The 57,576-nt window shown below is 50.6% G+C and overlaps 12 protein-coding genes across 12 annotated transcripts; 7 read left to right on the top strand and 5 right to left on the bottom strand.

Moving 5' to 3' along the window:
- Positions 1-8,635: 8,635 nt before the first annotated feature.
- Positions 8,636-10,321, top strand: UCRPA7_5677 (putative glutamyl-trna amidotransferase subunit a protein; the record flags this gene model as incomplete). The annotated part of the gene is made up of 1 exon (XM_007918221.1): positions 8,636-10,321. One exon carries the CDS (start codon positions 8,636-8,638, stop codon positions 10,319-10,321), a length of 1,686 nt encoding a protein of 561 aa, XP_007916412.1.
- A 559-nt stretch (positions 10,322-10,880) lies between these two features.
- Positions 10,881-11,603, top strand: UCRPA7_5676 (putative abc1 domain containing protein; the record flags this gene model as incomplete). Its single annotated transcript, XM_007918220.1, has 1 exon — positions 10,881-11,603. The coding sequence occupies one exon, from the start codon at positions 10,881-10,883 to the stop codon at positions 11,601-11,603; it is 723 nt and encodes a 240-aa protein (XP_007916411.1).
- A 515-nt stretch (positions 11,604-12,118) lies between these two features.
- UCRPA7_5675 (putative rna recognition motif-containing protein) lies at positions 12,119-13,189 on the bottom strand (the record flags this gene model as incomplete). Its single annotated transcript, XM_007918219.1, has 1 exon — positions 12,119-13,189. The coding sequence occupies one exon, from the start codon at positions 13,187-13,189 to the stop codon at positions 12,119-12,121; it is 1,071 nt and encodes a 356-aa protein (XP_007916410.1).
- Positions 13,190-14,468: 1,279 nt separating this feature from the next.
- Positions 14,469-14,954, top strand: UCRPA7_5674 (putative mitochondrial 37s ribosomal protein s8 protein; the record flags this gene model as incomplete). The annotated part of the gene is made up of 1 exon (XM_007918218.1): positions 14,469-14,954. One exon carries the CDS (start codon positions 14,469-14,471, stop codon positions 14,952-14,954), a length of 486 nt encoding a protein of 161 aa, XP_007916409.1.
- Positions 14,955-15,402: 448 nt separating this feature from the next.
- Positions 15,403-17,112, bottom strand: UCRPA7_5673 (putative mucin-7 precursor protein; the record flags this gene model as incomplete). Its single annotated transcript, XM_007918217.1, has 1 exon — positions 15,403-17,112. One exon carries the CDS (start codon positions 17,110-17,112, stop codon positions 15,403-15,405), a length of 1,710 nt encoding a protein of 569 aa, XP_007916408.1.
- Positions 17,113-19,222: 2,110 nt separating this feature from the next.
- Positions 19,223-20,358, top strand: UCRPA7_5672 (putative homoisocitrate dehydrogenase protein; the record flags this gene model as incomplete). Its single annotated transcript, XM_007918216.1, has 2 exons — positions 19,223-19,247; positions 19,307-20,358. 2 exons carry the CDS (start codon positions 19,223-19,225, stop codon positions 20,356-20,358), a joined length of 1,077 nt encoding a protein of 358 aa, XP_007916407.1.
- A 487-nt stretch (positions 20,359-20,845) lies between these two features.
- On the bottom strand, positions 20,846-23,236 carry UCRPA7_5671 (putative elongation factor g mitochondrial precursor protein; the record flags this gene model as incomplete). Its single annotated transcript, XM_007918215.1, has 4 exons — positions 20,846-20,900; positions 20,960-22,986; positions 23,043-23,151; positions 23,217-23,236. 4 exons carry the CDS (start codon positions 23,234-23,236, stop codon positions 20,846-20,848), a joined length of 2,211 nt encoding a protein of 736 aa, XP_007916406.1.
- A 744-nt stretch (positions 23,237-23,980) lies between these two features.
- UCRPA7_5670 (putative elongation factor g mitochondrial precursor protein) lies at positions 23,981-25,508 on the bottom strand (the record flags this gene model as incomplete). Its single annotated transcript, XM_007918214.1, has 2 exons — positions 23,981-25,134; positions 25,193-25,508. The coding sequence occupies 2 exons, from the start codon at positions 25,506-25,508 to the stop codon at positions 23,981-23,983; spliced, it is 1,470 nt and encodes a 489-aa protein (XP_007916405.1).
- A 7,748-nt stretch (positions 25,509-33,256) lies between these two features.
- On the bottom strand, positions 33,257-34,201 carry UCRPA7_5668 (hypothetical protein; the record flags this gene model as incomplete). Its single annotated transcript, XM_007918213.1, has 1 exon — positions 33,257-34,201. One exon carries the CDS (start codon positions 34,199-34,201, stop codon positions 33,257-33,259), a length of 945 nt encoding a protein of 314 aa, XP_007916404.1.
- Positions 34,202-34,559: 358 nt separating this feature from the next.
- On the top strand, positions 34,560-36,894 carry UCRPA7_5667 (putative nucleolar gtp-binding protein 2 protein; the record flags this gene model as incomplete). Its single annotated transcript, XM_007918212.1, has 4 exons — positions 34,560-35,365; positions 35,417-35,453; positions 35,826-36,075; positions 36,131-36,894. 4 exons carry the CDS (start codon positions 34,560-34,562, stop codon positions 36,892-36,894), a joined length of 1,857 nt encoding a protein of 618 aa, XP_007916403.1.
- A 3,675-nt stretch (positions 36,895-40,569) lies between these two features.
- UCRPA7_5666 (putative fungal specific transcription factor domain-containing protein) lies at positions 40,570-41,793 on the top strand (the record flags this gene model as incomplete). Its single annotated transcript, XM_007918211.1, has 2 exons — positions 40,570-40,586; positions 40,638-41,793. The coding sequence occupies 2 exons, from the start codon at positions 40,570-40,572 to the stop codon at positions 41,791-41,793; spliced, it is 1,173 nt and encodes a 390-aa protein (XP_007916402.1).
- Positions 41,794-55,625: 13,832 nt separating this feature from the next.
- UCRPA7_5665 (putative duf1772 domain containing protein) lies at positions 55,626-56,995 on the top strand (the record flags this gene model as incomplete). The annotated part of the gene is made up of 4 exons (XM_007918210.1): positions 55,626-55,628; positions 55,682-56,055; positions 56,107-56,628; positions 56,794-56,995. The coding sequence occupies 4 exons, from the start codon at positions 55,626-55,628 to the stop codon at positions 56,993-56,995; spliced, it is 1,101 nt and encodes a 366-aa protein (XP_007916401.1).
- Positions 56,996-57,576: the final 581 nt, after the last annotated feature.

Genomic DNA, 57,576 nt, shown 5'->3' with positions numbered 1-57,576 from the left:
AGACTTATCAAAAGCAGCAATGGTAGCAGCCCTTGCAAGTTTCGCAAATAAACTCGGCGACCCACGTCTTCTTCATCGAGCCAAGGAGTCATACTCAGACCTTCTCGTCGCCTTCCAGTCAACCATGTCGAACCGTGTCACAGCAAGCACGATCGAATCACTTGCAACTGCTGTGTTGTTAGGACTTTTTGAGGTAATTTCGAAAACCTAAGTATATGCACTGGTTTTCGCACAGTAACAGTACAACAGATCATCTCTGCAGGTAAAAGCAACCCCGGGAAACATAGCACACACTATCGTGGTGTAGCTGCGATTCTCTTATCCGAAGATTCTCCCTTTAGTCGACACTCAGTCGAGGACGTCGTTTCCGGGGGAGATCCGGCTCTACCTCAAGGATATTCAAAAGAAACACTCAAGGTATCCTCTCATATGGCACTATGCTAAATAACCATACATTATTGCCTCGTGAGTTGCTAATTAATAATATCTATTTAGTGGCCTCATGACCTCGGTATTCTTTGCCCTCCAAATGCTGCGTCGCCCAGCCAGAGCCTGGATGATCTCCTTTTCCGCTATTCACCTATTTTTCGCAAATTTCAACTCCTTGAATCAGATATCCCTCTATCCCTGATTGAAGTTCAAGAGCTCAGGGAAGCTGTAGTAAACATAGACAAGGAGTTCGCGCTGTGGCCGGCAAAACAAAATCAAGAATGGATGCCAAGAACTCTTGGTATAGTTGCCAAAGGCGGCGTGCTTCAAGATACAGTTTCCTCTCCCACCCGTGCTGACACATATTTCGATGGTATTTCAGACTCAAGATACCTGCCTAGATTCGTATTGGGCTGACAAAGGTGATTTCTAGTCTACGTAAGCTCTGTCTGGAATTGCTATCGTAAATGTCGACTTCAACTTCTGAATTTTATTCATAAATGCTCTCATCGAGTACAAGAACTTGACCCTGATGATGCGTCTTTTCTGACCATTCAGGATTATATATCAAAAGAAGCCCAAGCACTGGCTGAAAGCATAGCAGCATCAATTCCGTTTCACCTAACTCGCAATCCGGAAACTTTTCTGGCTCACCGACGGCGGGAAAGCTCAACCAAAGGAGAAGTGCCGGTGCCTAATAACTCAATTAGCGGTCTCATGATCATGTATGTGCTCTACGTGGTCTCGAAACTTCCTATTGTGCCGATACATTTGAGAGAAATATTTAAGCAGCATCTGGCTTGGATTGGACGAGTGATGGGAATTGGGCAAGCATCGTTGCTGGCTGATGTAAGTATCTGCAACTATCATCAAGAAAACGGAGATACCTTGTGTGCTAAACCAGTCGTATATCTAGCCTTCATTCGCATTTCCCAAGGAATTTCTTGCTGACGGTCATATTCTGGTTTGGGCAGGAACACTTGTCTTGCAGGAAAACGGAGAGGAGGGGTTGGCCAAGCTAAGATATGGCTTTACATGAACATAACCGGGAGTTAACATTTCAGTAATGTTCACTATAAACTGCTCTTGTTGCAGAAAGATTTTCCTGAACGGCAACTTGATTTTGATAAATGGAACTTCCTTTACATATATCAGAAATTCGGCATTAGCATTACTTGGCTGCCGTCCTAATTGCCAACTTTTAACGCCATTATTTTAGCCTCAAGTTGCTGTGCTCACAAATATTACACTGATATAAACCACATCTCCGCCTTCACAGCTCACCCGTGTTCGTATGGTTTTGAGTCGTCCCGAGAACTCTATAAAGAATGCGTTCAAGAAACGACAGCACACCATCCGATTGAAGGGAGAGGACGAAACCAAGGCGCTCAATCACGATATTTCCCTGGTGATACAAGTATGCATCAACGATCTAAAAGATAGTGGAATCCCAGAGTTCCACCTCACAGATGTTGGACAATCGAAACTCCCCACAACTGATCATAAACAAGAGGATTGGTCGTTGGACGACGACCTGCAAGTCCAAAAGTACGAAGAGCTAACTTCACCTCCCGAAATCACGGAGTTTTAACGATTATCACTAGTTCATCAATTTCTGGACTATTCAGCTTCTACATGGGCCTTAAACTTTGATGAATCTTTCCTTAGTCCTGACATGGAGTTATGCTCTTAAATGATGGAGTTCTGTCGGCCTATACTTGAATCCCTAGATCAATCCGATCAAGTTCAATGTACAGAAACAAAAGCAATGGCATGCACGGGATTGGGTTCTGGGTCAAGATACCCATTTTTGACGCTTGCAAATGCGACTCTCACCAATTTCGAGGGGCCTGTTGGGAAGATGGTTGTACATTGAACACTGACGAGCAACGTGCACGAATTATATTTGGTCTGAGGCTTGACAATCTCGTCACACGGTTCTGTGAACTTTATGTTAGTGAAAACACAACAAACATACACGACTTACTCATTCCGGCTGCCGGAATGGGTTCTCTTCACGGATGTGTTTGGCTTGTAGACAACGGGGCTGACGTCAACGACGTCGACAAAAAGTCACAGCATAACCCCCTGAGTAGCGCCATCCAGTCATGTCACCCGGACGTTGCCGACTTCTTGGTTAAGGAAGGTGCCTTACTAAACTATCCCACTTTTGATGGAGGCATCCAGTGTGCCAATCACCATCGTACGGGGCTTCACTGCGCTGCAAAGTTTGGATGTCGCGGAGTTGCGCAGCTTCTCGTAAAGTGCGGCGCCGACGCTGATGCGAGGAATTCGCAAGACCGCACACCTCTCTGGTACGCCAGAGAGTCAAACCAAGGCGAAATTGTCCAGCTCTTGCTGTCGAAATCAGTAGATATTAATGCGAAAGACGCCAACCACAAGACCATCAGTCACAATGTGGCCACGCACGGTGACTTATACACCATGAAGATGGTTTTAGGACACAATCCAGATGTCAGTGCTGTAGACGACCAGGGAAACACTCCCTTGCATTACTTACGACGGCGAACAACCATGGATGTGTGGATTGCGGGTGGGTTTGTCCCCAAAGAAAGGGGGAGCTCATCTTCAACTAACAATGTTGAACCATTTGGAATGGGGTTTTGGTCCTCAACATCATCGTTAAATGTTGCCAGTATCTTTGTGACAAGCAATGAGGAGTGACAAAGTCTTGGACCAGGCGACATGCCACGAGGGGAGACAAAATGGTGGTCTAAATAAAGTGAACTGCCATGACTCTCAATACAAGTTCTAAGATGTAATTAATAAACACGGGTTTGCATCACAGGCATTATATTAATATCTAGGCAGGCTCGACAGCCGGGGCAGAGGGTTTGAGAACGCAGACCGCATCCGCCAACCATCGAACATATGCTGACGGAAATGTTGGCATATTCTAAAATTTAACCTTTCAAAGACTGATAGTCTTATAAGAGGTAGATAGCGACTAAAACAGGACAACCCCTATCTCATGGCATACACTCCATTACACACGACTAACAAGGCCCTTGATATAAGCCTTGAAACGGTGGCACTTGCTCAGCTTTCCCTAATTGGTGAATCGCGGTGAGTCGAGGAGGCTGATTGGTCCTGAATCATTCAACGATTGTGTGTTGTGATTGCACTATCCTGATTCCTCAAGCCAAGTCTAAGATAGCCCCCACTCTCTCAATTCCCTGTTGATGCAATGGTAAGCGCGGACGAATATTGGAGCCGTATATAACAGATTAGCAAAATCATAAATGAGACAGCAATCTGTAACGCTTCCTCGCCGGGGCTGTTTTCAATTCTCCAGTGTCCAAATTCCCGGCTGAGCCCCCAAGACATCAAAAGAAGACGTAGAGCCTCCTCTATACCCGCTATCTGCGTTTCATTTCGACAATTTACCCAAAATGCGACGTTTTATCTACTTATCAAATACGGTACTTTTCTTCTACTTCGCGTTTGTAGTATTCCTTGTCCCTCTATTAGGAGCAGGGCAGACGGTTTCTATCAATAATGACCTAGGTGTCGGGCACCGCTGCGTCTCACGATGCCTCATATATACCCTTTATAGTGGCGATGACATAGGCGATGCTCTCAAATGCGGCGAGCCCTACGACAATGACTGTTACTGTGCAACAGCCTCAGCCTCTGCCTCTGTCGCGACTTCGTGGTTGGATAAGTGTGCTGGCTCCGCCTGTGCCGCGGGTGACTTGACAAGGGACCTGAGCACTATGCAATCCATTTACGCCTCGTATTGTATGAATGCGGGATTCACACAGCCGGGAGCCACTGCTTGGTACGATCCGTCCGCCGCTGAAACCACAAGCAGCAAGACGGCCACGGCAGAACCCAGCCGCACAGCAACCTCAGGTCCACCAGAGACAACGACCCAATTGACCATCGTGACGCAGACGACTAGTGGACAGGGCTCTGGACGGTCGAGGGGTAAGTCCTGGTCGTTTTGGGTTAGGGTGACGGTGCCTTTGCTGTTGGTGCTCTAGGTACTGCTTCTTGGAGCTTTCCTTGGAGATATATGGCTGACATCTTGATCTCCCCAGTTACCGTTCAGGCAACGTCTACATTGTGGGTTGGGCCGGATGGAACGCCAGTTTCGGGCCCGATAACGATCGGTTCAAAGGAAACCACTTTAAAAATAGGTCTCGGTGTTGGTATACCCGCTGCGCTGGTGGCCATGTCGTTGGGAATTTGGTTTTGCATTTGGAGGAAAAGGCGACATCGTAACAAAGATATTTCAATGGCGGCGGGATCTCAACCGGTTATGGGAGAACAGCCTGGTACATATCTCGGAACGCCTGGCCCTCTTCCAATAGCAGGCTCGCCTCCACCTCCAACTCCGGTGGTGTCGCCAATAAGCAGAAAACCAGTTGGGAGCCCTGAATCACAGATTAGAGAGCTCTCTGGTCGGGGATTTAAGAGAGAGCTAGACGGGCAAGAGGTGCATCCGTTCCCAACAATCGTACCGAGAGACCCTGTTGTCGTGCCAGGCCAGCATGAGTTGATGGGAGAGGGAAGGATACATGAATTACCAGGCCAAACGGATTACGGAGCGTATTCAGGCAAATAGTTACAAAGAATGAAACTACTTACTCAAGTTAACCTGATTAGATCAACAACTCATTGATTAAACCCAAACAATCAAGCCACAAAGCCTGTAAAGACTATCCTCATGTAATAAGTAATGATGCTGTACGGTTTCGAAACAATAGTTCTCTTTAGGGAGTAGGTTATCAGTCTCATAATTTAGTGCGAACGTCGATGTGATAGACATTGCGCCACTACACTGCCACCTGCCCTAACTGACCTGATATAGCGTTGGGTGGCGTAGTCGCGCTCTGGTTGGATGATCTGCCGCTGATAGACAGCAACATGTCACAGTGCATTGCGGATCCTTCTTAACCAACATATTTCTATTAAACAAGTCTAAAATCACCATCCATTTCCTTTATGATTGCTCTTCATGACCCGAGCAAGGTGATGATGAGAGCCGTTCCTCCTCGCCGCCCCATCATGCCGCACGTATCGTCTCTGCCTCCGGATCCCCTTCCCATGGAGCAGTACTCGCCAGAATCAGCGGCCTCTTTCCGACGCCGGAAGAAAGAGCGCGCATGGAAATGGTTGAAAGATGCGAGAGCGGAGGCGTGGGCGGATATTCGAACGAGGGGCTATCGCCGAGCTGCCTTCTGGGTTCTCCTTCCCTGTTGGCAAGCAGGTCTTCTTTGGTCTCTGATAACGATTACTATGTTCAGCAATCTAGGCTTTTATGAAGATTTAACTTGCCGACCTGATGGTACATTCAGTGTTTGGGGTGGCGGGTATAGCCCGTGGTTTGTGGATGGGTTCTTCCAGATCACTCTCGGTTTTGGAACTTTGGACTTCACCCAAGCAAAGATCATTGATATTGTCTGGGATATTGTATGTCTTAGTCGCCTCCTCTTCCATCTGCCATATTTTGGGTTATCATCGGAGCTGACAGGTATGTTTTAGGGCGTTGGCCGAATGGGTCAAGCTACACTGGTCTTTGTATCCTGGAAAGCTTTTTCTACATATGTCAGGAGCTCAATGCTGAGTCGCCCAACAACGTACGATACTTACTGGACGATATTCATGAGAGATGAAGCCTCTCTATGGAGCACCATCCGAGTCGCCCACGACTTCATGAAGAGGCACGACTTACAGTCTAGAATTGCAAAAGTATTCATTGTCCTTACAATGGTTTTTGTACTGGCGTTTCCGACCCTGGCTAGTGCAATGACAGGTTATACGTCGAAAGTCGGTGCTTTTGTCCAGGATCGAGATCAGAATCTCATCCAGTTTTCCCAATATAAACTCTTAGCCTACATCATACATGATGGTTGGAGAATTGGCCTCTCTGGTAACTATCCTATCGTTTACCAAAACGCGACTGGTGAGAGTCCGAAAACGACTACGATTTCAGGTTTAGTGATGCTGACTAGGATTATAATCCATAGTCGATCCCCTGATTTATCGAGGCAGTTATTTTTACGCAGGTTCCGATTGTCAATACCGATCCAATGAGGAGCTGTGCAATTTACAGCATAATGTTTCCAATTGTACGAGACCTATAAATGAAGAAACATAGTGGAAACTAACAGCCTTGCAAGATGTGGCTACATACGGATTTCTAGGGCTATTGGATGATGAAACGATATGGATGAACAAAACTCTACCTAAGCCCTCGCTCAACATTTCAGCATATTACTTAGAGCCCTGGGAACGCTCTAGTTTTGAACTTGCTGGGTATAATTGGACCAATCCATTGACCGGCGAGAAGCCCTGGAATACTTCAACTCCGTCCTTCACCATGTCTAACACTACTTATGCGCTTGCTGATGTTATCGAGAATGGTTTTTGTCAGCCATTAGGAGTGAGTCGAGATGTCCTAATACTACCAATTCTTGAACTGATAGTACTATAGACATATGTCTGGGGGTTTTCATTTTTACAGCTTTTTATTATGCTTTTGTTTCTACAGCTCTGGACCATAGGACTGTCCTTTCTATATTTCAAAAGTCATCTCATACTCAGGCATAATGGAATGGTGGTGCCCAGCAGGTACAAGGCAGTTGTCGAATTGGTCCAGGCTATGCATGAAGGTTTCGAGGATTTCGGCTTAAAGATGAATGATCTAACCAATAGACAGCTGGACTCTTGCATCTCCAAGAAACTAGCAGGAGGAAAAGTCTATCTGCACCTTGAGTCATCTCCAGCTAAGTATTCCGTGCGGAAAGCATTTATGAGTTGGATTAAACAAGATAAATGGTGGCTTGGTGGACTTCTGATTTTGTGTGTCTTTGATATGTTTGCTTGGCATTCAATAGGATTCGGGACATTTTACTGGACTGTCATCTGCTGGACACTGACAATTTACGTCTCAATAACTATGGGGACCACTCAAAGGAGCCGGATATATATCTGTTTTTGCGGGGTGTGCACCAGCATACTGTTCGCCATCATATATTCATCTGTTAATCGGTCGTGAAAGCAAGAGGGACTTTAGTTTTGTTTGATTCTGTTGAATGTATGCCTGAACCAATGAAGGCTAGAAAGCTTCCGCATGGGCTGAAACAATTTACAACTCGGCGAGACGGTTAATGAATAGTACCTACAGTCAATAAGTGAAGAAAGTTTCGAGGAGCGTATGAACAACATCCTCAAACTGTGATTAACCCTTCTTATCAGAATACTTTCTGAAGATACTGGTTAGCTAACAAAAACGTGTTACATTTGCCGCGCCAAAATAGTATATCGGACTGGGGGGGCCTGAAGAAACCCCCAGGGTTTTCTGTGCTGTGCAACGAGAAAGAACGATTGTTATACTCCTGATGACACGACAACCCTTAACAAGGGCCGCTGGGCAGGTTTTTCCCAATAGGACTACTACTCAAGTTGCCAAACTCGTCACTTAGATCACTTGCTTGTCAGCCTTTGCCGATTGAAACAGTCAAAGTGGCTATGCAAGACACTTCAGAGAATGGACTAGTGAGGACCTTATAGAGAAGGGTGTTTACATTAAATATTAAGTGCAACCGTTCAGCAACATACCATCATTTGGGCCACCCCTGCCAAGGTAAACCACCGTGAATTGTAGACGAGGAAAACGGCTCACCCCCGCAATCACAAACAAAATTGTAGATATCTTAGCGCCGGGATTGTGCTGCATTGCCGGGTCGTCCCCTGTTCATTACTAGCAGTAACGGCCCCTGTCATAGCATGATGAATGCTGGCCAGTGAGATAAGATTTGGGTCACCGATTCGCTGGTTGCCTAGAAAGGCAGGTCGGACTCAACAACAGAAGCCTGCTCGCCATTCCATGACGACAAGAGATGATGTGCACGCAAAACCCCTCATGCTTATGCCCCATCATGGGAAGCAAGTATGCATGCTCTGGCCCGTCCCACACGCCTGGATCAGCGGGATGAGGGGGCCGGGTTACACTGCAGGCGTGAGGGTAAACAGTATCTCATCGCAATTGCTAAGCCAGGAGAGCTTTGCTGGATGGGCTGAGACGCGTGATGCCTTGGAGAATAAATATCGGACACCCCCATATATTCAATTGAGATCTTGAGTATCGTGCCGCATAGCTGAGCTTCTTTGAATCGGCCATCGCACAAAAGCCCTTGCTTTGTCATCGAGAGACTTCAGCAAATCCGGCACGAACATGTACTGGGCATCGTTGTTGGTCGCGATTGCGACACTGTTCTTGGGACAAGACATTGTCACGATCGCACAACCATGCGGTGATGACACGACTTCAATTAACGGAACTCCGTTTCCGCCATTGATCGAAGCAACCTTAGAGGATCTTGTGCGAGGCTTGGAGACGAAGCTCTTCACTAGTGTCGACTTGGTCAATGTCTACGTTGATCGCATTTTTGAAGTCAACTCCACGCTCCATATGGTGACCGAACTCAACCCAGATGCATTGGAGATTGCCGCTGTGCTTGACGGGGAGAGAAAATGTGGCAAGACAAGGGGTCCCCTTCACGGCATTCCAATCCTGATCAAGAATAATATTGCGACGGATGATAAAATGAACAATACCGCTGGATCTTATGCGCTGCTTGGCGCTAAAGTTCCGAAGGATAGCACTATGGCTGCCAAGCTGAGGAAAGCTGGCGCCATTATCTTGGGCAAGACCAATTTGTCTCAATGGGCGAACTACAGAAGCTTCAACACCAGTAACGGCTGGTCCGCCTACGGAGGACAGACGGAGGGAGCATACTACCCCGGGCAGGACCCTTCGGGCTCTTCATCGGGCAGTGGTGTCGCAGGCTCGCTAGGCCTTGCGCTTGGTACTCTCGGAACCGAAACAGATGGCTCCATCGTATCCCCTTCTGATGTGAACAACCTTGTTGGGATTAAGCCAAGCGTCGGATTGACCTCACGGTACCTAGTTGTTCCCATCTCAGAGCACCAGGATACTATAGGCCCCATGACCAGGAGTGTCAAGGATGCCGCTTATATCCTTTCCGCCATTGTCGGTCCAGACGCAGCCGATAATTATACTTCAGCAATCCCTTTCAAAACCATGCCAAAGTATGAAGAGGCTTGTGATTTCTTTGCGCTGAGAGGAAAGCGCATCGGTGTGCCACGAGCCCTCTTCAACATCACAGGATATGAGTATCTTCAACCGGTCATAGACGCCTTTGACGCTGGTCTAGACGTCATCCGCGGCGCCGGGGCTACCGTTGTCGACAATGTGACACTCCCGGGCTATGAAGTCCTTGCAACTGCTGGATTTGAAACTATTGTGCTTGAAGCCGACTTCGTGACAGATGTTGCCAAATATTTTTCCGAATTAAGCTACAATCCACATAATATCACATCCCTTGCAGAACTCCAAACATTCACACAAGAGTTTCCGCTTGAAGACTGGCCGGAGCGCGACACGCTCATCTGGGAGTCTGCTCTGAACCTGACTTACGGCAACGAAGCCCCTGAATTCTGGTCAAACTACTCAGCTGGACAGTACTATGCCGGACCCCTAGGCATCTTCGGCGCGCTCAAGAACTACTCGCTTGACGCGCTTGTCGTGCCAACCATGTTCTCGTCTTACCTCCCGGCACTGCTGGGCGCTCCCATCGTTACGGTGCCCCTGGGTCGGTTCCCGGATGATACGGAGGTGCTCCCGAACGGGTTCGGGAATTTGAATGCGACGGCGCCAAACATACCGTTTGGCATCGCGTTTCTGGGGGCCCGGTTCGACGAGTATAACTTGATTGGCTATGCGTACGCCTTTGAGCAGCGGACGCTGGTAAGAAACACCATTACGCCGTATATCCAGCCTACGACGGAGCTGGCAGACGTGGTTTCGAAAAGGAAAGTGAGGTCAAAACTTATCTAGCTGATACATGATACCATTCTTCGGGATCTTGGTAACCGGCTCGGAATTATTAAGGACACAACGGTATTCTAGATCATAGTATCTGTGCAGGTACAGCTCTTGATGTTAAATTAATGGCAAGTCGGTTAAAAAGTGAGGATGAATATGCATCCAAGAGCACGACTCTTCAGTACTGTATATGTAACAAATTTTGAATAATGATAATTATTTTGGTGGCAACGCATTTGCCATGCCATTGAATCGCAATGAAATTGGTGAAGTTAGAACTTGGAAAGAGGGGGGGGGGATGTCGTCCATTAACGTTTAGGGGCTTGTGTCCAAGCCCGAATCTAGCGCTAGAAGCCCCCGTGCCGGACCACGGCCTAGTGCGGCGCACTCGCCGGCTTAGAGATCGGCAGAGAATTTAGACTTTGCTCTTCGTCAAACAAGACCTACATATTTCAAATCTAGAAAAGTTGAATGTTCAGGGCACAACCAACCAGACCGCCTCATCCCGGTATATTGATCAGGGACAAACGGCCGTGAGAGTCGATCTCGTCGCGGTTTCCCCGCTTGCAAAATGCTTCTCCGGCGGGACGAGGATCTTGAGGACGTCTTTCCCTCCATGGACACCCGAGAGGACACAACGGATATTTCCATCCAAAGAGAAGATCCACTTGATGATGTGTTTGGGTCAGGCCCGCCGTCGCCAGATCTTGGAGATCAAACCCGCGAGGATCGTGCCAGAGCCAGTGACTCTCATCCTTCAGACATTCAACGGCTTCAGGCGGAGCACTCTACGGCTGGCTACAGGGATGGCATCACTGCTGCAAAAGCGCAGAGCATACAGGCGGGCTTCGATGAGGGGTTCAGCCTGGGCGCCACCATAGGGCTCAAGGCTGGCCAGCTACTGGGAATCCTAGAGGGCATCGCCGGCGCATTAAGAGACGGCGGTGGCGAACGCGCCGCTGACGCAGAGAAGTTGTTGGCTTCTGCTAGAAGCGACCTCAACACCAAAGCTATTTACGCCGAGGAATACTGGGCCCCGGATGGCACGTGGAAGTACGACGTGCAGTCCAGGGCCGAGAAGGAGGAGGGCGACATTCTCTTTTCGCACGTCGCAGATGCTCACCCGCTGATCCAAAAGTGGTCGGCCACAGTGGAGGCTGAAGTGCAACGATGGGGTATCGATCGCGATGCGCTTGAAGGAGTGGAGGAAGCACCGAAGCAAGCGGGAGCAAAGCCAGTCACTGCTGCCGATGCGCAAGCAAAGCCTACGGGCCGAGATGCGTTGAATTGGTGAAGCCGTAAATGGCAAGCCTTCTATCTCACATTTATCAGCGGCAATCATGCTGCAAAACGATTGTCTGCGAACACGGATCATTCCAGTTTTATTATCCGACCAGGTTATTGAAGCGATCTGCTGCTCTCGCGCAGCGTGTGAAGTTACGCCACCGACCGTACAAAGTGGCTGTCAAAGTGTCCGCAAAATGCTCACAAGTTATATCCCAAACTATGCAGGTACGCAACACATTCTCCTCGTTCAAATTTTATTACTAATAGTAATGGTATAGAGCGGTCCGGTCCAAATAGTTATAGCTAGTAGATATACCCGGGAGAGCAAAGCCTGGCTTTCTTGCGGTCTACCAACTTGCACGGCCGCTCTTATGGCAGTCAGTGGCCAAAGTATGAATTGAAACAAGTTAGGAACTCATGGATAATTTAGATATCTTAAATTGATAAAAATGACGGGCTAACCAAAGCTCCTTATCCTAAGCCAGAAGTGTACGTTTAGACTCACAAATCCAACACCAAGAATCAACCAAACTTCTTCTCAAACTTCTTCAACATGCCCGTAACACCCCTCTCCAGCCGCCCCGCGTTCTCCTCCACCTTGCCCCTGACCTCCTTCTTTGGCTGGTAGTTGACCGCCGTCTCGCCCTCGGTCGGCCGATACGCCTGCTGGTGGACGCTGTAGTCCACGCCGCCGGCCAGACCCGGCCCCTGGTTTGCGTAGCTGTACTGACTGTACCCGCCCGGCGGAGGCGGCGGCATGCCCGGACTCGAGATGGGCGGCGTCGGCGTGAGGTGCGGCTGCTGCAGTGGGGCGAAGCCGGGACTGCCGGGGAATTGGCCGCCGTACGGGCTCGTCATCGGAGAGGCCATACCGTGTACGGGCATTGTGGCTGCGCGCGTCAGGCCCGGGTGTCCTGGGCCCAGCGAGCCATAGCCCGAGGGAGGCAAGCCGGGGCTGCCTATCGGCGGTCCGGGAAAACTAGGCGCACCGGGCGGAGAGTGGAAAGCTGGAGGAGGAATGCCGGGACTGAGTGGGCCTAGTCCGGATGGGTGGATGGGCAGTCCAGGAGAGAACGGCGTCGAAGCGTCGTGCACCAACGTAGCATGGAGAGGGTTCAGGCCGCCGTCCTCGGGCGGAGGCGTCTTCTCGCGATGGCGAATCGCCTCTGGCGCTGCTGGTGCCGCCGGGTTGTACGCTATGGGAGCAAAGTTGTGAGTCTGGGGCTGCGGCGATGGAGAGCCACCCGATACAGCGGACAGCGGGGGTGGAGCGAACGACGGCACGCCGTTTTGAGTTTGGCCGGCACTGGCATATGTGGGATCTGATATCGCGGCATTCTCAAGCTTCTGGACGACGGCGCTGACAGCAGCGTCGTGTCGAGGCGGCGGGCCAGGCTCGTCGAGGACGTCGATCTGGTTTGGCGGCAGCAGCCTCCTGATGCCGTTGACGAACTGCAAGGCGTCCTGCTGTGTCCAGAAGTAGATGTCCAGGGAATGAAGCTTATAGTGGTATTTGTTCTCGTTGCGCGGATCGTATGTCGGGAGGTGCCATTCCTCATGTCCGTCCACGGCACCGACACTTATGGTGACCATGCATTGCTGCTTGTACGAATAGCGGATGTGGGTTCTGTCTAGGTCTTTTCGTATTGACTGTCATTAGTCATGTAACCTGGCTGAATCATCGTGAGTTGCTCGTCTTACAGCCGTCAAAAGCATCTTGGTCATCTGAGCCCGGCTGGTTTGCGATCTCAACGCGCGAGCGCCCCGCATTCGCATCCTCGAAGAGATACACGTAAGATCCCTTGTCGAAACGGTGATGCGGCGGAACGTCTGTGGGTGGCCCGTAGAAGTAATGCACATCCGCAAAGCTTGCAGAGCAAAATGTCAGCTGGCCAATTCATCCTTCCAGCTTGGAAGCTTTAACTTGTGAGGGCATCGCAGGGTTGACATACAGGGTGGCTACGTTCTCCTCACCCGGCTGGACAGCCATTTCGCGTGGTGCTCGAGAGCCACGGACTAGAGAACAAGACTTGAAAGCAGAAGACAACGAAGCTGAGGTAATTGAAGCAAAACCAGGCCGCGCACTGCGATCGCTTGAAATCTGATGTGACAAAGACAACAAAAAATACCAAGAGGAGGGGAGCGATGCCGCCCAAGCTTACCTTTTGTACCTGGCGCAACCAAGGAGCATGCAAGCGAAGCGGGACAGCTTCCTCGCCTACTTAACCTTTACTTACCTGAAGAATGCCCATACCCTGACAGCACTAGCCGGCATGATACAGTAGGCTTGCACCGTACAACGCCCAGCGTCTATCCATGCCTGCAGCTTGCAGATGACGAGCGATGGCTGTGAGTGGCACGAGTGGTCGCCAGAACAGGTCGCTCGGCGCTTAGAAGCCTCGCTGTGGTAGAAATGCCCCTCTACAGCGGCATCTCAGCTGGCCAATCGGCGGCGCTCGTGGGGTGCTTTCGGCACACTTAGTTACCACTTACTTCAAGGTTGGCCTGTGCGCTTCCCGGCGCTGTTGAACTTGGCCAGATCGGGATGGCTTGGGTTTTTTTGACAAGAGCCGGAACATCCCATGCGCGAACATTTTGATGCCATTCAGACCTGCCATGCGAAGCCGCCTCTTCGGCACCAATTACGACGATATACACGCTCGACGAGGCTAGAGGTCAGCCCAGAAAATGAATTGCATACTGCTGGTATACTCAACTGATCAGTAATAGACATCTCACAAGACCTAGCTTCATCTTCGAAGAGAGGAAGCTCGTCTTCCAGGGGCTGCCATCCGACTCACACCTTCATATCCTCTTCCTCTTCCTCCTCCTCGACCAATCCCCCCAAACCTCCTCACAGCCTACCGTCACCATGGGCATCCAGCAGATCGTGCACGCCTGCTCGCACCTGCAGAACGCCTCCAAGGCGCGGCTCGGCCTCACCTCCCTGCCCAACCACCAGTACAACCTGCGGCTGGCGCTCGCGCTGCACCGCGCGGGCTACATCTCGTCGGTGACGCGCGGGGGGCCCACGCCGCCGCCGCCCGAGGCCCTGCTGTCCGCCGAGCCCGAGCCCGTCACCGCCGCCAACGTCGCCAGCCGCCGCCTGTGGCTCGGCCTCAAGTACTGGAACAACGAGCCCGTCATGCGCCGCCTCCAGGCCGTCAGCAAGCCCAGCCGCTCCGTCACCCTCGACCTCGGCTCCCTCGAGCGCGTGGCGAGGGGGTTCCCTGCGGGCTATGTCAAGGGCCTCACGCTGGGTGAGAGCTTGTTCCTGAGCACGGATCGAGGCGTCTTGGAGGTCCGGGAGGCGATAGAAAAGAAGGTTGGCGGATTGGTGCTTTGCAGGGTGTCGTGATGAGCATTGAACTGGTGGAGGGAGAAAGACTGAGACTAGGCAAGAGGGGGTCTGGAAGATGCATTCATCTCTCATGTCAAAACAAGGCGTTGAACTCCGGAGCAGATCCGCAGAGTCTGGACCATCTGGTCGACATGCGGATGGTCCATGATCTATATACCATGTACAAAAGTGTAAGGGCTTACTTATTGTATCATACTTGCTGGCAGCCACAGCATTTCTCAAGGCGAGAACAATCTACATCACTTTAAGCATTAAAAACAGTGCGAGGGTAGATGTCTCCATTCTGTCTAACAAGGCGCTGTAACTTTTTTGTATAATCTACTGCGTCCGCCAGCAGCAACTCCTTTGCTCCAACCAGGTATCACAAGAGGGTAAAAATCTCCTCCAGAAAGACAAATTGCCTCTCCTCATTCAAGATCAAAGGGTGTATGCAATCTTTTCTTTCTTACACAGCAGTGGCTTCAGGCTCGGCCTTGACGGCAGCCTCAGGCTCAGAGTCTACACTGTTTGTAGCCTTCTCCTCCTCCTCCTCCTCCTCCTCCTCGTGTTCTTCAGCAATTGGAGCTTCAATGATAGGCTCGGGCTTTTCCTCTGGCTCAGTCTCAAGTGCGGCCTCTTCAACTGGCTCCTCCGTCGGGTTCTCTTCTGTCTCCTTGTGATCTCCGTTCAAGAGCGGCTCAGCAGCCTCTTCTATCTCCGGCTCATGAGATTCTTCAGGAGCGGCTTCCGACGCTCGGGGGATCTCCGCGGGTTGCGACTCCTCCAGCTGGGATTCTGGCTGCTCCGGTGCTGGTGCGATCTCAACGTCCTTTTGGACCACTGGAGTCGGCTCTTCAACCGGGGTCTCTTCCTCAACCTGAGTCTCGACCTCCGGCTCGGCGTCCTTCTCCTCGGGCAGGGCGACGTCGCCCTCTACCTCCTTAGCAACGCTTATTGCCTCCTCAGCAGAAGCCGTTTGCTCAACCACAGGAGCAATCTCCTTGGCTGCCGATGTCTCCTCCTTGGGCTTCTCCGGAGCCGCGGCGGGCGCAACCACCTTAGGCACGAGTTTCCTGACCACCGGATCTTTCTTGACATGGTGGACATCTTTTGCCAGAGTCTTCTTGACCGGTGCCGCCACCTTCCTGGGCGGCGTTACCGGCGCCTTGTCGTGCGTTTTGCTGCTGCTCGCCTGAGTGGGTCTCATCATCCTGGCGAGGAAGCCCTCGTCCACCGCTGACTCCCTCTTGGTGGGCGGATGGTCCCTAGCCGGCTGCTTTGGAGGGGGTCCCAAGCTGGGGCGTGGCCGGCCAATGACAGAAGACTGCCTCTTAAGGTTCTTCCCCGTGGCCGTTGATGCAACCGTAGAGATGCTCGCCCTGCTGGGAGAGCGGCCAACAGGTGGGTGTGCTGAGTGGAGGCTGCCGGATTGCCTAGACAGTGATCTTGGCACATTGACTTTCGACCCTGATGCAGCTGTGTGGGTTGTTAAGCCTGGAGGTAGCTTGACTGGTCGTGTAGGAGATTTGACCTTGGGCTTGACAAAGCCTGTATTTGCAGGGGAGATCGTCACAGGTGCCAGTTTCCTTGTAGAAGAGGGAGTTGAGGCTGTAGGCTTGGTGCTGGTGGCGGAGACAGAAGCCTTTGGAGTGGCAGTTTTTGTCGGTTCGGCAACCTTCTTCTCTGCGGTCTTGGTAGGAGGTTTGTGTTGTGTTATCGTCGGAGTTGTCGGCGTCTTCACGGTAGGAGACTTTGCCGGCTTAGATGCTGCCTTCGCAGCAGTCACAATTGGTGCAGCTTTGGTCTTGGACGCGGTCGACTTGGGTGCCTCCTTGGTGTGTGCTTTCGCCTTTGGTTTCCCGCTATCGGCACCATTCAGACTCTCGCCAAAGCCTCCGCTTTCATACAAAGCACCATTCTTAACTGCTGCCTTGTCTGTTGGGCCCCCGGCGAGCATCTTAGTCTTGGGCTCTTCATGATCCGTCTGCTTGTCTGGGTTTAGGGCTGGTGCCTCTACGTCAGCGCCACCCTTTTTCCTGACGGGGAAGCTCGATATTGATTCGGTTCTGGGGGATTCGGGAATGGTCTCTTTTGAGATGTTGGTGCGATTGGCATTGAAGGAGTTGGAATTGGTCAGGACATTGTTGGAGCCCGGTGATGTGCCTAGTCGCCCCATGTCGCGAGCAAACACATTGGTCTTTTCTTGTAGGGCTGGGGGGGTTTCTGTGTCTGTGCCGATGCTCAGTTTTCGATGTGACGTGTTCGAGTCTATGCTTGGATCCCGTTGCAGGCCTATTCTGCCGTCTTTCTCGACTGCTATGAAGCCAGCCCGAACTTTGGAGAGTGGTCGGGGAGACTCGCTCGGAGCTGTCAGAATAGAGTTCAATTAGTCTGTGTGTGGAACAGAGATGATTGGCCTTTCCATAAAGTACGTGGCTTTCGCATATCAAAAAGATATGTATACAGTAGTGCTCTCCAGGAAAGAACTAGGCAGGAAACTTACTCGGAGTAGTCAGCCCAGGCGATCTTCCTCTGTTGTCTGGCGGGCTGCTCTCCCCCTTTTGCTCAAACATGGCCCGAAGATTGCCGACTTTGCTCATGTTTGCGGCCCTTGATAGCAACAACGATGCGCTCTGGCAGGTATACGGTTTGATTGTTTGCTATTTCGAGGAAGGACAAGGCAGTCGAGGTTGGGCTTGTTAAAATCAATTCCGAAAGGTGTCCAAGTGAGTTGTCGAGGTTTCAGGCGGCGCACGACAGCTTTCTCCTTATTGGTGCTGCTTGGAGCTCTCCGCGTCAGGAAAGCTGCAGGTCGAGGCCCACTAGAGCAGCTACCGCAGGGCAGGGTCCTCCTCCTGTGGTCAGCGCGCGCGCGCGAGAATTGCCGAGGGTTGCGAAGTCTTCTGGGCAGGCCGGCGGGCACAACCAGACGCTGGTGGAGAGGAAGCCTCTGTGAACGGCGGATATGGTGCGTTTGCGATAAATATTTCTGGTGGTTGTCTCGGGAGCGAGCAGTAGGAGACGGGAGGTGGCCTTATTATGCTGCCCGGGGGGGTTCCCTTGGTAAATTGTGTTGCCTTAACTACCTAATACCTACCGTTAAGTGGCCCTTGAAATTGAAATTAGAAGTGGCATTTTGAGAGGGCGAGGGTGTAGGTGGGCCAGATTCCCTCCTGAGGTTAGACTACCTATTCAAGATCCAGTCATGCAATGCAGCCTTGACCTTGACGCAGGAGTCGTCGAGTTTGCAGCAGAAAGGCAGGCTCCGAGCGCATGGATTGGCTGGGCCAGAAAGGGTCAAGCAAGCAATGCGGATGAAGTCTGCATGTGGCTGTACGAATGCCGTCAATGGCCGGCTGGGAATAGATAATCATGTAGATACTGCCGTAGCATTTCCAGAACCTGGACACACCCTCTTGCAAGATTCGTCTTACACATGGCAGGAGTGTATAGCGAACAGGAGGAAAAGGGGTAGCCCCGTAGCGCGATGCGTGTCGCGACCATACTACTCCGTAGGGTAGCCAATAAGCTCTTCACCGCACTTCTCAGACGATCGAGAATGTATGATCGAGTCGAGTCAACGCCCAACAGACTTCTTGTCCTTTCTGCGTGACTCTATCGTATAGCCTCACCCGAACTCAAGACTCAGTCTGTCTCGCTGGCCTTGCGGGGTTGGCTTCGTTGGCGTCTCTCCCCACGCGATCAGCAATTCCAAGGATTTGCCTAGTTCCGAGCAGATATCAGAGGCATCCCTGCTAATATCGTGGGTTTTCTAGAACACTGAATACTCCTTGTCAAGAGACTGTTCAGGATCTTCCTCGTCATGCTCACAAGTGAAGGACCCGACTTAGTCGACACAACACTTGACAATATGACTATCGCCTTGATCAACAGCCATTCTGAGAAGGATACGGGGAAAAGGGGGCGCTCTGTTTCAAGACCTTCCATGTGCATGATGAGCTCCGGGGGGGTTTTGACAGCTCCCCTGTCCTGCCCCACTAACTCTGTGAGGTAAAGCCAACTGGGCCGCGGTTGGTTCCCGCTGGCCTCCAGGGCTGCTCTCCGATCCCGGGACCGGCGACTGCCCCACAGTGCAGCTTTGCTGGGGTAGATTTTGACAATTTCTAGCCGTTGCCGAATTGCATCACGCCGAAAAACTCCAAAAGTCCAATTGAACGGCCAGCTTGAAGAGAGACGGCCTGTTGTGTCTTGGTGACCTTCTCAGTGTCAATTTAGGCTGAACAGACTGACTTTATACCTCAAGCGGAGCATCGATGCTGAGCACAATGGCCGCCAGAAGTCTCAGGATAGGTGAGTCGCATGCTACATTGAGATGTGCTTGTTCTCTTAGCTAACGCAGCTCTCTCCAGGCCTCATCCCCGGTGATGGCATCGGCAAGGAGGTCATCCCCGCCGGACGACGCATCCTCGAGGCGCTCCCCTCCTCCCTCGGGCTCAAGTTCTCCTTCGTCGACCTCGAGGCCGGCTTCGAGACATTCGAGAAGCAAGGCGTCGCGCTGCCCGACAAGACGGTCGAGACGCTGAAGAAGGAGTGCGACGGCGCGCTGTTCGGCGCCGTCAGCTCGCCGACGCACACAGTCAAGGGCTACAGCTCGCCCATCGTGGCGCTGCGCAAGAAGCTCGACCTGTACGCCAACGTGCGGCCGGTCAAGGGCCGCGTGCTCAAGTTCAAGGCCGAGCCCATGGTCGACATGGTCATCGTGCGCGAGAACACCGAGGACCTGTACGTCAAGGAGGAGAAGCAGTACGACCAGAACGGCCGCGTCGGCGAGGCCATCAAGCGCATCTCCGAGCGCGCCTCCCACCGCATCGCCACCATGGCCGGCGAGATCGCCCTGCGCCGCCAGAAGATCCGCGAGTCGGGTGTTCCCAGCACCCACGCCGGCCCCGCCGTCACCATCACCCACAAGTCCAACGTCCTGCCCCAGACCGACGGCCTGTTCCGCGCCATTGCGCGCGAGGCCCTCGCCGACCCCAAGTTCAAGTCCATCAAGGTCGACGAGCAGATCATCGACTCGATGTTCTACAAGCTCTTCATCAATCCCGAGCCGTACGACGTCATCGTCGCCCCGAACCTGTACGGTGACCTCCTCTCCGACGACGCTGCCGGCCTGGTCGGCTCGCTCGGCCTCGTGCCCAGCGCCAATGTTGGTGACGGCTTCGCCATCGGTGAGCCGTGCCACGGTAGTGCACCGGATATCATGGGCCAGAACATCGCCAACCCCATTGCCACCCTCCGCAGTGTGGCCGTCATGCTGGAGTTTATGAACGAGGAGGAGGCTGCCGGCAAGATCTACGCTGCTGTCGATGCCAACCTGGAGGAGGGCAAGTACCTCACCCCTGACTTGGGCGGAAAGTCAACAACTACAGAGGTCGTGGAGGACATTCTCAAGAGGCTATAGATACCCGCCGGGGCTTGGGTTCGGACGTCTACGTGAATAGAAGATGCTCTTGGTGAATCTTTTGACAATGTGACCATATTTGTATATAAAAGCGGATACTACAAAAGTCATTTACATGTTTGATCTATCTTCCTCCGGATCTGCTTACTACTTGTCTTATCTGTGACAAAACCAGGTCCGCACAATGGACAGCTTAGAGAAGGCATATGTGTCTAGAGGGAGGATGTCTGTATATATTTAGTTCCGATATTCATCTATGTTCGTCAATTCTTAAGCGCCATTCTCCATGCAGCTTGCCTGATGGACAAACATTGCCATCGGCATCTATATATACAAACCAGTATTGTACACACAAGTAGACCTACAGTACAGATTATGCCCAAGGTTGTGGTACATCATCATCCGCACACTCGCCACTCCAGCATGGCACTTGCAATATGAGGTCGACCAGGCCTCTGCCGACACATCAAATCCAGAGCCAGCTCGCTTACTTTGTACGCTTGGCTTCCAACTCCTTCTCATACTTGGCAACGAGCTCCTTCCTATAGGTGATGTGATGAGCTTCTGTTATGAAAAATGAGTTCAAGGTCAAGACACTTACTGTAATTGCATAGGGGCGGGCGCATAGTGGCTAAATTCCATACCGAACTCGCCCTTGCCCTGGGTGGCCGCACGCAAGTGGGAGCTGAAGCCGAACATAGCATTCAGCGAGCAGTCCGCAATGAGGGTGAAGTCGTCAACGCCAATCTCCGTGTCAACAATGGTACCTCGCTTATTCATCAACATAAGGATGTTGCCTTGGAACTCGTTGGGTGCAGTAATAGTCGTCTTCATCAGGGGCTCCAACACTTGTCCGCCAGCATCGTTGAATGCCTTGCGGAAAGCCATCTGGGTAGCCAGGTTGAAAGCATAATCAGACGAATCAGTAACGTGAGTGGCACCATCATTGACAACCATGGAGGCACCGATAACCTTGTGGCCCAGAAGAGGGCCCTTCTCGCAAGCTTCCTGGAAACCTTTGCCACAGGCGGAAAGGTACTTATCGGGGATATTTCCACCGACAACCTGGGTCTCGAAGTGGTTGTTCTCCGCGTGCTCCGGGTTCGGCTCGATCCATCCAGCCACACGAGCGAAATCACCGGGACCGCCGCTCTGTCGCTTGAGCAAGAAGTCGAAGTCAGCGCGGCGAGTGATGGTCTCACGGTACGCGACTCTAGGCTGGCCTGTTTCGCAGTCGCACTTGTATTCGCGACGCAGACGCTCGATGTAGATTTCGAGATGCAATTCGCCCATGCCCGAGATAATGGTTTCTTCACTCTCCTCGTCGACGTGCAGACGGAAAGTGGGATCCTCACGCTGGAAGCGGTTCATCGCCTTCGAGAAAGAGTCCGCATCGCTGCTGCGCTTGGGCTTGATGGAAAGGGACATGACCGCATCGGGGACGTACATAGACGACATGGCGTAGGGCAGGTTTCCGTCGGTGAAAGTATCTCCAGATGCGCATTCAACACCGAAGACGGCGCAGATTTCTCCAGCACCGACCTCGGCGACATCCTCCATCTCGTTGGAGTGCATGCGCACAATACGGGGAATGCGGACCTTCTTGCCAGTGCGAGAGTTGAAGAGATAGCTACCCTTCTTCAGGGCACCCTGGTACACACGCATGTAGGTGAGCTGGCCATAGGGGTTCTCCTCAAGCTTGAAAGCGAGACCAACATAGGGCAGAGAGTTGTAGGGAATCAGCTGAACGGGCCTCTCGCCTTGTGAGCGGTCAAGTGCCATGTTAGGAGTCTCTGAAGGGTTCGGCAGGAAGTCACACACAGCATCGAGCATAGGCTGAATGCACTTATCGGCCAAAGCAGTACCCATAAGAACTGGCGAGAACTTCAGAGCGATGGTGGATCGACGAATCGCGGCCATGATCTGTTCAGGAGTGGGCACTTGTTCGTCGAGGAACAGCTCAGCCATCTCGTCATCAACATCAGCCAGCTTCTCAATGAGTTCCTGTCTCTTCTGCTGCGCTAGCTCCTTCAAATCCTCCGGGATCTCGTTGGAAACTTTGACGATGGTGCCTCTGGCGCCATCATTGCGAATGGACCTCATGTTGATCAAGTCGACAACACCCTCAAACTCCTTCTCCGAGCCAATTGGGATTTGTAGTGCCGCGGCGGGGATCTTGAGCTTAGAGTTGATCTGTTCGACAGCCTTCCACGGGTTTGCGCCCATACGATCCATCTTGTTTACGAAGCTGATTCTGGGGACGTTGTAACGCTTCATTTGCCTGTCGACCGTGATCGTCTGACTCTGGACACCGCTGACGGCGCACAGAATCATGACCGCACCATCCAGCACACGCAGAGCACGCTCTACCTCGATCGTGAAGTCGATATGTCCTGGTGTGTCGATCAGGTTGATGTGGTAGGTCTCGAGCTGTCCATTCTCCGACTTCTTCCAGTCGCAGAATGTCGCAGCTGACTGAATGGTAATACCACGCTCACGCTCCAGCTCCATGGAGTCCATCTTGGCGCCGACGGCGTCTCGGCCGCGAACTTCGTGGATTGCCCCGATTCGACCCGTGTAGAAAAGAACGCGCTCGGTGACGGTGGTTTTGCCGCTGTCGATGTGTGCCTGCTTCAATTAGTGCCCTGGCATGACATTCAGTCTTGCAATACCCAGATACGCACAGCAATACCAATGTTCCGTACTCGCGACAATCGCTTCGCCTCTTCGGGGCTCATCTTAGCCGCAACATCCTCAGCGGACAGATTTGCTCCCTCCTTGGCAGCTTTCAGACTGTCAAAGTAGCCATGTTAGTCAATCACATACAGGAGATGCAGTCTCTGCATTGCTCTGCTCACGCTTCCTGTGCAGCGCTCATAGACCGCAGCTTGGAGGTCTTGCTGAAGCTGCGTCTGCTCTGGCCCTGCGAAGGCGTCCATCGCGCCGGCGCAGAGGCAGCGGCAACTCTGCAAGCCAACGTGAAATGCCGTATGCCATTGCTCGCACTGAGTATGCGACCGTCAGTCAAGACGGCCACAGTCCTGTGTGCCCTCATATTTGGCGAAAAAGAAAGGGTGCGAATTTAAGGAGAGACTGGGGAAAAGAAGGGAATTACACGACGATTTTCGGGTGGACTGAGAATCTCAAGTAATTTTTTGGACCCCGGACCCGTACCCAAAAAAAAGGAACATAATTGGCTGTGGGATCTCCCGATGACCCACTGCCTCCTTATCTTATCGAGCTTGACGCGACAGACGGGAGATCGGAGGTACAGTACCTGCAGGTGCTGAAACCTAGATACATATCTAGACTTCCGAATGTGTTGCCGTTCAGAAAGCTTTTTCACAATACAAATTGATTCTGTCATATTTGAGTTGCCATATCTATGCAGCCATGAATACAAGAACAAGCAAAACGCCATGAAACATCAAGCCAACTCCAACAATGCATGTTCCTTGTTCAACAATTCCAGCTGATGTACTCAGCAACTGCCACCACTGTCGCCTTATCTCAAACTCTCTTCTTCTTCTTTTGAAATCTCTATCCCGAAGTGTTAGGCCACAAAGCCTTAAGGGGGTATCATTACCAGGAGGAAATGGGGTATGTATAGCGTAGCAAGAAACTAGAAGAAGGAGAAGAAGCCAGTGCCAACAGAGGTCAAAGCAAGTGCGGCCCCAAGCACAAGCATCTGTGACATGCCCAAAGGGGATGGCATCGATGCGGCACTATCCACACCAAAGCCAGATGCTGCAGCATAGGCCGGTTGTGTGAAGCTGGGGACATTGGTAGCTTGGGCCTGGTTCGGAGCCTCTGTAGCTGAAGGGATCTGAGCACCCTCGCTTGCAAAGGCAACGATGTTTGACTCTGTGGCGTTGAAGTCTGTGGCCGCAATGCCAATCTCATTGTTCTCGAGATCATAGACGACATAGGCAGATCGCAGGAAAGTGTCGCCGAGCAGGAAGGGATCACTGCTAAAGTTCTGAATGCCAAACTCGCAAGCCTCCTGGCCCTTATACCTACCAGCACTAAACGTTGGTGCCGGGCCACTAGTAAGATCCAACACAAGCTCGTCCATGCCGACTGTGATCTGAGGGCCATCGGGGCCAGCAAATCCGAAGGTGAAGGTACCCTTGCTGTTCTGCATGGAGCATGGGATGACTGCTAGTCCCAGATCACCATTGTAGATGGCTCCAGTCTCCTGCCAGACCTGTTCGGCGAGATCTGTTGGGAGATACGACAGTGTTGTTCCAGAGTCAAGAACCACAGGAATTGGGAACGTTGTAGACGTAAGAGTATCGTTTCCGGTAGAGCTCTTGGCCGTAAGAGAGGTGAGAGCCACAATGAAGGAAGTGAATTCTTCCGTCTGAGGATCCTTGTAAATCGAGATCCTAGTCAGGTCGCCTTCATACTTCTTGGTGTCAATGCCGCCAAAGAGGATGTTTCCGGTGCTAGAGTCTAGATCGTTGAGCCATAGGCTGTAGGCATTGGAGTTGATCAGGCCATCCTGCTTCATCACTACCGGCAAGTTGGGGTAGGCGGCCGACTCTGAGTTCTCTCCGAACACAATAGCCTCGTTGAGAGCATAACCGACACCCACGAGGCCGTAGGGGATGTCCGTGTTAATTCCAAGGCCCATGGTCACGTTGCTGATATTGGCACCGGCAATCTGGAATGCATCGGTGAAGTAGTCACCTTTGGAATGACTGCCGTCCACGTACGATATGCTAAATTCGCCCTCACCAACATTGTCGAAGGTTGAAGATGAGTCGGGATCAACTAGATGGTATGGTTAGCACATATGTCTTGGTTAGCTCTTTTAACGGGCAAGACCTACAAGATCCGAATGTGCAAGCATCCGAGCCCGAAGTGCCTTGACAGACGCTGGCTTGGCTGTAGGGAACCCAAATGTCGCTACTGCCAGTGTCCAACTGCAGGGTCAAGTCCTGTGCCGGAGTTCCCACGCTGCAAGTGGCAAAGTAACCTCCTCGAGCTTGCTCGTTCGTGATGACCTCCTCGAATGTTGAGCCGGCACGTTTGCCCAGCTTGGGCTTCAGTTGCTTCCGCTCGATACCCCATTGAACGACGCCATTCTGAGCTTTGATCGCGGTAGCGAACAGTGTACCCGCAGCAAGGGCGGAAGCGGTCCTCATGGCTGACTGAAGGTGCAATCCAATCTGTATTAGTCGGGCTGCCGACTTTGTTCGAGCTAGTCGACGGAACACAGCACAGAAATGCTGGAATTAAGTGATAGTGGTGCTAATGATAGACGATGATCTTCAGCATATAGGGATTGTTGTAATCGCAAGAGGCGTATTCAGATCGAACGGACGTGCGCAAGCGTTCGTGTTTCGAGATGGGAAGATGGGATCCGCCCTCCGAGACGCGGCGGATAGCAAAGGAGGTAGAAACTGAAGAACGCAGAAAGGAAGGGAGAGTTGATTGTCAGAAACAACGCAGATGGCAAAGGAACTGGACGGTTTTCGCAGAAAACCAAGAAAAGGCCAAGCGCTGAAGAGTCAACGAGAGCGAATGCCAAGAAGCACCAAGGACGACAGGGAGATTGAGGATGAATTATTTCTGGGCTGAGCTCGCCTCCCAGGCCTTGGTCCCTTGGCCCTAGTCAAACCCGCAGCGGGTAGTTAGCGGGCGAGTTGCCTGACCTGATTGGTACTCGGGCACGGCAGGGCACATATGCGCCGCAGGCTACAGCACGAGGACCCCTGACGTAACGCGGTGGCTTCCAGCTGGGCCGCTCCTTCAGTGGATTCCTTCCTCTGTTTCAATGCTGAGCCGCTTTTTGCATCTATTCTCAGCTCATTCCTGCGGCGTACCTCTGTATGCAAGTCGATGCTGTACGTACGATATCAAGACCAGGTAATTGCCCTCCTAGGAGACTCTCTCAGCTGAAAAATAATAAATTTCCTGAGTAACTACTGCATGTGGATGTCCAAGGTGGGGTGTGTAGACATGCCTCCTCACTGGAATTTTCACCTTACCAGGTAGGCTGCAAACCTCAGCCGCTCCGTTCAGAACGACTCTTGCTCCGAAGACTCTTCTCTACAATATCACTACTTGCCATCAAAAGCACAGACAGCCTTTCCCATTCAGAAGACCTCTAGGTCTTTGAGAACACTTATCGTGAATTAGTGTACGGCCGCGCTTAAAGTGTTATGTTGGCGGTTGTATAAAACTAGACTCTGTAGGACCGCTACATCAGTCGACAAAATCTGAAACGAACCTCGACAGTGTGCCTGTTTCATCGCATTGTGTTCTTGCTAAGACGCTGGCGCAGAAATTGCACCTGTTGTTGGTGAATATCAGCATGGTAATCGAGACGACTGGAACGCCTTCTTTAGACACGGGATCACCCAGCAGCCTTCCCGCAAGCGCTACTGACCGGCAATCCATGGCCTTAAAGTTCGGGGCGTCGATCAGCTGCAACTGCATGTGCTCTAGGAAGCTTTAGTAGTAAGGCGGCCGCTCGGCTAAGCCATTAGAGCTTTGAGTTTAGGCGATCCTTCACCTGGTGCAAAGCCACAGTTAAGCAGTGCACGTGGAATGCATGTGCTGTTCTCCTATAATACATTGACTGCCTTGAAGGTGGACCTTCTGGAAGTAAAGACGAACGCCATCGGGCTCAATTCCCCAAGATCTGACCGCACGGCACAAAATGAACAGCCGAGTCGAAAGGTGTAAAGATACCGATTCGCTCTATCTTTGAATTCAATAGAGGTTCTCCTCAACATAATTTCCCAACTTTTGCAATGCCTCCTCCAGTACTGCGGTGTCACTAACATAACCGATCCGGACGTAACCCTTGAAGTCTACGTCGTGGCCAAAACACCTTGAACCTGGCAGAAACATTGCCTTTGTCTTTTCCAAAACATCGAGACAGAAGTCAGGGTCATTGACAGGTTCTCCTCGTCTGAGAAATTGCACAAATGCCGTTGTGCCTGCTGTTGGCTTGACCCAGTGGCACACAGAGTTGTGCTTCTGCACAAAGGCATCCAGTAAGTCAAGATTTGTCCTTGCCAATTCAATGTTTCTCTTCATTAGTGATGGCTGCACAGCGTCTGATAAGGCGTACGCCGCAACTGTGTCATCTAGTTGCGAGACGCTAATCGTAGTGTAGTCTCTAGCCTCAGCAACGGCCTCGATGATACTCGGATCTCGAGAAGCTACCCAGCCCAGGCGAATTCCGGCAAGGGAGAAAGCTTTGGACATCGAGCCCGTGGAGATGGCCTTCTCGTAGCCAAAAGATAACACTGATGGAGGCATATCCTCTCCAGCGGGAAGACTGTGAAAAAGGGGCCGATAGACCTCGTCGCCGAGAACGTAAATGTCTCTTGCCTTAGCAAACTCTATGATCTTAGCAAGTACAGACTTTGGAGTGGTGGCCCCTGTGGGATTGTTTGGATTATTTATGACAATCATCTGAAAATTTATCAGTTCTAGTTTTGCTTACTATTGTCACCCTTCGCTCACCTTGGTGTTCTCCCTGACTAGCCCTTCCAGTTCTGCCACATCTGGTATATATCCATTCTCCTCTTTCAACTTCCATAGAGATACCTCGGCTCCTAAACTTTCGGGAACGCTGTACAGCTGCTGGTACGTAGGATACACGCAGATTACGTGGTCCCGAGGGCCAACAAGAGAGTAGAAGAGAAGGAAGTTCGCGGCAATGGCACCTGGAGTAACAATGACTTGGTGACTGGCGAGCGGCTCCGGCGAACCTTTGCAATAAAGGGCAGCAATACGTCCGCGAAGGTCATCAGAGCCCCTGATTGCTCCATATGTCAGCTTATTTGACAATAATGACAGTCCTTCGGCCGATTTATCTGTAGACAACTTCATCAAGTCTCCGATGGATACAGAGGCGGCACATGTCTCGGCGATGTTGAGAACCCCTGGCGTGGTCTCATACCGGTCCATCCATTGTTCGACTTCGAAAGGTTCAATTTTCACCATTTTGGCTGAAGCAAGTCGCAATATCAGAGGTACCCCGAACCGTCTTCAGACAGGCAGAAGGAAAATGGGCCCCGAACTCTTTAATACCTGCTACAGTCCTGCAAGGTCATCGATTGACATTGCATTTGACAGTGCATATTTCCCCTGAAATCGATAGGGCGTGTGCAGATGCTCTCGCGCAGCTGCGCGGCGCACTAGACTAGCCATGCGGGCCTTTCTTGAGTAAGACAGCTGCATCCTTTGGTGCTAGGTAGATCTCCATCTGAAGAGAAGAGACGTCACTCGCTTGCAGTGAACAATGGCGGGGTCAGTGTACCTACTATGGGTTGCCGTCCCACTAAGCCAGGCGGGCCAACCAACCACTGAGCTCAACAAGCAGTCCACCTGGCCGAAAACAGCTTCTTGTGACTGGTGATGCTGCTACTGTACAGGCTGGTAGGCGAGAAAGGTGAGGAATGATAAGGCCGTCTGTCATCTCATCTCATCTCATCTCATCGAATACATCATACATTGGATGTCTTCGCGGCTGCACCTCCTTAGCTTTAAGTATTGCTGTGCTGGTTAGTTAGTGGTATCTTCGCCCAATACGCTGTCCGCTCCTTCAGCTCGGGGTGTATCATTGCGATCCTCCGTGTATGTCTCCTCATCTTGCGCCTCCTCCTCTCGAGCCATCTGTGTTATCTTTTGACTCTGCCACTTCTCGATGACTTTCAAAAAATCAACATGCTGTTCATTTCAATTCTGCTATAGTTATGGTACTGTAGCTTCTATAATCTGATTATCCAAGGTGCACGTAGCTAACTGTGAAGATCGTCCGTCGCATGTCAAGAGAGCTGCGTGGTTGTTGAGGTAACTTATCGGGGCTTGGCTACTCCGAAGCTTCTGAGCTTGTGGGGGGTGAGGTGGCGCCTGCCGCCTGCAAACGCAACCAGCAGGCGCCGATCCGAGGCGCACAGCTACGACACGACGCTAAGACCCCCATCCATTCATCAGCCAGTTGAGCCAGCATCAGCCAACCGAGCTTCAGACCTTCAACAAACATCGCAAAAGCGTCCCCCTGCCTCATCATGGCTCCTCGGACGGCCTACGCCCTCCTCGCAGGGCTGCTGTCGTTGTCATGTGTTGCATCCGCTTCCAAGAACTATTCGTCCATCGAAATGATGCGCGCCGAGCTTGCGCTCATGGACGATCGGCCGAAGGACTGTCCGCCATGGTGCGCCGCCCCCATCCGTCTGCTGTCAGTGTCCCCGACAGCAAGCTAACATGAGGCCCTTTTCCAGCTTCAACTGTCTCCTACCTGCATTTGAATGCGGTCAATATGCCGAATGCAACGAGTTCAACGGGAAATGTACTTGTCCCAGCGGTTTCGGAGGAGATGACTGCCTATCGCCGTGTATGCATCTCATATGACCATGCCGCTATCCACAAGCTAACGAGCCATTTCAAGTGTGCGGTTCCCTCGCCCATGATAACCTAAACCGACCTGTGCGGTCAGAGAAGACATGCGACTGCGAAGATGGCTGGACCGGTATCAACTGCAATGTCTGTACAAGAGATGACGTCTGTGATGCATTGACTGCGTCAAAGGACGGTGGCATCTGCTACCAAAATGGCGAGGTCATCAAGAACAACTACCAGATGTGTGATGTCACAAACAAGAAGATCCGAGAGTTGCTTAAGACGCAGATACCCCAGGTGACATTTACCTGCCAGAAAGAGAAGGAAGAGAAGGATAGCAACTGCGACTTTCAATGTGCGCATCATCCCCCACCTGATGTCCCTATGTTTTCAATGCAGCTAACTTGCAGCAGTCTGGGTCGACCAGCGGGAGTCATTCTATTGCCATCTTACTGACTGCGTCTCAACCCTCGACTATAGCGATGCGTCAAGAAACAAGACCGAGTACCACTGCAAGACGGTCGAGTGCTCGTGCATACCCGATCGCATGCTTTGTGGCGAGAATGGCTCCGTGGATATCACCGACTTCCTTGCAGAGGAGATCAAGGGCCCTGGTGAATTCAACTGCGTCAAAGATAAATCAGGTGTCAGCAGTTGTGCGTTCGAAGAACCTGCCATGAACGATCTAATCAGTATGATGTTTGGTGACCGTAGCATCACGCTGACCTGCGGATCTGGCGAGTGCCTGCACTTCTCCGAAGTCCCTTACTATGAGAAACCTAAACCGAAGATCAATACGCCTCTCATTGCAGGAGTGATTGCTGGGTGCTCACTCTTCTTGGTTGGCGTGATTCTCCTTGTATGGTACCTGTCAAGACGCCAATACCGATATGGCGCTATTTCTCTGGACGACTCCGATGACGAGGCCCTCAAGCTCATGGCAGATCACAAGCCTGCATCTCTATATTTTGAGAATGTTACCTACGAGCTGAACGGCAAACATATTCTGCTTGGGATCCAGGGAGTCGCTCACCCTGGTGAAGTCACGGCGATCATGGGCGCTTCGGGTGCCGGAAAGACAACGTTCTTAGATATCCTCGCTAGAAAGAACAAGCGCGGCGAGGTCAATGGCGACTTCTTTGTAAACGGCGAGAAGGTAACGGATCACGACTTCAAGAGCGTTGTGGGCTTTGTTGATCAGGAGGACACCATGCTTCCAACCCTCACTGTTCACGAGACAATCCTGAACAGCGCTCTTCTTCGACTTCCTCGCGACATGAGCCGTTCGGCCAAGGAGCAGAGAGTTATCGAGGTTGAGAAACAGCTTGGTATTCATCACATCCGAGACTCACTTATAGGTTCTGAAGAAGGGAAGGGTCGCGGCATATCGGGCGGAGAAAAGCGTCGTGTCGGTATTGCTTGCGAATTGGTTACAAGCCCTTCGATCCTGTTCCTGGACGAACCCACGAGTGGTCTGGATGCCTACAACGCCTACAATGTCATTGAGTGTTTGGTTACTCTCGCAAAAGACTACAAGCGGACTGTCATCTTCACCATTCACCAGCCCCGATCTAACATTGTCGCTCTCTTCGATCGGTTGATCCTCCTGGCCCAAGGCAAGACCGTCTTTTCTGGACCTTTCCCACAATGCCAGGAATACTTCGATCACATCGGCTATCCTTGCCCCCCAGGCTTCAACATCGCTGATTACCTCGTTGATCTTACCATGCATGCTGGTGTGAGCACCCCCTTTGATGATGGAGCCCTCGCCCTCGACTCTGCCAGTGTTGGCCCTAGCAGCACCAGGGCGGTCAAGTCGATTGCAAGCGTCTCAGGCAGCATTGCAGAGGATAGTGGAGTCGAGGCATCATCTTCGAGGCCCAGACCAAAGCGGAAGGATTCTGTCAAGGCACGCCAAGAGCGCGAGCTTTTCACTCGACGCAAGAGCAACGTCATGGCAGGATCATCCTCTGATGGCGAAGGCGACTACAAACTTCAGAAGGAAATTCCAGGTGTTGTCCCACTTCGAATTATTGAAGACCATGATGATCCACCTCCGGTAGCAACTGGAGGCACGGATCTCGATATTCTAGTCAAGGCTTATGCAGAATCTGATATCGCCAGAACAACACACGAAGAGGTCGAGCAAGCTATAAGCAACGCTCAGAACGCAAATGGGCAGAACGGCAATCGTTACGATCCCGAGGGACCTAATATCAATATTAGTGGCGTGGGTAAGGGATATGCCCGAATTGGATACCTCCGCCAGTTCGTCATTCTATCCGAAAGGACGTGGAAGAATTTGTACCGCAATCCTTTACTGATGTTGACTCACTACGCGATCGCCATCGTTCTTGCGGTTCTGTCAGGGTACCTTTTCTACGGCGTGACCAACGACATTCCGGGCTTCCAGAACAGACTCGGTCTCTTTTTCTTTGTTTTGGCCTTGTTTGGTTTCAGTACCCTGACCAGCTTGAACGTCTTCGCTTCAGAGAGACTCTTGTTTGTGCGGGAACGAGCCAACGGTTACTATTCCCCGATCACCTATTTTGCCGCAAAGGTCTTGTTCGATATCTTGCCTTTGCGAATCATACCTCCCATTCTGATGGGTATAATCATCTATCCTATGACTGGTCTCATCGCCGATTCATCTCACTTCTTCACCTTCATCCTGGTGCTGGTTCTATTCAACCTAGCTGCGGCGGCGATCTGTCTGTTCATCGGCATCGTTTGCAAGGATGGAAGTGTCGCCAACTTGATCGGCAGTCTCGTCATGCTCTTCAGTCTCCTCTTTGCCGGTCTCCTACTTAACCACGACAAGATTCCCGCCGCAGCTATTTGGCTGCAGTGGCTGTCAATCTTCCACTACGCCTTTGAGTCTCTTATTGTCAATGAGGTCAAAGAGCTGACTCTCATTGACAAGCAATATGGTCTGGATATCACTGTTCCCGGTGCTGCTATCCTTAGCTCTTTTGGTTTCAGCAACCAGGCAATGTGGTCTGATATCCTCAGTCTGGGTGTCTTCGGAGTTGTCTTCATCATACTGGCCTACGCTGCCATGCATATCATGTTGGTTGAGAAACGATAGGGGGCATATCTTTCGAGAATGAGGAGGACTTAATGGAGATCGCTTTGTAGGAATATTGAGTTGGTACTTCATGCATATACTTCCGGCATGCATCATCAATGCGCGCTGGAAGAGGGAGCTTACACGCTCCATAGTCTTGAATCTTCTTAACACATAAATAGCACGGTCTGTAACCAGGCACGCTGTCGGGATTGCATTGGGCTCATGGCGTCTTGGTACTTCTGCACATATTCTATCGCTTTAGACAGATGATTATTCCATAGTCTATATACATGCATGTGATCTATGCTTTTGTGCGATTGCTGAACGCGGGCGCATGATATCGTTACAGGTATGAGCAAGGTGCCAAACCCTTGAACGCCATGATATTGTACAGTACAGGCCTGAGATCTTCTAATTCTCATTCTTGATCCTCTTCATCCCTACTCTTATCCATTACAAGGCTCACTCCATCTTTCCGCCGGTCAACTCCTCTGTCACGGTCTTTTGTCTCTTTGCTGTTCGGCTCAAGTCGGTAGTGTTGAAGTCCATCGCCCGCTGCTGGGTGCGATTCAGCTCATCCAGCATGTTGCGCACCTGGATCGGTGGACCATAGGCATCCCAGGCATTCTCGGATCCGAAGAAGCCGCGCTGGCTGCCCTGGCGCTCCCAGTACTTCTCATCGAAGAGCTCGTTGATCTTGGCTTCCAGCTCCGCCTCCGTGACGATGAAGTCCCCCGCAGCAATGTACAGCTGCTGCAGTGCGTCCTTCCTCGCCTCCGACTTGGCCGCAAGCAATGCCGCTGTGCGCGCCGCCGACTCGGCGATCTTGGCCGGCCGCTCCGGATCGGGAGCCACTGCCGTGTTCTGCGACGTGTGCAGCCGCACGGATGACCGCGTCAGCACGTCGTCCTGGCCCTCGGGCGCCAGCGCCGCGGCGCGGTTGCGCTCGAAGTTGGCCTGCGCCTTGGCGCCCGCGAGGCGCTCGCGCCGCTGCTTGCGCTTCCACAAGCCCTGCAGACCCGCGGCGAGCGACTGCCGGCGAGACTCGGCCATGCTGCGCTTCCAGGCGTCGACGTCGGACCTGGGCGCTTGGCCGGCGGCCTCGGCGGCAGATCGAGGTGCCGTTCGCTCGACGTAGCCGGCCGCGACCTTGCCTGCGCCGCCGGCACGCTTGTGGAAGATGTCGCGGGCGACGGGGAGAGTGCCCTTCTGCCAGGGCTTCTTGACCTCGGCGGACTGGGGAGGTGTCGGGACCTTGATGAACTTGGGGGATTCGGGAGGGATGTGTGTGTTTAGGCGGACCGAGGAGGTCGAGAAGGCTCGGGGGACGGAGCCATTGAGAGCTGTCGATGGTTGTATTGCTGATGGTATCGAGCGTATCGACACTTGAGGTAATGAGGGAGGCATCTTGCCGGTGATGCTGCTGCGGAGAGCAACACTCGTAGTCGGCAATCGATGCTCAGGAGGTGCTCATCTGAAGGCAGGTCAATGGACTGATGGGTTGAGCAGTGAATTTCTTCCCAGTCGGATTTACTGGATTGCCGGCTGTGCCAATAGCAGTGGTGCGATAAAGAAAGTGGGTTATCACCGATAAGAAAAGTCCCTACTGTGGGAATTTTTTTAGGCGAGCTCTGGCGGGACCATCACTTTTCTTTTACCAACCTCTCGCACTTTTTGCACTCCGCAATTCTTTCATAGGAGCGCACAGGTTGCCTCTTTTTCTTTATCCTCCTTGAGAGTGTTCTCCCATTGCTTCTCTCTTACAATGGGAAGTTTCAAAAAGGAAAAGGCCCGCCGGACCCGCGAGGGCAAGACCGGTGAGGGCATCAAGGTCAAGGGCGAGAACTTCTACCGCACCGCCAAGCGGGTAAAGCAGCTCAACATCTTGAAGGAGGGCAAGGCACAGAGGAACGCCGATGGCAAAATTGTCAAGGCTGCATCCTATCAGTCTCGCGATGTCCCGAATGCGAGAATCGAGCCAAATCGAAAATGGTTCTCCAACTCCCGTGTCATTTCGCAAGAGTCTCTGACTGCTTTCCGAGAAGCAATGGCGGAGAGACAGAACGACCCGTATTCAGTCCTTCTCAAGAGCAACAAGCTACCGATGTCTCTCGTTCGCGATGGCCAAGACACAGAAAATGGCGTCAAGAAGCACCATGCTAAAATGACTGTCGAGAGCTCGCCGTTCTCCGAGGTTTTTGGGCCGAAGATGCAGAGGAAAAGAGTCAAGCTGAGCGTCGCAAGCATATCGGAGCTCGCAGATGATACTGAGAAGAGTCTCGATAAATATCATGACCGACTTGAGGAGATAAAACTCTTGAGTGGACAGTCTGGTGGCGATGCTGGTCAACCTGGAGCCTCTGCCGAGGATGATGCAAACGTTACCACTGCTACGGAAGCCGTTTTTAGCAAAGGACAGTCCAAGAGGATATGGAACGAACTCTACAAGGTCATCGATTCTTCAGACGTCATCCTACACCTTCTCGATGCTCGGGATCCTCTGGGAACACGGTGTCGCAGTGTGGAGCAGTATCTAAAAAAGGAGGCTCCCCACAAGCACCTAGTCTTTGTGTATGTGACCTCCTCCTCACTGTCTGACACTATGTATCTAACTTGCCGCAGACTCAACAAGTGTGATCTTGTTCCCACAAAGGTTGCTGTAAGTGATATCTTTGCTTCAAACTTTCTCTCGTCTTCGTGCCATGCCTTTCATGCCCGGTATTTTTGTCAGGACATTTTCCACAACCATTCGCACTATGGGACTTGTCTGTTACGGACCGGGCAGAGTGACTGCAGTTTCTCGAATTTCTTGGCTTATGCTGGGGCTAGACGGAATCCGTTTTGGAGACTGTCGTGAGATCTGGGGTTGTTTTCATTTTGAGTTGAAGTCCACCCACTCTTCACGGGTACTTTTTCATGGTGGATTTCTTAGTATGAATTCATACAAAACTTCAGCAGTTGAAGTGATTCTTGTTATTCTCATCAAATTTGAAAAGAGAAATTTTGTCGTCAGCAACTAACATGACGGCAGGCACAATGGGTGAGAGTTCTCCAAAAGGAATATCCTACTGCGGCTTTCCGCGCCAGCATGACGAACCCGTTTGGAAAGGGAAGCTTGATCAACCTTCTTCGGCAGTTCTCAAAGCTGCACTCCGACCGCAAGCAAGTATCAGTGGGCCTTATCGGTTATCCGAATACTGGCAAGTCCAGTGTCATCAATACCTTACGGGGCAAGAAAGTTGCTACCGTTGCCCCTATTCCTGGCGAGACGAAAGTCTGGCGTAAGTAACAGGAGTATCACAGTTTTCACAACATACATGCTGATCCAATTTCTAGAGTACGTCACTCTCATGAAGAGGATATACCTGATCGACTGCCCTGGTATTGTCCCACAGCAGCATCATGACTCGCCTCAAGAACTACTCCTACGAGGTGTCGTGAGAGTCGAGAAAGTAGACAACCCCGAGCAGTACATTCCAGCGGTGTTGGCAAAGGTCAAACCGAAGCACATGGAAAGGACTTACGAATTATCTGGGTGGAAGGACCACATACACTTCCTCGAGCTGCTAGCAAGGAAATCAGGTCGCTTGCTCAAGGGTGGTGAGCCGGATCTCGACTCGATCGCAAAGATGGTCTTGACAGACTTCATGCGCGGTCGAATCCCCTGGTTCACTGCTCCTCCGACGGTTGAGGGTGACGATGGAGAAGTTACCGAGGGTCGCGAGGGTCGCTTAGGGGAGATGCCCAAGAAGAGGAAACGTGATGACGTAGAAGTTGCACCAGAGTCAACACCAGTCAAGCCTTCACCCAGCAAAGACATTGAAGAGGATGAAGGTGACTTCGAGGGCTTTGGTAGCGAAAGCGAACCGGAAATTGAGTCGGATTCCGAATCAGCAAGTGGGGATAGTGAGGATGTCATTCCTCTGGATGTTTCAAGCGATGAGGAGGATGACGCAGAGAGCGACGATGCAGAGGACGACAACGATGAAGATGAGGGAGAATCCTCAGGAGTGGACTATCCAGACGAAGAAAGTGAGGAAGAGGCGAGGCCAGTGGTAGATGAGCCGCAACTCTCAAATCGCAAGCGTCGTAAACAGTGATAGCTTTTAACGAAACTAAGAAACTTGATACCCATCATACACCATTTAATTCCTGTGTTCATGCCTTTTCGAGTGACCATAGATAGACTAAGCACGGACTATTGCCATCAGAGGATGTCAAATGTGTGGCTAAGCATTCCTACAGGTTCTCGCATCCAGAATTTGTGATGCATCTCGGCATTGCTTGCGGGTGTTCGGAGAATTATTCTCTATCAATAACGAATCGATGGCCTTATCACCGCATGTATGCGGTTGCAAGTGGAATATGTCCACCGAGTGATTCAAGGTTTTCGCGGCTACTCGTTTTACAACTTCGGTCATTGAGACACATTGCTGCTAGAGCTTGTCGTTGTTAAGACAATTTTATTAAAGATATCGAGTTTGAGAATGAGCTCAACCATCCCTAAGCCCGTTAATGAGGCGCCAAGCTGCGACCAACAAAACCCTCCCCCAGATTGAAGCGTCAGCCACGAGGGAAGGTAGCGAGATGCGATACTATAATTGGAATGCCATTCGAACCCCTTCGATGCAATGAGAACATTTGATCCACGCCCCCAATGTACAGGCCTCAGCATCATGTCAGAGGCAGTATAGTCTCAAGAGTATTATCAAAGGAGAACGTGGTCCTTGGCCACGGCCGCAAGGTAGAACAATCTTTAGAAGCTAGGTATAACAGGACAATTGTTGCACATTACACGAATGAACCGTGCTAACGCCAATGTCTCCGTTCGTGGTCTGCACATCCCAGTAATAGTTATAGTTAAAGCAAGGCAAGTAATACGACTAACTGAGAGATTAAATCGTCTGTCAAAAGATAGACAAGAGTTCTACCGTGACTACACTGTGACATGATTTAGATAATGAGTCGAAAGTTTTCTATCCCTCTGCACTTCAGCACCGAACTGATGAACTGTCATGTCTAGCAACTGGGAGTCTTGAGGTAGGAGGTGTGGCATTCGTCTAGACCATAGTCCATCATGCCTAAAAGCAGAGAGGCCTATCACTTTTTCTCGGGTCCCAAGATCGGAGTCCTGTATCTACAAAAGGCCCTTGATACTGAATAATTGTTGAGGCTGATTCTCCACGCTAATGACTCGTCATTCAGAGGAAGTGAGCACCTCCCCCGCAGTCGTATTTGGAGCCATCATTGTGGGGGAGAATTAGCCCCGGCTAGGAAGAAGATTACCGAGGTCATTTGCCCAATCGACAGTCATTGCCGGTAAAGCAAATCCGGAGTCTAATGAACTGCCCGTACCCAATGAGCTGCCCCAATTGAGGCCTCTCCAAGTGGGGGGCGTATTCAGTATCTCTGAGCGGCTTTCAGATTAGAGAGCCGAGAGCGGCCTGACGAGCGAATGCTCTGAAACTGCATTGGTGTTTACATTATTAGAATAAGTTATGATTAAAACGGTGTGAAGTCTATTATGCATGAGTGTGTTCTTCCTCTCTCGGTCATTGAAGTCCGGTGCAACTCCTAAACTAGGAAGACTCGCTTAACTAAGTTGGAAAAGTGAAGAATGTAAGGCCACCAGCGAGTCTCTGCAGCATTAGTACTTCAAATTTTGGAGATCTAGGTCCGGAGCAACGGGTCAAGTGAGGAGGCAACGGTGTCTACTGACCTCTGGAATCAACCTATGGTGGAACTACTGATGAAGCGTCCCAAGGGGAACTGTCGAATCATTGCCCAGGATTCTTTGGAATAGCTTCAAACTTGCTGCCCCTCCACAACTAGTCTCAGTTCCAGCACGGCCCCAGACGCATGGCTTGGCCATAGTGGCGCTTTCCCCATACCCCACAGTCCCTTCTTTCTCCAACTTTTCTTCTCCCAGTGCCCCTCCATCTTCCGGAATTTTGTAATTCTGTGAAACCTCAAGCTGGAAAGTTCTGTGGAGGGAAGATACAACAAAGATGTCTTCCGCACAAGTAGACTCCGGCGAGCAGAAGCCCAAGGCTGCAAACAAGGTCAGAAAGCGAGCTCCAAAGGCTTGCTTGTCTTGCAGGTCTCGGAAGGTTCGGTGTGATGTCTCGCAAAGAGGCCGACCGTGTATGAACTGCTACTTGGACAGCGAAACATGCGTTGTCACCGGTCGAGCTTCGAGATTGTAAGTTGACTACGTACAAATCCATCCTACACTCCTGACTTATATCTTGTCATAGCCGGAGAAACCGCGAGAACGAGAATGTCCAAGTATCGCATCCGCCATACGCTGGAGAGGCCTGTGAACACAGTCACTCGGCAGAAGCCGTAGTCCGATCACGGACAAACGGTGATCCAGTTCCTCACCCTGGAACTGAGCGCCCCGTCTCTATCACAAGCACTCCAGATGCAGGAAATGAAAGAAGCGAACCCGCTCTCGCTCCTCGAGTTCCTGATGTTGCCGATACAACGAATGGTGCTTCGAAAAGTCAGAGCCGACCGGCAGCACTGCCCCATGCCTCGAATCAGCGTACTAGTACCAGCACTCCAACTCAGCCTCAAGTCCCTAATGGGCTTCAATGGCCTGGAGAACAGAACATGGGCTTTACCTCTGATATCACATTCTCTTATTATCCGTGGCTAGCTATCAGCAATCTTGCAAACATTCTCCCTCAAGATGTCAACTATCTTGACATGCAAGGATGTCTACGAGTTCCCACAAGAGCCGTTCTGGATGAGTTTGTCCAGCAATACTTCCTTCATGTACATCCTCTGTTGCCTCTCTTCAATGAGGGTGACTTCTGGGAAATGTACTGTCACCAAGGCTTTGGCGCTGCTCCACCGGAGAAGATGTCTCTCCTAGTCTTCCAAGCCATGCTCTTTGCCACTTGCAATGTACGTTAGCAAGGCCAGATTGTAAATAACCTGCTGACCTTGAGTAGTTCCTTTCCCGAGACAGCATCAAGGCTCTAGGCTTTCCAAGCATTCGAGCTACCCGAGCGGCTTTCTATCGACGAGCGAAGGTAAAGGTTTCTAATAGTGCAAAGTAAAACACTTACTAACATTGATAGCTGCTTTACGACTTTGAAAGCGAGTCCTCGTCGATTGCCATCGCCCAAGCCGCCCTCCTCCTCTCTTTCTGGTCTCCCGCCACGAATAAGGGTAGCAAAAATCCAAACAGTGGCTGGCTGAGCACAGCTATCCAACAAGCCAAGAGCGCAGAAGCCCATCGTTATTACTCCATACTTACCGGCAACGGCCCCCATCACCCGCGTCTGGTCAAGCGCCAAAACATTCTCAAGAGACTCTGGTGGTGTTGTATAATCAGAGACAGAGTCATTGGTTTGTGTGTTCGGCGCAGCATCCAAATCACACGAGCACACTTTGATTTCGATGCGCATCCATCACTGGGCTACAGTGACCTTGGAGATGAAATTGAGAGGAGCAAGGTGTACAATCCTGGTACAAAAAGATGTTTGATCGAGATATTGGCCCAGATTGTCGAACTGTGTGTCGTTCTCACCGATATACTTATGCTAGTTTTCCCGCTAGACGATCTCCCTGGCTGGGGGCGTCAATTGGCCGAGGAAGATGCGGGTAAGGTGAAGCAATGCAAGACGGACTTGAGAAGGTGGTATAAAGGGGCTACCTTACGATTTCCCATGTTTGGCGGCGGCGGCGTAGCAAGGATGAGTACAGGTGCAAGCGGCAATGGGAAGGAGTATCAACATGACTCGGTAATATTGTACACAAATATGATGTACATGTATTACCAGTAAGTGTGATTACGCTTAGCAGGGTACCGGGTTGCTGACCACTTCTACAGTTCATCGAGAGTGGCTCTATGCCACCACGAGATTCTCCATCTAGCCGTCGCGTCTGCCGCACCTGGTCTCGATGGCAACGCAAGTCCTGACATGTCGACAATCTACGAGAATCGGTACGAGATTCAGGATGCTTCTTCCGGGGTAACAGAGTGTCTCAAAGAGCTTATCCAGCTTCGTCTGGCTCGTTGGCTTCCTATAAGCGCGGTCGCTTGTACGGCACTTCCGCTGGTTTTGCACATACTGGACGTGAAACTCTCCTCCCCGAATGGGCCTGGAAATTCGTTCGATCCTAATGCACAGTCAGCCCTCAAGCAGCACCGCCTCAATATTCTGATCGAGGCCATGAAGACATATCAACCACAATATGACGGCGTCGATTGGGTCAGCGAGACGATAAGACACATCATCAACCTAGCGCAACTTGACGACGGCAACAACAGCCGTAAGGGCGGCAATAACAACGGAGGAGGCATCAGCGACTGGACAGACATCCTGTCATCACATCCGTCCGCCTATCTCCGCCTAGCGCTGACGATGGACCTCAGCCTAAGCAAGAACAGGCTTCCTGAGGAAGGTGATTTCCCTGCCAGTCTGCGAGGACTCTTTACAGGCGGCTTCAGCCCAATAAAGATCTTACTAGGTCATCACGGCGGGAAAGTCCCGCAAAATGCGCCCGCGGCCGCCCAGACTATGGCTGGTCTGACATCGCAGTCTGGCCCATCTATGCAGACATTGTCGGACTGGGCAGCAGTTGATCAAGCGATGGCCTTTGGATTAGAGACAGGCACGCTGCAAACTCTACCTTCTGACGAGGAAACATCGCCGGCATCTACGGGCCACGGCACGGAGGGGACATCGCCTGACGGGCCAGTGGTGGGGGAAGCCAACATCGGTGAGATGGCCGACCAGGCTTTCGCCGAGGCCATGGACATTCTGGAGGGCAATGTCATGGACGCGTTTGGGTTCCGCGACGAGGACACTGGATCTCCCAGTGATATTGACGGCGTCAGCTTTGATGATGGCGGCGAGGGCCCTGGTGAGTGGGTTGAGAAAGCGTGGCATGAGGAGGACGGTGCAGAATATCGAGCTGATCAGGAGACAGCCAAAGCGTTGTTAGAGGCAATGGACACAGATCCGGTCGGTTGTGCGGCGTGAGATCTGCAGCGGGCTACTATATACGGGACAACAGAGTCTAGGCTGGTGATCTGATATGATGATAATAATGATGTATTCTGCGTTATTGACAAGTATACTGCTGTGGAGCCTGAGATAATAGATTTATGTAATTGTGTACTCGGACCGATGCGCTAAAAAGAAAACCATGACGCTCCATCTATCGGAATCCTATAGATATAAAGGATCGTAACTCATTTCTACTCCTCTAATCAGTTTCGTCTATGTCTAAGTAAATTGGCGAGGCTGTCGTTAGACTGTATCTTCGGAAGCGTTGTCTCCTGCAAGTAGAGGCTCCTCTTCGACATCTGCCTTTCGAGGCAGTCGAACGAAGAAGAGCGTGATCATGCCCAGAGCACAGAGGACTGCCACGCCGAAGTACGGCAAGCCAAGCCACGGCATTCCCTCCTGTCCCTTATTCCGTCTCATTCCTACTGCAAATAGTTCTGCGAGAAAAGGCTGCGCGAATACCAAGCCCACCTCTTCAGAAATTCCGAGCAAGCTGAAGAGTCTTGTATGAAGTCTGTCCTCAACATAAACTGACGCGATGGCTCGCGTCAAACTGTTGAAAGCCGAACCTAGCGAGAGCACAAGCAGCCCGATAACGAAGGCAGTGAGCGTAGGGGCCGCGCCCATCAACACAAATGCAAAGAGGAGAAAGAAGTAAGAGCCACGAGCCAGGATGAGATCGCGAAACCGGTGATCGTGCTTTTGTTTGTGATGGTCAATGCCCTCAACTGGCGTTGTTGTGATGGTCGGGCTGGAAGATGAGGAAGTTGATCGCTCAAGTGCTTCTGTCTGAATTGCGGCAGGATCAGCCGTAAAGAACGGTGACCTTAGGAGCCAAGTCGAGAGTGTTGGGACGACTACAACAGCCACTACAATATGGGCTACGCCGTACAGAGACCCAAGGTAGCCGGTTTGTGCTATGGCAATATCGTACCGCTTTGACGCAAATTGATTGAGAAACTGGCCAGTTGATTGTGTGATGGGAAAGTTGATGATTTGCAGCAAGACAAGGATAACCATGGAGGCTGACTTCATAAGTGAAGTTGATTCCCTGAGGTGAGCAACAAGATTCCCCAGCTGTGTCTTGAATGCGGGCCAGTACGAGTTGTTACCATGCAAGCCATATTCTGATAACATATCGTGATGATGATGTTTAGAGTGAGATGATTTCTGCAGTGTCTCTGGAACGAGGAAAGCAAAAAAGCAGAGACAACATGTAAACAGCGTAAATGAGGCGAATATCACCGGCCACAAACCAGTGTGCTGCATCAGGAGGCCAGCCAGAGCGGGACTGATCAAGGTCCCGAACATACCGGAAACATGAGCATAAAGGAATACCGTACTCCTTAAAATAAGGCAAATTAGCTTCGATTGTGCGACCGATATTGTGGATGGCAATGATCGCTAACCTTGAAGACTCGGGTACAGTATCTGCGCAAATGCTAAGAATAATCGCAATTATTGTAGGATTAGCACCTCCAAAGATGGTTGCGATAGGAGTTAGAGCGACGAATTTTACAGGTACAACATCTGAAAAATGGCAAATCAAAGCAAACAACACCATGTCACAGATTAAGCCCAAGATTGCAAACAGCATGACTGGTCGACGCCCGATTCTGAAGAAAGTCAGCGCACGCGCTCTCGTTATCGCTTCTTCCGTCACTTGTTCACTCGATGACATACCGGTCAGCAGCCATAGCCCATGGGAAAGCAACAGAGAGGGCTGCAATCAAATCGTTAGTTATTTCTGGTGCTTAAAGAGTATGTGATCAGAAGTGTTTCAAGATTACCAACAATCGCCCTAATAGCGAAGTACAATCCAAAGATGTAGGCCATCTGCTCCTGGACACTATCCACTTTGCAAAGATGCTCGTCAATTGGTCCTTCAGAAAGTTTCTGGCCGTGCTCATTGTAGTATTGGCGACACAAAACAGCTTCGACCAGGCGTGTTGCGCCGAGATGGAAGAACCCGATTCCAGCAGTGCCTATGGTGCTGCCACAAAGCATCGCGATGATTGTCCGGGCTCTGCGATCCTTGAGATTTAAGATGCGAAACCCGCCATCGTGGCCTGCATCCTCTGCGCTTTGGTTACCCAGCAGAGGAGTATTTTCCATCGTTGTAAACGCGATCGGATCTTTGTAGGTTTATTCTTCTCGTCATGCGCTTCCAACCACCATGTTCGTTTGATCCAATCCAGGTATTAGGACGCGTGTGCAGAATTTCGAAGTTATCGAAGTCAAGTTAATAGCGCAGGCGGCACGACTGTCGCGAGGGGCGCTCTTGTTCTTGAATCATATCTTCCAGCGCGGTAACATCCATTTTGAGGTGATTGTGGTAAGCATCCAATTCCTTCGCCAATCCCACCAAACCAACGTGGCATGAAGACCCGACCTTGTGCTGATGTGAGATTAAACGATGTCAGAAGCTGATGGGAATTGAAGAAGCCTAATTTGGCTAGATAGAGCTTGTAGGCTAACCGTACCGACAGTACTGCATGTTCATAATTATTCTGAAGTAGAAATCTCGGGCCAAACAAAGTATGTCGCAATCTGGGCAATCCAGCATGACGAGATCTCGGTTCCAGACCTCTAGGCGTGTAGTGTGAGTAGTGCGATCCGACCTTCGAGAGCATCTCGAATTGCTTGAGTCTGTTGGGAGACTATGGCAGGATGCGACCATATTACCCAGCCCGGATCGAGGCTCCATCTTGAATCCCAGTGCCATCGTCTCGGCTACGGCGAAAGTACCATGAAAGTCAGGGCGTTTCTACGCCACACTTCGCCTTAATCAGGCCATAATAGAAATCTGAGATCAAGATTGACTTTGGCTGAGACGCATGGCAATTGATAAACAACGGCAGCGGCAACGGTACGGAGCTTGAAAGGGAAATTGTATGGGAGATCCGGCCCGGGATGGAATCTTGTTACGGCGCGGGGCTTACTAGCGAAGATCGGCGGCCGAAGTGAGGCAAATAAGGCTGTGATGTCGACGTGCATACAAGACACTGCCTTGGAACTTGAGCCTCGAATAGAAACTCCTCCCCATAATTCCCAGTAAGCTCAATCTTGAAACAAAACAAAAGCTGTATCATGAGGCGCGAAACTTGGAAAATTGAGGCTCTAGATCCGGAGATTGACAGGCAGCGCCTCACTATCAAGCTTGTCAGCCCGTCCTTGAGAGACTCTGAACGACAACCCTGCATCGTCATGGCAATAGCCACCACATCGCTTAAACAACCCAGTAGCAGCTTGACATAAGCTACACAAAGAGGCGTTCAACGATAGACGCCGCATTGACGGTCTGTCATGTGAAGGAGACATTGCTCAAACTGCCCACTCGCTTGCGATAGCACGCCTGATCTTCGTCTGTGGAGAAGCTTGAGTGGTGATTGCTGTCTGTGCAATGCTCGCGCCTTACATTTTCTGACACTAGCACTCTATACACCTGGGCAGCTGGGATAGTCGAGGTGACAACCATGTACCCCTGAAGCGAGCTCTCCGGGCTCTTTCTCGAAGCTCCTTTACTTACTTCTCTTAGGTCATCGACGTACATGGTCTAGAAGACTCTAGACGACGGGATAACGTAATGGATGCGCGTCGGGCGATACGTCGGTCATCCTAGAGGCTCCAGCTGCACGTCACCCGATGCAGCGCAGAGCTGCAGGATTGGCGAGACCTTTCGACAGGCATGCCCCAAGCCTGTGTCTTCTTGAGTGACACCGCCTCAGAAGATCTGAGAAAACATCGGCGCAGAGATATTAGGGGTCCCGGAACTTGACAAGGTTGACATTGAAGACAAGGGACATCCAGGACTATCTTGAGCCCTGAACAAATCGGAACTCTTCATAATGTCCAGGCTATGCGGCCCGCATAGCATGCCGTCTTCCCCGACTATGGCCCTTCCAAACTAGACGTGTGCTGGAGTCACACCGCCTTAATGTGGCCGGGAATCTCTATGCAAGAGACCAGGGAAGGAAAAGTTAAGAGGAGCGAGTAGTTCACGAAACTCGTACCTGTCGCAAGGGAGACCCTCCCAGCTGCTGGACCGCAACTCCTCGGGCAACGCTAGATGTGCCCAATGACCCTGCCCTATTCTTTATGGCCCCGATGACTCCCCTGTCGAGTCCCTGCTCGCAATCTCACACGAAAACTCGCCCAGTCATAGTCTGCCAACAAGCGCAGCCACGGTTAGTTTACGAGTACAGCCTAACTGCAACTGCTTCAGATATCCCAAGAGCTCGGTTCAGTCATATCTCATATGCCATGGTGTCCTGGAAATCCTTCCTTCGAGGACTTCCCGGAGTCTTCCCCGTCTGCTTGTCAGCGTCAGCTTGCCGGGGACATGCCTTCATAGGGCGTCTAGCCTACAACTATGGTTGGAGGACATGTTCATGTCCTCCGACTTGGGGCCATCATACGGACTAGTATAGGATCTTCATCATGCGCTTACGGCGATTAATTTCTTCTGTTACCTACTGAGTCTGTTCTTGAGCCGGTCGTATCCGTTGACCGAGAGGGGATAGTTCTTAGATGAATACATATTAGCGTCTTGCTATCTCAAGATATTTCTGTGACTGCATACAGCACACATCAGCTGTCAACTTAGCTTCGGGAGTCCAAAAGAGGTATATCTAAACCCAGGATAAAACATCTTTCTTGTCCCACTGTAGCGCCACGTGGGGGAGCCTTGAGCGAACCCTTGATATCCGACTAATCGCTGCGATGCCGTAATTGACTTAACAAACAGCGATCAAAATTGCCAGGGACGCAATTTTGGCACCTGTCAAGATGAGGCGGATCGTGATCTGCACTCTGTGCAAGATCTCTAACTTCAGCGGCTCGATCAATCCGTACCATATGTGTAATAATATCCCGATCTTGGGACTTCAGAATACCATTGTGGCTAAGAAACTTGCATGTAAGGCGAGCAGAAACTAAAAGGCGACGCCAACCAGGCAGGTTGAGTCGCCACAGCTGGAAAATCTTCGACAGGGGTTTCTTCAGCGCCTCGCTGACTGCTAAAGTCACCACTTCAGAGCAAGATCTATCCCTGGACTATTTGCAGAAGATGAGATCAGCGTTGCTGCAGCTGAGCCGTATTTAGGTCTGCTTCAGCATTGTTGACTGACACCCGTCAGGGTGACTATCCACCTAAAGACGCAGAAGCAAGCCAGGGCCTGACTTACCAATGAGCCTGTTGCGGCTTGCCCAGTTGTTGTAATGAATTATCCGTATCTTGTTGGGCTCTTCCACATCAAGAACCAACTCCGGCGTTCTGCGGTCCAAATCAAGGAAAGTATACATATTACATACAGGTGTGTGCTGCAGCTGGCTCAGGTAGGACACTATTCACCATGTTTGTTGGATCTCGATGCGTCGTCCGGCACCCTCAACTTCCGGCCGGGATTTGAATCTAGACCAATTGCTCTCCCAGAACGACACGAAGCGCTGCCTTGAGCCAAAAGTACCTAATTCTTTGTTATTGACCACCATCTCACTGTGACTGGTACGCCAACTCCAACTGCCTCGAGGGCCTCGAACAACAAAGCCTAACATGTATCGGGCATTGCCCCTTGTTAGGCTAGGGATGTACTACCCTCCAAAAGCATCCCTCCTTAATGCGCGGCTACTCATCACACAGTGTTATGCCAGAGGACGGCAATGTTGACTGGTCACATTAAAGCTTGGTCGCCTAGAATCCGGGGCTCCTCATCCTCTACAGATCTAGACCATTTGGGCATTAAGCGTCGACAATTACCATCTGCCCACCACACTACTAATTTTGAATACCTCGCCTCTTCTTGGCCTCCATATCTGAGATACTTCTAATGTTTCCGCAAACAGCCCTGTGACTGCCATGTCTATGTAGTGGACATACATCAGCCCAGTCGCGGGAGCGACGAGTATCGTAGGACCTTTCCCACTCTTCGGCAGTATATTCGGCCATATCACGAGCTAGTTGCAACAATCGTTGTTGTCGATATGGCAATAGCAACCAGAAGTCAAGAGGAGATGGAGAGTCACCGGCAGTACTCCAAGTCACAATCTGTTACAGACATGGCTGGGCCTTCAAATAGGCTCATGTCGTGCCCGATGTATCCCGTTCTACCCACTCCTGTGTTACCATTGTCCCGAAGTGACAATATACACGCCCAAGAAATGATGGTATCACGGAGTAGTGGTTCGGTCTCAAGCACAATCCCATCTAACCCAGCACCGAGTCAGCCGGCATCCACAAGGCTAGTGTATTTGCTACATCAAGATTCTTCACCAGTCTTTCCGGCTATGTCATCTCTTTTTGGGTCACCAGAGTCTACAACATCACTATCCTGCTACTCGAATCGCAGCTCCTCCATTGCTTCTTCTGGTTCCTCATACTCTTCGCCTCGTTCTCATTATACTACAGCTTTTTCTTCTGTCCACAACTTCGCTAGTCCTCCAGACAATTTAACAGGGCATACAACACTATCTTCGACTTCTCAAAACCAAAGCCCAGATCATTCTGTTTCTGCAGAGGATGGGGTTTCCACGGGAAGGAGTTTCGTTCTGTTGCAAACGCCGCATCCAGCACAGCGCAGCTTACCTGCCCCTGGAGGTACCGGTACCCACCTCTCACAGACCTTCCGCGACAGACACCCCTTATATGAATTTTTCCATGCGAACCTGAAGGAAAGAGCACGCACTATCAGTTCTGGGCTTGAAAAACTTTCACACTCCGTGCTCATCATAATCCAATCGTACCTAAACGACAAAGATCTTCAGCGGCTGCGGTCGTGCAACTACAACCTTTACAAAACAATCAACGTGCAACTTGCTCAAGATTACACCTTCAACCGAATTAGGGATCTCACCTTGAGAGAACAGAATGTTTGTCATGGGAGAGCCGATACGAACCCTCTGGGACAATGGGGTTGTTTTCTGTGCTATAGACTGCTTGGGCCTGAACATTTCGACCGTAGCACTCAACCTAAGTACGCCAAAATCATCACAGATTCGTCTTCTTTACCTGGAGTTGCTGGAACCTACACTTTCACTCCAGTAAACAATATTTCCCCTGTCTATGTATCTAGTGCCGGCCCACCACCTCCTGCTTCGACCTCTCTGAACCTTTTCCGAGATCCCTTCCAGAAGGGACAGATGAATTACATTGTGAACTGTCCTGTTTCACGACAACCGAGTCAGGGAGGGCGGTCGAGTCTTACCCTGTCTAGGTGTGAAGTCAATACACAGCTAGAATCAACCGCGACAACAAGGGTTGATGACCAGCTAGAACCACCACCAAGACTTGTGACAAAAAATCCAAGATCCGGAGACATTGTTTCTCTCCGAAGATTCTGCATCACCTGTGGAGTTGACAGTGGACTCTACCCTCCTGGTCTACGAGCGTGCATTGCAACAAGAACTGGGTCCGAGTGGTGGGTTTGTCGGTGCAAAGTTATCTGGGATAGGGAAGCCGTAAGCAAATGTCGAGAATGTGGACTGAATGCGCCGTACCAAACAGGAATATTGGGAGACGAACCAGAGTGGAAACCAGACGTGGCCGTCAAGGATGAGGAAGTGTGAGGATGCCGGCTACGAGAAAGCCTCCCTATTGCAGGACTTCTAGGTCTTCAGCATGGCTGGAGTTTCCCAGGCAAGACACAAGCAAAAGTGGTTTGTTACAATCCTTTCATCACATTTGCATGTCTCATGGCTAACACATGTTTCTACAGAAAACGATGACGAGCCCACAGTGGTCCTAATTTCAGGATCTGCATCTAGAAATCACAATGCTGCGCAAGTACTCGCCAACAGTCATTAGGGACACAGATACTACTGAGGAATTGGTATGAGGTTGGAGGAGGCCGGCCGAGCAATCACGCGAGCCACGTCGTGGGAGAACTCCCACGTAGACCAGTGCTGCACTCTGAACACCGTTGGCATCTTGGCCGACACTGCGAAGTGCCCAGCTACTACTTACCGCACTTTTGTCACTTCATGCGGAAAACTTTTCTTGGGTCGATTTTCTAAATGTGTCTTTCTTCGTCGTGTCTTCAGATTAGTCCTGTCCGAGATCACACTCTGTCGACGATGTTCCGAGACATCAGTCCAGATACACCCTATTTGTCCTTCGTTTAATTCAAGCTGATTTGCCTTCATTGGAAGGTCATGTTTCTATAACCATTCATGCCACATTACTACGAATCGTGATGCCAAGAACAGCTGCGAGTACTTCATTTGCCATCATGTTGTGATGCGGCATGCAGGTTGCTGTCACTCCCAACCGTATCACTATATCACCAACACAATGCAATGCAAACTGTCCCTTCAGCCGTCATGGTCTAGGCCTTCTTAGCTTGTGGCTTCAGCCGGATGATTTGTTTGCTCATTTGTTCTGCTCTGGGAGACAAAGGGTGGACGGGCGGGCACGCTAATACGGGCGCTCCGCCTGCCTCGCTGGAAGATGCCAGTCACTGTCAACACAACAAGTCTTGGTAATTTCATATCCTAAAGATAGAACAGAAGCAATGGTAGGACTCTAACACTTGCCGAATTGCTTTCTTGGTTAGACTCGCGCCCCCGAAAAATTTCCAACAACCAACGGCCCCTTCTGTGTGGTTACCAGCTGGCTGGCACCGAATGACAGGCGACCGCCTCCCCCACCCATGTCCTACCCCATGCAAGGTATTTCAAGCAAACATTCGGCGAAACGCGCGATTCACAAAGATTTACATGCCGACGGATGAAAGTTAGGCCTTCTCATATTCGTCTCTCCAATGACAGCTGGCGGTCCTTGGCGAAGTGAGGTCTGCTGGTATCTCCGCAACCCCCCAGCCATCAACGCGTGGCTGGTACTGTTCATCGAAACGAACGGCCGTTCTGATATTCACGAGTACTTTACATACTTTGATGACCATTTTGGATTGGATGGGGACGGTTCGTGATACGCATATTGTATTTCGGCAAATAGAGTGGACTAAAGACCGAGCGAGATGTCGTACATTTAAAGCAAACGCGCTCAGACGAGATTTGCCGTGTTGCTCGATTGGGCTTTTTGCTGCAACTTTACTTATCTGAGCTTGAATGTTGGTTGAAGCTCCTTTTCTGACGTTTCTAAAATGAGATAGGGGTCTTGAGTTCCAAGTCTTCAAGTGTTGTACTATTTCCGATGCATAATGAGTGCTTCTTGTGCATTTATCTTGATCATAACTACTCCCCAGAGAATCCAAACATCTCGCACTTGGTACCTAGAGTTGCAGCTAACAACCATGCATATTATTTGAAAGATGTATGAATATCATGTCCTTGCTGGAAAGGAAACTTGCTCTATGTGGTGTTGCATTCGCAGCAAATTAGCCCCATTAGACCATGACATGAAATTCATTACCACACCTTTCGATATCTAGCCCAAGCGTCTTTATCTGCGAATTCTTGGTTTACTCATAATGTTGTTAGTACATGAACAAGTCTAGGTTCTCTCTAGACTTACACTGTCAGTGGGCGCTGCGGTCTGTATCGCATGAAAGCGACGCCACCCGGCATCAGTGAGAGGAACTGTGATCGTGATGGTGGAAGACAAATCGCTGATAGGCACTGTCGCCCACTCCGGCACCACCGTGGTTGGCTCCAGAGTTACCGTGAGCGTAGTAGTTGTGCTTGGTGTAATTACAGGAATTGATAGGACGGCCTCTGTAGTCTGACTCGGGATGACTGGGATTGATATGACGGACTCCGTAGAGGCTGGCGGAGCAGGAGGCGGTGGGTTTTGGTATGAGCCGTATGATCCGTATTCTCCATAGCTACCGTAGTCTTGAATCACTGACGCTTCCTCTCTCGACTTGAGGTTGAAAAAGAGGCGAATGAAGCTGCCGAATCCGCTGCCTACCTTGTCGACATTCGAAGCTGGGAAGGGGGCAGGGAGGGCAAGAACTGCGGTATTAGCCAGAATGGCTATCGCGAGGGAACGGTGTAGATACATTGCTTAGGGATGTTCTGGAACATTGTCTTTGGAAGTTGAAAGGTCTGGCACGGTGATCATCCCCTTTATACTACCGTTTGATGCTGGCAAATAGCCGTTCAGGGGTACATGCTGGCGGGCAGCCGCCATTAGACACCTCGTTTGAACGTCGCCTCACCTCTGAACACTGGTGAGACCTCGTGAGATCTCACGTTACTAAACGAAGGTATTCCCCGTTGGCCACTCAAATGTCGTCCTTATCGAGCCGAGACGGATATCTGCATCAAGTCCCTGCCTTTTGCACTCAACTGAGTCATCATTGGTATTTTCCAAAAAGAGAGCTGCGTTGCTGTGCAATCTAATAATTAGGTATCTAAAAGCCCTCGGAAATATGCTTTGTCTGTGAGTGCCGTCTGACAAGGGCAAACTTCCAGAACATGACTTGGCGAGTGCCACATCTGGCGACCGTCTCACGATTTCTCGTTGGAAGAGGGCAACCAAATCCAATCTGAGGCCTGAACTAGACATGATCCTCGGAAGTAGATATTTTCAATCAATTCAGTCTGCAGGCAAATCATGTGCGTAACCTGTCACTGCTTAGCGTCCTGTGGTCTAGCACGAGCATTTTCCGAACGATACCTTCCTGGAGTCCGTATAAGTTAATTAGTTAGAGCACGCGTATGGCTGGAGTGTACGCCTTGTCATAATATCCAGTCACTTTCCAAGCTTAGAACATGACAAGGCATGGCGTTTGAAGTCACGTCATACCGTCTTTGGAAACGGAACCGGACAGGGCGGCCCCTGGATGCAATTTCCATGTATGCCTATCAACTGCCGAGTTTTGGATCCTCGCATCCGTGCTTGTTTAACATCAAACTGAGAATGCAACACGAGACGAGGACTAGTGACTACTAGAGCAAACACGACGACTCACCTCCAGATTTTGTTTTGGTCCCTTCAGGGGCTTAACACTGCGTTTTCCAGGCATCTTCCGGCTAGGGTCATTTCGCTATGCGCATTGACAATGAGTATGGCATCCGAAGTCCTCAATTCTCTCATTGTTTATAACCATACCAGAAATATGTGGCCAGAGAGTCAACAACAGAATTATTCTTCTGTGCAATCAGGCGATTCGGACGCTCCTTCAACTGGTGACTTAAATCCTTCCAGTAGAGAGATCATCATCACAAGACCTCAACGTTCTCTTTCAATATGCTTGCTTTCATTGGCTTTGATATTGTTCTGGGCGGCAGGTTTTGCACTGGGACGACTGTCATTCTCGGATCCTGATTGCTTACGCCGACTATCACGGAGTTGTACGTATTCTCAAAGGACAGGTATCACTTGACACGGTTTGCGAAAACTAAACGTCTATCACATTCCAGCCCCTGTGCTTGACGATTTGGAGATTGGGTTCTCAGTCAAGCGTTTCAACGGCTCATTCATGAGAGAGAACGTTTTCCGCGAAGCCCCATCTCCTCACGTCGATGCTGCATGGGCAGCCCTCGGCGTAGACTGTAAGTAATTTCGGACAGGGGCAATAAGATTTTCTCAACATTACTATCATGAGACTAAGAAAGTCCAGACCGACCTGTCATCATTCAATCTGCATACCAATCGTCTGCGGGACTTCAGCCGCATCATGTCAGAGTATCAGACAAATACGGGGGAGGGTTTCCTGCCAATATTGAGGGACTGCACCATCTACACTGCCTGGTAGGCCCTTATCGGCAACTCTTCCTACATGTTTTGCTGACATGACTGTCCACCATAAATAGAACCTATTGCGGCAGTCACTGTATTTCAATTATGATTATTACAAAGTCAGAGGAGAAGGAGCGTTTACCAATGAGGATTATATTCTTCGAGTCCATATCAGTATGGTTATTACCAGTCAATACCTTCATAAGTCACCACTGCTGACAGCACAGTAGCTCACTGTGTAGATATTTTGAGGCAGCAGTTGATGTGTACGGTGGATGTTGGAGTGCTTGGCCAGCTGTGGTGGGATCGATCTTATGCGAAGGCTTTCCCTGACTTCAATACGAAGCATATATGTCGAGATTTCGAGAGAATTCGCCAGTGGGCCGAAGAACATCAAGCTCCTGTAGATGTTCCTGCAGACTATCTACAGCCGCCTCAGAAGAGCGATGTGTTTGAGACTATACCCTAAGGTAGGGCAAAAATCGAGCTCAGGGGGTGGTGACCTGTAGATGCTTCCCACCCCGCGCTGTTTTACTTTTACAGCCCTATGGGCTTTTTGGCTTCATAATGGTCAGATACATTCAAAAGGCTGTTTTCGGTAAGCACGTACCCAACTTATTGAGCTGGGAAAAATTGGGTCACCCAAGGCACCCAACATCATATAAGCTAGGCGAAGTCACCATATACAGAAAAGACTGTATAGCGATCATCTGATCCCCAAGTGAATAAAAGCAGGTTTGGGCTGTCACTTTCCTAATTCGTGTGAAGCTCGTAGTGCCCCACAGACCAAGCATCTCTCCGTTCCTTGGCTTCCAACAAACTTGTCGTCGCAAGTGGTTAAGCCTTTTTCACTACCAAACTCATCTATAACAAAATAAGACTCTATACGATCTTCCAAACACTCCAGTTTCTGGCCCGAGAATCTGCTAGAACTTGTATTAAGGAATTCACCCAAGGAAATTTTCCTAGGCTTTCAAAAATAACTACTATTTTCAAATACAACAGAACCTTTTCGAGCCCAAACTTCCACCAGAGTCGTATTGCACTCTGGCTCTCCTACCAACAACAGAAAAAATCAATCAGTAACATCCTTCCTTACTTGCTTGTTATCTCGCAGTTTCTGCTCATCAATGCCAGGGAGATACTGAAAGCAAATCATCACGAAGAGTTGCCTCATGATCTGAAACAAGCAGTCACCTATTTGCTTCCACTCTAGTCCTCCTTTTCTTCCATCTTGCAAGCAGCAATCCACCTTGAGTTGAAATTGAGCATCATAATACCATCACCCAGAGCAGCTACTTGCAACTTTACGTAAATCTCTTCCCGATCTTCCTTTCGCAATCCGACTCCACTACCATTGTTTCTTACTCCCGAGACCAGCTAAGCATTACCTCGGAAGCTTTCTTGCTCCATCATTCTCCAATACCTTTGGTCTTTACCAATTTTCCTACGCCTTCTAGCTTTGACCTTGAACTTGTGTGCTTTGCATTCAAATTATACATCTTTGAGACTAGGCGGTTACATCTTTTTCATATAACCAGCTGTTTGTCTCACGGTAACAATCATCTATCTGTGGTTCAATTGCGACCATTGTGACCAAGCATTACCTAGATCAGATGAATTAGTCATCCTACAGGAGTCCACAAAGTAAGTGAATTTATCCTCTGATTTGGTAATTGCTTTCTGCGTATTGTTCTTTGTGTTTTGTCCTTTACTATTCGTCGAATTGCGTCAAAAAGTTTGCGTTCAGTTTCATTACCGGCAAACTGACCAAGCAAAGGATTCCACGCCTGACAGTCGCAATCAATCAATCTCTTTATACAGAGCATTCTCATACAAATCTGGCTTATCAATACTAGTGACAAGGGAAAGTGCAAGTAACAAAGTCTTGCATACGCTTGGCATTGAATACCTATCCTATCAGCCTGGGAATTGCCCACAGCGATACAAGGGCACATCAGCGATCATGGCGTTGCTTTATGACCCTCTGGATCCATCAGTGGCCAGTGATGAAACAACACTGAGCTTCTTAACAATCAAAGAGCATGCACGTAATAAAGTGCTAAAGGGAATACAGGAGATCGAGATGAGAAAGAAGTACTTGCGTTCGCGGTTCGGCCCTTCATGTTCAAAGAGTCGCAAAGGCGTCCAAAAGCTTAACGAAATGGTATGCAATTTTCTTATAAATCGACATTGAACAACTTGGCTGAACTTTACTAGGTTTCAATCGGCACAGAGGTGTCTCACCAGATGATGATGGACACCATGGTGGATGACACCATCAATCGCTCACATGAGTTGACGGCGGAGGCAGGTGCGAGTTCGACCCCTGAATTTTCGGCTGTCATGCCGGCTGCCATGTCCAACTCACAACACGGCGCAGGCAGTGATGATCAAGCACATCTAAACCCAGAGAATGCCTCAATCTTCAATCAAGATATGGGAGATGCTGTTGAGGTCCGCCGGCTACTTGTCACGCAAGAGGGGTCTGAGGCTGCCGAATCCTCCTCGAAAAGCAATGATGAACTCGTTGCATCAGACTTCAAGGTAGTGGAGTCTGATGATGAAAACAAGGAGACATGCCTCACCACAAGGTATACAAATCTCGGGATTGAGAGGTTAGATAGCTGACCTTTTGTCCTTAGCCCTGAGAGAGAGCCTGGATCAATCCGCACCTGGACCTACGACGGGTACAAATACATTGCGCTAGCTCCTATTTCACTGAGCACTGCATCACCTTCATCTGCAATGTCAAGAGACAGCTCTCAAGAGCCGAGTCCCGTATCAGAACCTGCGTCACCTTCCGAGGATGCCATGAGCCCTATTCCCGATCAGGTAACAAACGGTGATGACTCAGGGCCGGAAAGTTATCCAAAATCTGTGCCTTCTTCCTCCCCTGCCCTCGATGTTAGGACTTTCGCCAACGATCTCATTTATGTGGGCAAATCCAACATCAAAGGTGCTGGCTTCGGCATGTTCGCAGCTCGAGATATCTCGGATGGACAACCCATTTTGTTGGAGAAGCCCCTGCTCAGAACTACTTGGATGAACCTGTTCAAGAGCTTTGATAAGCTCAAGGAGGACCAGCAGGCCATCCTCCTCAGCCTGGCTCGCTTTCATCCCCGAGAAGACGCCGATCCTGTCGAGCAGATGTTCAACGCGAACTCGTAAGTCTGCCTGCCATTCTTGACAAAGGAAACTGTGACATTAAGGGAGGTATATCTGGAGGACAGCAGCTAATGATTTCGCAGATTTCAGGCCAGCGTGATGGATGCTGTCTGTCCGGTTGCTTCGAATTTCAATCATGCGTGCAAACCTAACAACAACGTTAGCTACGTATGGGATGACCGTCGCAAAATGGTTGTGTTCACCGCTGCCAAAGACATCTCTGCCCATGAAGAACTCCTCATCTCTTACAATTCGGACATTGCAGTCATCAAGAATCGTTTTGGATTCACCTGTACATGTGCCAAGTGCTCTTCGAGAACTGGCAATGGAGGGGGTAATACGTTGCGACCAGGTGAATTCTACTGAGCCCAGTCGAGGCTTTTGTAATATCTTATCCAGAGCTTTGCCCGACATACCTTTGCTGCCCCGACTTCGCATTCAAAACAAATGCTAATTCTTCTCTGCGTCTTCATTTTCTGTTTCTTTCTTCTTTCTGCTAAACTCATCACCCTGAAGTCGATTATGGCTTGCTAATGCTGCACTTGAGGGGGTATGATGAACCAGAGATGGTCTTGATGGCCGTTTCTCGTACTGCTTTGCATCTAAACGATATGGAGAGATGAATTACAATGAATGATCGGCAAGCGATATCAGCAGCTTTTGCCACGGTATGTGGTTCACCCTTTAATCAAATGCCAGCATTTTTACTAAACAAACTGTGAATGCCTAGGAATTTTCCGAGGGGTTTGTTTTCAACTTCAATTCAGGTTGTCCTGATCACCAAGAATTATCTGACGGACGGCCGTGAAGCTAGATCACGTCGTGCTTAAGGGGAAAAGATTGGTGCGAGCGTGGCCTCGTAGATGGCCCCTGGAATCTGGAATTTGCAGCTTTAATAAATGCCGAAGTTATCCTTATCTTCTCTCTCTTTTGACTGCCAAATCGTG

The sequence above is a fragment of the Phaeoacremonium minimum genome (genome assembly GCF_000392275.1).
Source record: "Phaeoacremonium minimum UCRPA7 unplaced genomic scaffold PA7_03_scaffold_424, whole genome shotgun sequence".
Lineage (NCBI taxonomy): Eukaryota > Fungi > Ascomycota > Sordariomycetes > Togniniales > Togniniaceae > Phaeoacremonium > Phaeoacremonium minimum.
Note: the sequence above shows the minus strand (reverse complement) of the source record. Positions and strands in the feature narration are given on the sequence as shown.